We start from the raw sequence: 60,948 nt of genomic DNA on the forward strand, positions 1-60,948 counted from the left end.
AATAACAATCAAGGATACATAGAATAGACAATCAAACCTGCGAGATCTGCTCCAATCACTTTTAGGAGAATGGTGATGATTTTGTTGCCTCCAATCATCTAGACCAGGTGACATTTTCATGCTATAAGTCTCATCCCCGTCCAATTGGGCTGTAGTTTTCCAATTTTTTACACAGTCAACATTGATTTTATCATCGTTTTCTCCACCTCTGCTTCCATGTAAAGATTCCCTTGAAGGCAGTCCACGCTTAGATTTCATCGCGTCACTGGCTCCAGCAACAGACCACTTGTTGCCATTCCTACCAACCTCCAGAGAGAAAGATCCATGTTCTGATTCTCTATCATGAAAAGACACACCGGCTTTCGCAGGGCAAGCACTGTCTCGTACATTTTCAAGAGAATGTTGGCTTTCCTCTTTTGAATCCCACTTAGAACTGCGTTTTCTGCTTCCGCTCATTTCACCAGCAGCACGTATTCTTATCTATGCAAAACGATCTGGAAGTATGGAATTAAGACATTAATAAACTGCCACCCTCCATCTGTCTCATGGCCTACCATTGATTTAATTCAGAATCTAATTCACATGCCAGTCCATCTCATGTCCTCTGCTATGTGATTTAATTCTCATAGGGCAAAAATCTAATTCCACTAAACAGAAGTCAAATTTCCAAAAACAAAAATGAGAACAAGGACAACATGAAGGCAATAAATATATCTCATATTGAAAAGCCAATGTGCTGATATAATTAGATTCTTCTTACTATAATATTTGAAATTACATTCTTCTTTATTTTGCTGTTTGGTTTCAAATAGGCTGTATTGCCTATGGAAACAGCTATTCAAGACTAGAATAAAAGATATTTTTCATATGGTGGGCAATAATGTGAAGAAAGCTAATAACCATTTCTTCTATTCTCATATTTCCATTTCATTCAATCTTCCTTGGGTTTTTAGCAACTGACACAATTTTACAAAAGCTCTCCTATCCACACTCTGCCTATCACTCTCAAAGACCATTTATGTAAGTTAATTGACCTAATATTATGCCTATAAATTGTTTCATGAGAATAAGATATTCTACCTCTTTCTAAGTTTCCTACCAACTATTGTCACAGCAACAAACAACAGCAATTAAAACATACTCTCCACTTTTGGCAAAAAAAAAAAAAACACTATCCATTATCACCAGTTGCAAAATAAGCACTATAAACAATTGCATCTTCTTTCTTATTGCTAAACGAGCTGTAATTATTTAAAACAAATATTTTAGTACGGTAACATATGTCAGTCTCATAGCAGTAAATAAGCCAAGAACTCAATTTCTGATAATGAAACATTAAAGAAAGCATAAAACAGAGACTACACAAGAATTAAACACATATTAGAACATAATATACTAATGAACATATACCAAATTCTACAGAATCTGATGTTCTCAAGCAAACACCAACCAAAACTTCATCAAGATCTACATCATGAATTGGAAAAGGATATCAACTTGAGACATGAGAAAACCACAATAAATTTCAAATTTATCACAATTAACATAAAAGGAGGAACATGAACAGAAGCATTAAGGACTCAAGACACATAAGTTTTGTTTTGCTAGAACTGGGACGGAAATTAAGCAGTCAAAATTCTTAATATTAATGTGCAAGCCTGAGAAGGTTGCAGATTCCAAAAAACCAACTTGTCAACTTACAGGTTGAGAAAGTCAAATGCTCAGTCGGTTATGAGATGAAACTAAATTATCAAATCTGCATTTATAATTGATTGAAGCATTCATGTGATTGAAGGAATCAGATTGCCACAATATCCATATATGATGAAGTCCAAGCTAAACAAATTACATTAAAAGTATGATGATCATTTGAAACAGATAAAAGTAAGGAACATTTTCACCAACCGTAACATGTAGAATGAACAAAGAAAATGATTTTTGGTTCCAAAATTGAATTAAAAAGGGTTCTTAGCAGAAATGATGGAAACTCCACATCAGAAATAAAGTCAATAATATAGAGTCACTACAATACCAAGCAGCTAAAATAAAAAAACAGAGAAATATACTGAAAAAAAGCTACTAACTTATGTAAAACCAGCACAAAATTATATTGCAAGATAAATCATAATTGAAGGGCAAAATCAGCCGTAGAAAGAAAAATCTGAAATACCCAGAAAGGGATTATGACCAAGGAGCCGGCTCAGATCAGAAAAATCGGATTGAGAATCCAATAATTAAAAGAAAATTGAATAAAGGAGAACAAATGGTGAGGACCAATGAAATGAATAGAATAAAGACTATAAGGAAAACATCAGATGTGAAAGTCTAAAAGGCTATCCGCACCCAAGGGCAGGAAAAGAAAGCGTTTGGTGCTATTGCAAGGGAAAGAAAACAACAGACTTTGAGTTTTTTTTTTTTTTGTTGCTTTTTGAAAGTATGTCGGGTGAGTTAGGGTAGTCAGAGGGAAAACATAGAGGGAAGAGGAAACAATTCGATCAAACAGAGTAACAAGAGCAAACAGAGAGGTTGCGACCGTACCTTTAACGAAAGAGAGAAGATTGGGGTTTGCAGCTCAGGGGGGAGGGAAAGCTGCGGTGGAGTCTTCTACAGTGGGTTAACCGGTGACAATGAAAATGGGTAGAGCGGCAGTGGCTGATTAACCGGTGAAAACCAGAATGAAAATCGCTGACATAGAATGGCCTTTTTTTCCTTTTTTTTTTTTTTTTTTGCAATTTGCTTAACTCAGCCACAACACAAAAAGAAAGGGAAAAAAAAATATTTAAGAAGGGTCAAAATGAGATAAATATTCATTTTTTTTAGGTCAATAAAGTCAACTTAAATATCTGGAAATTCTCAAATGCATCTACAATTTTATTTTATACACTTCAATTTAAAAAAAAAAAAATTTGTAAGTAAAATTATTAAAATATTTATCTCACAAAATTTATAATTTTTAAAAATTTATTTTCAAAAACTCGTAGCATATCTCAAAAATATATTTTTTAAAAATTATAATATTTTTTGAAAATATATTTTTGAGAACTCATAACACTTTTTGAAAATACATTTATGAGAGTGCAAAAATTAAAATTTTATGAAAAATAAAAAAACAAAAAATTTATTCAAATTATTTATAAATAAGTATAATAAAAAATTATTATTAAAAAATCATAAATTTAAAAATTAATAAAATTTATTTTTAATATTTTCATATTAAAAAAATAACATCTTATGAGATCCTAATTAAATTAAATATTAAATATTAAATATAATTTTTTTTATAAATTTAAAATTTATCCTTTTTAATAAATATTTTTATTGATTATTAAAATTTTATAATATTTTTAATTAAATTGAACTCATTACAAAAGTTTCTCCATTTACTTTTCACAATAAGTTTCTTCAATTAATATATTAGATTTTAACAAAATTATTTAGTGTTCAATAGTATTATTTATATTATCTTTTTATTCATAAGCATGCAATGCTCATCTAAAAAATTTTCAACTTCAAGTTGGTTCTAATTCTTCCAACACCATTTTCTATCAGTTCTTAAATTCTCGCATGAGGTCAAGGACGTGGCAATAGTGATTTAGTAGCATTTTAACAAATTTATGTAATATTTAGTAATATTATTTATATAATTTTAAAGAGTTATAACTTTTATATATTGATTAGATCTGATAATTTTTTTATCATTTTCCGTAATATCAAGAAATAAAATATTTAATTATAACCTCATAAAATTTTACTTTTTTTCTAAAATTAAAATATTAAAAGTAATTTTTTTATTAATTTTAAAATTTATGATTTTTTAATAATAACTTTTTTCATTACACTAATTTATAAATAATTTTAACAAATTTTTTTTTTGTAAATTTTCATAAATTTTCACTACTCCACTCTCATAAATGCATTTTCGATAAGTTTTATAACTTTTCAAAAATGTATTTTTTAAAAGTGTCATGACTTTTCATATGGATATCTGAAAACTTGTAATAAAGGTATTTAACTAATTTCATTTATAAAAAATTTTTGTAAAAAAATAAAAGTGGGATGTCTTTAGAAAAAATGTGGGGTGTATTTAGAACTCCTTTAAATATTAAATAGCAATACGATAAAATGAGTTCCAACAGTATCAACTAAGGTAAAGCCTAGAGGTAGTTTGAAAGGTTGATAATAATTACAAAATAAAGGTTTGAAACATTAAAGCTATCATTGAAAATATTACAGAAGTCCCCACTTGTAAAGGTGAATTTCTTACTTTTTATATGAGTGCATCAACACATTAGTTCCATTCATGAAATATAGACCTTCTCTTGCAATTAATTCAAAGGGTTAGTAGCAAGAGAATTGGAAATGAGGCTAATAATAAAAGTAGCATATAACTTAATCTCTAGGCAATCAATTTGTTTGACAATTGCTAGTTATAGTCCATCCCTAAGGCCCAGAGTTTGGCTTCCACACTAATTGCTCTTCCAATGTACCTATAAGAGCTTGCGATCCATTTACCATCATGGTCATATATGGTGGCTCTTGCCCTTGACGTACCCAATGGTAGATTCATCTATAATAAACTTAAACCATTCTATATTTCAATGGGGTTTATTTAACAACAATGAAGGTATGGTGGTGGGTGGCACAAGGAGTGATAGAAAGGAAATGTTTGTCCTATCTAAAAATAATTATATTTTTGAAAAGATAAAGTTTTGAGATGCACTAAATGAAAATAAGTTTTCATGGAATTCGATGGGCATAATAAGGGAGCTAGGAGGTCATATGGAGCTTAAGCAATTCAAATAAGGGAAGAAAAAAGGTAGAGAGAAATAATGAAGGGACTTGCACATCTTGCCTAAAGGGTTTAACCATGGGACAAAATTTGAGGATATAATACAAGTTTTGTTGACAGGGAGCCATTTGATGTGATGAAGTTTTTTGAAGCATTTTGTTACTTTTCAAAAGAAGTTCTTATTGATTTTATCAAGATTTTTGCATATACTAGTAGGCAGGGTATGAAATTGCATGTAGTAGGAAGGGATGGCAGCAATTATTATTTTAGCAAAGGTAAGTTAGCCTACTAGAGAGAATGTTGGCTTTTCATTATGTTAATTTTAATGACTTTGTCAAGTATAAAAAGTAGTCTTTTGAAAATCTTTTATAGCATTAATACAAAATGAGGTGGTGATCTAAGCACTTCGATCATTAACAATGTTAGGAGAGAATAAATTTTTTTATTCTTGACGATTAATGCTCTGGCCAAAATCAATACTAAAATCTGTTAAAACTGTTTTAATGGTGTTGGCCAATTTTTTGTTAGCTTTAACAAACAGTAAATATCGTCGACAAAAAGAATGTGAGAGATTTTAGGCCCTGATTGAGATGATTTTACGAGAAATCAACATTTTTTTCTCAAACTTTATTCATCTTATGGCTTAGAAATTTCATGTACAAGATAAGAAGTTAAGGAGAGAGAATGTTCTTTTATCTAATTTTATGTATAAAGTAAAAACTTTTCAGTTTGCCACAATTACCAAGGACAACTATGGAGGATGATGAAATATAAAATATTACTCATGATGAGAGAGATCCAATTTTCAAGAAAGTTAATAAAAAAGATTACTTTCTTGATGAAGTTTCATTTTAGACAATCAAAAGCTTTCTTAAAGTCCAATTTGATAGCCATCCAATCGTGTTTTTCTTTTGTTTTTTGCATGAAAAAAAAAAAGTTCTTGTATTATGACAATATTTTAACTGCCTGACAATCAAGGATAAAGCTAGTTTCAAAAGGGTAAATAAGTTTTTATAGAAAAAACCTTAGCCTCAACACAAGAATCTTAATAATAAGCTTGTAGATCGTGTTACATAAGTTGATAGGCCGAAATTAGGTTATGGAAGTGGAGATTTGTATTTTGGAATCAATGTTATAAGTGTCGCATTGATGTTTTCAAGTATTTTGGAGTCTTAAAAGATTGCTTGAATAGCTAGATAGTTTTTGTTTATTAAATTCCAACACCGTTGATAAAAATGAAGGTGCAAACCTCGAGGCCTAAGGCCTTATAAGGTGTACTAGACTATAGAGCTTTTTGGATTTTAAGAAAAGTAATAGGTTGGGTTAAGCTAACATGATTAGGGCTAACAAGTTAGGCTCAAAAGAAAGGATGGTGAATACAAACTTTGGTACAATCAAAGTAAAAAAATATTTTAAATGAGAAAATATGAGAATAAATTCATTTCATTAGAAACCTAATTACCAGCATAATTATGTAGGCCTATGATCTTATTGTAGTTTCTATGCACAAAGGTAATTCCATGAAAAAAAATCAAGTGTTACGTTTTCATTCAAACAACTAATTCATTTTTAATTTAAGGGCTTATGACTATTTCTCTTGTTTCAAGATTTGCTTGTGTCCTGGGGAGAAGAATTTTTAGAGTTCAAGTAAGAATGAATTGTAACAATGTGCTACAGTTGTTTAGGCACCTGCAATTTTGACTATAATTTTTTTTTTTTGTAAATATGAACAATTTCAAAGACTTATTTATACTAGAGTTCAAATTTTTTTGTTAAGGTGGAGAAAGTAAATGAAATGGGATATTGATAGGGCTCTAAAAGAGGATGCAACTAAAATCGAGGTGGTTGAACCACATAATTTGATATTTTAAGTGTTTGTTGCTAAATTCAATTTCTTAGGCTTTGAAATTTACTTTTTAACCTTTGCATTGTTAATTGGATCTCAAAATTTGCTTAGGCTTTAGATTTGTTTACTTTTTTTAATCTTAATAAAGTTTAATTTGTTCATTTTTTATTCCTTTTTATTTTTTATTTTCTTATAGTAGTTATTTTAATAAAAATAAATTTTGGAAAATGAAAAAAAGAAAAAACATAAAGATAATTGGATAAATAGAAAGATAAAAAATTGAAAATTTTTAGAAAATCTAAAAATAATATTTGGATTGAAATGCCAATATTGAATCCCTTAAAAGATAAATTTTTTTAAAAATAATACAACAAGTTCCTATTAAACCGATACGTTATGTTGATTTAGACTCCTATTAAAATTGAGACTAACTCCCCATATAAGCACAATGAACCACAATAAGTATTAACAACAATTCATAAAATACCAAAAGTGATTAATCTTGCCAAAATATTCAAGATTTTAAATATTATTCTTACAAAAAAAAAGAATTATTAAAAAGAATTATGAAATTATAGTTTTGAGAAAGGATGAAATAATTTGAAAAAATATTAATCATGTGCACCATCATGTTCAAATTTGGTTTACAAATAATGCATTTATAGAGTTAAAATTTTGAATATTTTGATTATGAAATTCTTTAAAAGTTGCAAAATAGCAATTTTATGAAAATCTTTAGGTTAAGATTTTCTTTAAATTTTACCAAAATATTTAAGAATTTAGAAAATTTTATAATATTAAAGATTTTTGTTAAATGGTAAATTGCTTTTCAAATAAAGATGAAAATTTATATGAATAAATATGTTTTTAAAAATTTTTAATAAATTTGAAGTCGAAGCCTTTTCAAGAAAAACAATAATTTTCTTAAGTAGTTTCAAAATGAGAAAATATTCTTAAATTGTTAACAACATATTGAAAGAATTTAAGAAAATTTCTAACAAATAAATTCATTAAAAAATTATTAATATTTAAAGATATTTTTTAAAAAGTTTATAAAGGATAACACAAAGTTAATCAGTACTGTTTTTTAAAAAAGTATTGTGAGGGTGTTAATACTTTTCCTATATATAACCTTACTCTCAAACCTAACTCAATTTCATAAACCAAAACTTATTTTTTTTTAAAAAGCCTGGGTCAAGTTTAAGATTTCTTTAAAGATGATAAATTCAATTATGTGGCTAACTGCACTTAAAAAAAAGATGACACTTTATTTTATGTCTAGTGGTTAAGTTTTTGAACTTACACGTTATAATAATACTATTGGATAAAATTTTATTGATGAGATATAAATGATCTTTTCTTTTAAAATTTGTTTAAAATGTCACCAGGTTTAGATCAATTCTTTCATATGATAGTCACATTAATACTTTGAAGCATGCAAGATGAGACATATGATCATCATAGTGCTAATAATGATATGCTATTTATCTCATTGGCTTTTAGTGAGTAAACAAAATATTTATCTTTGATTATTACCTTGGTAAAAATGAGGCATTACTATTAGTCGAAATGGGAGAAGTTTCATATGTCCATAAAGTTTGTATAGGCAAATGAAAGGTTTTTAGGAGTATGCTATAATGAAGCAATTGTTTTAAGATTTTCAAATTAAGTGTTTTAGTAACATTTAAGCCAAGATTCATATGGTGAAGATATGTGACGTGCCTTTAGTGGGAGTTTCACCATAGCACATTTCATATTGTTAATTTTAAGGGAGTGATTGAATGGATCATACTCCTTATTATGTGAGCTTTGTAAATTTCAAATCTACATTTGTACCTTTTGTGATTTAAAACTATGTAAAAAAGTGAAGACTTCATATTGCTACTTTAGCATGTACCCAATTACCATGATTGATTCAATATATCAAAGCATAATTAGAAAAATAATCTTTTTTAAGTGGATTGACAAAAATAGCTAAAGAAAAATTTATTGGGTCCATGTTTGATATAACTATGAGCACAAAATACATCAGATGAGATATCAAATATAATTCTATTTTATGTTATATATGAGGGTAAAAAATGTTAAATTTTAATGGGGATATAATTAGTTTGAGATGCAAGATGAGATATATATATATATATATATATATATGAAGTAGTAATATTATTTTAGTTTAATGGTGACTTGAAATAACAGTCCTCAATCGATTCTTTTTTGTCTAGTAGCAAGCTCCATTTCTTATATGAAAGGTAATGGTAATTAAAAGTTCTTTAAAAGAAAGTAAACATTAATGCCTAATGTTTTTTAGTAAATGATGTTGGACTATGGTTCGAGTCAAATGAACCCAAACCCATTAGTATACCACATAAGGATTATCTATTTTTTAATATGAGTTGAGTTAGAATTTTATTTTTAATAGAATTTCATAAAAATGCTATTAGAGGTCTATTCTCAATATGATTGATATATGTGTTATAAAGATAAGCACATATATATTTGAAAATTAATAAAAAGAATTAATCTCAATTGTTCTACTAAAAAATTTTCTTTATATAATTATCAATTTTTTGGATATTCACCAAAAAATCTAAAACTTGAAGTATGAAAATTTATGGACAACCCTAATACATATTTCATAGACTAGAAAGATTAGAGAAAAATTGTTCAAATCTTAGAATGAAAAATGCATCATTGAATGTTCATAAAGTAAGCATTGATAAATTGATATTGAGAATTTAAATTTATATTAGAATAGCTAATTCTAAATCTACTAATGCACTTATATAGATAATTAGATATAATTAGATTTTAATTAGGTCTAACCCAAATACACTAAAAATATATTAAAGGGTATCATATGTATCATACAATATACACTGATACGTTAGTGTCTCGATAGACATACTATTGATTTATAATAAGAATTAGTTTTTCTTTAACAAGCCTTTGAAAAGATCATGTCTTACATTGTAAGTTTGTAATTGCAAGTACAAGTGCAAGAATAGATGAAAAGCTAAATGCTCAATTTAGTCTCCAACTTTTGCGATGTTACTCAATATAAAACATAATTTTTTAATTTTTAACAATATAGAACTTAATTTATTTGAGATTTAATAATTAAGTTCTTTGAGGGATGAAATCTTGCTAGCATCGTACATGTGCCATTAGTTTCAAAAGCTAAGTAATTTTATTGCCAAATCATATGCCACGTGGGATGCTTACATATAAAACCATATTTTGTTAAAGAAAAGTATTAAAAAGTTAAATAAATTAAAATCTTTTTCGTTTATTTTCTCTTTATAAAAACCCTTACTTAATTTAAACTCCATTTCCTTCAATTTTTAGAATTGCAAATTAAAGATTTTCAAGCAAAGCATTTTATTAATTAGAGTTTCATTCAAGTTAAAGGTTTGCATTAAAACTAAAGGTTTATTTAAGAAATGAGCTACTCGATGTTGACTAGTTCTTCAAGGTATTTGTGAATTTTCTTACAATTGTTCTTTGTTTCTACATGTTTTCTTTTAATAATTTTCTTCATCTTACATCTTTACATGTTTTTTAATGTTATTTGGTTTTCATTTTTTTTGTACTTGTGAATTTAAAATGCAAATAGAGATGGGTATTTTGAAATTTGAATATATAAGCTAATTACATCAAACTATAGCACAAAATAGCATTATGAAATAGAATAAATATTTTGTTGCTGTAATATGAAAGTACTTAGAGAACATGGACTACTAATAATCCTAGTAGCAGATTTTACGGATGCCTATAATACGTAAATTTTTTATGATATAAATTTAATTTTAAACTGTTAAATATTGATTGGTATAATTTTCTTATGCTATAAATTTGTTTTCATAATATACTATTTATGGATTTCATGCATGGCATGAACCAAAATCTTGTGATAGATCAAAAAAGATTATTCTATAATTAAAAAAGAGAAAAAATTGCTATATGGTGAAGTAAAAAATTTGAAGAATGAAGTGTCATATTTGATGAAAAATGCTATGGATTATGTTTAAGTAGATATGATTGAAGAAATTTTTCACTTGAAGAGTGAAATATATGTATTAAGGCTAAAAATGAAAGAAAACAGTTAGGTATTGACTAATAAAATTGAGGATGTCTTTAGTTGAAAATTGATAATTTTCTATCACTATCAATTGTATTTTTTTTTCTTTGGATTAACTCAAAAAGGGATAAAAGATAATGGCAATGTATATATATTGTCTTACCTAAACATGTATCATAAACTTTGTTTAAATGAATGAAATGTTTGTTTATGTATAAAACATGAGTTTATGTATGAAGTTTTGTGTATTAATTGATGTGTAAAAATTGAATATATAACATAAAGTATAAACAAAACAGTGAAACAATATCATCCACAAAACATGTTTTTCATTCATAAAGTGCATAAAGGCTTTTTTTCATTCAAGACTTAAAAATGGTATAGGCTATAATATCATCCAAAAAAGTTTCAACAAAAAAAAAGTTATTTTTTATTTAAGGATAGAGACATAAAAACACAATTGAAAATGTTAATAGGACAAGATGACATCTTCTTTTTATCTTTTTTTTTTTTTTTTGAAACTTGAATTTTGACTATTTCAAATAGTAACTACATAAATAGTCTTTACTTTTCCTATTCCAATATTATTTTACGAAGTTGACCCTTTCTCAGCTTTTACTTTTGATAATGGACTTTTTATCCCATCATTCATGCCATATAACTCTCCTCAGCATTTGTAAAGCATCTACTAGTAGATGTTAGTGATTTTAAAAGTAATTGTATTTTACTTTTTGCACCAACAATGGCTAGGCTAAAACAGCTGTTGGAATAAAATTTGGACAGTAACTAGAACATTGTAAAAAACAATGGCTAAAACAAAAACTAAAGTAGATTCATTCCTAATTGCAGAAACAAATGTTGAAACATAACCACTAACAGATGTTGAAGTAGATACAAATGTATAAACAAAAGTTAAACTTGAAAATGAGGCATATGTAAAAACAGAAACACAAAACTTATAAGTTGGATGTAAAAGAAGAAATAAAGACTAAAATAGATCCAGGAGTAAAATCATTAGTTTGATTAAAGTTGATCTTCCTAGACATTTGAAATGTTTGCTATCATAAGGATAAGAAATTTTATTATTGCTTTATAAAAGGAAGGATAAATATTTTTTATTGTTGGTGGAAAGATAGAAAATTACTTCTTGACCTTTAAAAAGACAACCTCTTTTATTATGCTCTTATTTATAGCATAATTGACATGTCATTAACATACCATTACTTGACAAATTTTTTGGAGTTTTTTTAGAGGTTTTTAGGCTCTTCAAGATCTTTTCTTTTATTTGTTTTAGGCTTTCCTAGCATTTTTTCTTCAAAGAGACATGATTAGTTCTTCTATTTGTGATTTAGGCTAGTCTTTTTTCTCAAATATATGTTGAAAGTATGATCATAAATCAGCATATAAATGTTTTTATAAAAATAACTAGATATATAGTCTTTAACATTTCTTTTTAAATCTCTGATTGCATAGATGGCATGAATCATGAGATAGCATAAAAATAAGCTTTCTATAGTTGCTTGTTTTTCTATCCAAATTTACAAAGAACTTATCATTAGCAAAATCAATTTTTTACTTAATATCTCCATTAAACCTTACAAAACATTAGGTTATAATGATGGAATTCTTTTCAGTTACCTTTTATATATTAAGACCAATGATAACTTTTCACTTGTTGTATTTTTTTCTTACAATATGGGACATTAGATTCCCTTTAATGTCTTCAAATAAAGAGATTATTTGTTTCTTCATTACTTCCAATAATGTTTTATTAAATGCCTTACAAAGGTTATCTACCAATTAACATCTTTTATCAATTTTGAAAAAAGCTTGACACCAGTTTTGAAGTGAAACTTTAATTATGTTATCAACTACCTGCAAGTTTTTCTCAATAATTTTTTCAAGTTATCTTCAAAAACCCTAATTATGAAAGATTTAACAATCTTCTAAAACCATTGCTTCATTTCTTCACTTTTATGATGTATTTTTTTAGACCAATTCATATAAACATATGTAGCAAAATATATATGCTAAACATTTAGCAGTAACTCATCAATTATATTGGCTAGGCCTTGCATTGTACAAGCAATATAAAAAATCCATTAAAACGTAATTGAATTTTTGATATAAATATTATAAATGAAACTTTTATTAAATAAGTTATATTACTTTATTATTTATTAGTCTATCACAATTGTCTATCCTGTTTCATATCCTATATTGATATGTGATTTTAAGAGATCAAGAAACCGTCTTTAATAAGCTATGCATTCCACTTCTATCATTCCTTAAGCAATTTGAAACATTTGATTATTTTCATCTCGACCCACAACATAAAATAATTCATTATTAGTCAAGCTTTTCAACTAACACCCATTTAACCATAAAAAAGGTATAGAGCCATTCTCAATACCCTTTTTAAGTTCATGAAAACATATATAGTGTCTTTTCAACATAGCTGATGAAGTCGAGATCTATCTACGCACTTATATTTTTACTTCATTACCAAGATTAGTGTCATTGATTGAATTTTCATAATCTTACAAATAACTAAACTCTTATTTATAATTGTTGACAATCTTATCAACAATCTCTTATTTTGTCATTTTGATCAAGCTAATATTAATCGCAATTTTTCATCATTAATTGCTTTTTGCACTACTGCATTTTCAATAAAATGATATTTCTTAAACTTTTAAAAGTACAATTCAACCAACAAAGATTGAGTTAGTTGAATTTTCAAACACATTATTATAATCATGATTATCCTTGTAAGTCTTCACTTGAAGAAACTATAGATTATTATGACATGCTTTATAAATAACGTACAGGCAATTCTTCTTATCGCACTTGCCTCTGACATGAGTGTTACTCTTTTTAGCCCAGAAACTACCTTATTATCTTAAAAGACAACAATGACATATCATATTTAATTGTTTAGAATTCTCAAATAACATGCCTAATTCAATATAAAGGTTAACTACAGGTGGATAATACATTGAAAATTTAGTTTTCCTTTTAGTTGCATCATCTACCATTTTTTCTTCATCATTGACAAGGTCACCATATTCATCCAACTCATAATATTCACTCTGATATCATTGTTTAGACTCTTTATTATTTTTTGGCTCATTATGTTAGCCTTAAATCCTTCACCCCATTATTGAACATTCACAGGAATGCTTACTCCTTCATTTTCTTCTTAAACATTTATAGGAATGCTCACTCCCTCGTTTTTTTTTTTTAACATCAACCATATCACCCAATGCATAATCAGTTTGATAGCTCTATCACTAGAAACCTCATCATGACCACCCATTTCCTCATCATGACCACCCATTTCTTCATTAATCACTGCATCATTCACAACATTTTCATTCCCTACCTCTTTACTTTGAGTAGGTGGTGGTAAATTAAAAAATTAAGGACTATATGAGGCTTATTTATGCCATGATCAATATAAATATCAATCAACCCATAGTTTATCATAATCCTTATCATAACAATAGTGCTCTCATCATCCCAAACTAATATAAACCTATTGCCAAGTGGTCTTTCAGGTTTTAAATGAAATATTATCCTAATGTTAACAAAATTAGCGTCTTCGTTTAGTAACTTATAAAATTATGGTGAAAAAATAATGAGAAAATCAAAAATAGATTCGAAATCATAGTATTCAGTTTGGTTCAAATCATTTTTTTATTCGCTTCAGATTAAATTCAAACATTAAATATACATTATGTTCAGATCATATTTTAGATTAAAAAGGTGAAAAACTGAATCAATTATATATTTTTATTAGCTTTTATATTTTTTAATTTTTTATAAAATAAAATAATTATTTTTTATCTAAATCTATTTACATATAGTAAAATCTTATTCAAATAATATATAAAAAAATTAAATTTAAACATAGATAAATTGAACCAAACCAAAATGATAAAATTCAATTCGGATCAAATCAATTTAAAAAAAAAAATTGGTTTGAATTTGGATCAATTTTAAAAATTTCATAATACTATACATTATCCAAAAAAACTAAACTGAATCCTATCTAGTCTGAACCGTTATCACATTTAATAAAAACTAACCTTATCAAAGTCAAATGTAATGTCATCAATAATCTTATTTACATACTAAAGATTTTACCCAAACCTAATAAATTTTTCATGATAATGAAACCTTATTATCTCTAATTCAAAACTTATTATTGTGAAAAAATTAAACAAGTTAATTTATCACTATTTTCTAATTCGTTATCACCTCAATAAAAATTGACCTTATCAGGATCAAATATAAGGTTATCAATAGCCTCATTTACATATTAAAGATTTTGACTAAACTTAACAAATCTTCTCTCATAATAAAATCTTATTATCCCTAATTCAAAATTCATCCCCGTAAAAAATGAATACACTAATTTTTAGATAATAATTACAGTCTTTATTATACACACATTTTACAATAAGTATTTATACCTAAGTCAATATATACTAAATTTTATATTTTAAAAAAAAGTTACTTAAAGCATAGATATCACTAGCCAAATCGCAATAAAAGAGATAATTACACCATATGCCCAAAAATATAACACCTATTTTGCAATAATTTTATCCTAAATAAATCATTTACTAGATTTTGTTATAAAAAAGGAAACAATTTATCATTGCCTTCCTCATCACAACTCATATAAATCAAATATTAACCCTTAAATGTAAGAAAGATCACAAAGTTAAGGATTTTTACTAGTAAATCAAATGATTTTTCAATTTTGGTTAGATTGATCAGGAAAAATAAGGCTAAGATTTTCATCTTAAATGATTTTGGGTTGAATTGATTTGGGTTAGAGTTGAATCAATTGAAAAAAAAATGTTTCTTCTATAACAATTTAAGCTAAATCGATTTAGATTTAGAAAATTGAATAAAAATGAATTTCTCCAAATCTAATTTTTGGGATAATTGAAAAGTATGGGTAATAAAATTATTTTGTAATTATTTTTCATAAATTTTATCAATTAAAATAAAAAAATTATTTTTTACATTAAATAAAAATTACATAATTACAATAAATAATGTTTAATGCAAGCATAACGACGCATGTATGACACCTTTAAGATTTCATCATTCTAAAACTTAATTATTAAATTTTAAATAAATTAGATATTAAATTATTAAAATTAAAAAAATAATCATGAATCAAACAATCTCACAAAAATTGAGGACCAACATTTAGGATGATCATGAAATCCATTGCATCCCAAATGCGGTCTAGTTGTTTTGAAAAGTCGTGTCAATAGCAAACTTCGTAACCCAAACAATATTACGGCTCAATGAGATTTTTGCCAATTATTGGAGTTTGAAGCTTCAATCCACTATTGTCATATACTTTTTTTTTTTTTTTTGTTTCTTTATTTTTCTCCCTCGAATTAACAACTTTCAATTTTTCTTTTTCTATTTTTTTTTCATTTTAATTTTTTATTTAAAAATTATAAACTAATTTTATTAATTTAAGATAAAAATAAATTTTATTATTACATAATAAATTAATTAATCAATAAATTTTATTATTTATATAATAAATTGATAAATAAATTTTAATTATTTATTAACAAAATTATTATTTAATTTAAAACAATTTAATAAATTTTTAAATATATATTAATTTTATAAATATTAAATAATTTAAATTTTTATTACATATAAATTTTAATCAATATCTCTATGATCATTTTATTTTATTATTATAATTCACTTCATTATTACTATTATTTTTACATTTAAATATATATTTTATTATTAATTTTAATCTTATTATTACGAGATGTTATTTTTTATTTTCAATGTTAACCCATTTAAATACACTTTGGTCCGCACCAAGTCGAGTCCGGATAGGATAAGGTGACCCTTACACCATTTTGGCGCCAAAATTTCGCGCCAAAAAAAAAGTTCTACTTATTTGGGCGCCGTCCTAGAGAGTGTCACATGTTTCTGTTTCTAATACGGTTGAGTGGGCAAAGAGAATCGGAGAAGAATGGCTGGTGAAGATTCGGGAAATCCAGTGCCGTCGACGCCAGAATCGCCTACATCTGCAGGATTTAACACGGATCAATTGCCCCATGACAGTAGCCACTCGTCGGATGAGGAAGAGGCGGCGGTGGATCCTGAGATAATTAGAGACGAGGCGGATGAGGTAGATGAAGAGGAAGACGAAGGAGAAGATCTGTACAATGATAATTTCATGGATGATTATAGGAGGATGGATGGGCAAGACCAGTACGAGTCGATTGGGTTGGATGAGTCTATGGAGGATGAGAGAGATTTGGATCAGATCATGCTGGATCGTAGGGCTGCCGAGTTGGAGCTTGATGCCCGTGAGGCTCGCCTCTCCAATCGCAAGCTTCCCCAGCTTCTGCATGACCAGGGTCGGTATTTACTTGCCTTGTAGGTCTTTCAAATTGTATCAACCTCTCCTATAATACCCATTTTAGGATTCATTAGAAACAACCCATTTTGAATGATATGAAGTGCTCCATAGCTTTCTTTTTTTCTGTTTCTGCTCCGGCTTTTTCTTTCGTTGTATATGAATTAGTTAAGATTTGGAGTTGAAATGATGATTGCAGATACAGATGATGACAATTATAGGCCTTCTAAGCGGTCAAGAGCTGATTTCAGGCCTCCAGCTGCAGCAAGAAGCTACGATGACACTGATGGAATGCAGAGTTCACCAGGAAGGTCACAGCAAGGCCCCTCAAGGGATGATGTACCCATGACTGATCGAACTGATGATTACCCTTACGAGGTTCAAAACTCTCCTTAGCTTCAATCATTTTGGCATTTCAAATTGCATCTAACTTTCCTCGTCATATTCAGGATGAAGATGATGATCAAGGCGAGTTTGAGATGTACCGTGTTCAGGGAACATTGAGAGAGTGGGTTACTAGAGATGAAGTGCGTCGCTTCATTTTCAAGAAGTTCAGGGATTTCTTACTTACGTATGTGAACCCAAAAAATGGACATGGGGACGTTGAATATGTACGCCTCATAAATGAGATGGTGTCAGGTGAAGCATCTATTCAACTTAGCCTCTAGTTTTGGAAAGCTTAATGCATAAAAAAGTTTGATCAATATTAAAATATTCTGTACGTTTACTCATTGTTCCATTTTGTAGCTAACAAGTGCAGCTTGGAGATTGATTATAAACAGTTCATTTCTGTTCATCCTAATATTGCAATCTGGCTGGCTGATGCCCCCCAATCTGTCCTAGAAGTTATGGAAGATGTTGCCCAAAGGGTGGTCTTTGATTTGCATCCAAACTACAAGAACATCCAGCAAAAGATATATGTCCGCATTACAAACCTTCCAATTTATGATCGAATTCGGGATATTAGGTAATTTAGAATGTCCACTTTTTATCACAATATTGATATATTTTTCTTCTCTATAGTTTCAGCTTTACCTTTTCATTTGGTTATTTCCAGGCAAATCCATTTGAACACCATGGTTCGCATTGGGGGTGTTGTGACTAGACGCACTGGGGTCTTTCCCCAGTTGCAACAGGTAAAATACGATTGCAACAAGTGTGGAGCAATTTTGGGACCATTCTTTCAAAATTCATATTCAGAGGTCAAGGTTGGTTCCTGCCCTGAATGCCAATCAAAAGGGCCATTCACTGTCAACATTGAGCAGGTGAAGTTTTTACTCTCTTCTCGTGCACCTGCATTTGACTTCTGTATATTTTTGTGGACAAGAAAGGCTTATAAATTGGATTCTGTTTTTGAGCTTCTATTTGTTGTTAAGAATTAAAAGTTTAAAACAGCTCCCACCAAACCGTGAATAAGTTTGTATTAATCTTAGCAGTGGTTTTGTTTTTGATAAATTTCCTGTCCCAATCAATATCAATTAACATTTTTATTTAAGATCTAGTTTTCGTTATATATTCTTCCTTGCGTTGTTGCAGACGGTATATAGGAACTACCAGAAGCTCACACTCCAAGAAAGCCCAGGAACTGTGCCTGCAGGAAGGCTTCCAAGATACAAGGAAGTAATATTGCTTAATGATCTAATTGATTGTGCCCGTCCTGGGGAAGAAATTGTAGGATCCTCTTCCTGTATTTGTTTGGTACCTATTTCTTGTGTCAGGAACACTAATTTTTGTTTTGCATCCCATGTCACTTCTTGCAGGAAGTCACAGGCATTTACACAAATAATTTTGACATGTCATTGAACACAAAAAATGGATTTCCTGTCTTTGCCACCGTGGTTGAGGCAAACTATGTTACAAAGAAACAGGATCTCTTTTCTGCCTATAAACTTACTCAGGAGGATAAGGAAGAGATTGAGAAGTTGGCCAAGGATACACAAATAGGAGAAAGGGTTTGTTGTTCATAATACTTTTCTGTTTTTGTAAACTGTGCCCCTGTTTTTATAAAAATATTTGTAATGCTCTTTTTTGGTCAAATTCTAATATGAATGCTTAATGACCCATTTTTCAGATTATCAAGTCCATTGCCCCTTCAATCTATGGTCATGAGGACATAAAAACTGCAATAGCTCTTGCTATGTTTGGGGGACAGGAGAAAAATATAGAAGGGAAACATCGACTCCGGGGAGACATCAATGTACTACTTTTAGGTGATCCAGGCACGGCAAAATCGCAATTTCTCAAGTATGAGCTAGCTCTCTAAGTTCTTAAGTGTGAATCAGATCCCTTAGTAATGAACATGCATTTAAAATTTAAAGGATTTTATTTTAAGATATGTTGAAAAGACCGGGCAGAGAGCTGTTTATACTACTGGCAAAGGAGCTTCTGCCGTGGGGCTCACAGCAGCGGTGCACAAGGATCCAGTCACAAGGGAGTGGACCCTTGAAGGAGGAGCCCTTGTTTTAGCTGACAAAGGGATTTGTCTTATTGATGAGTTTGATAAGATGAATGATCAAGACAGGTAAGGGAAGCCCAGCATAAATGTTGGTAGTATGATTAGATAACTTCAGCAAGCACCCTTCCGCCTTTGCTTTTCTTTTCTTCTTTTGTGGAATTACTTGAGCGATAAATTTTTTGAAACATCTGTTTATTCAGGGTGAGTATCCATGAAGCAATGGAGCAGCAAAGCATTAGCATATCAAAAGCTGGGATAGTTACTTCTCTCCAAGCTCGTTGCTCTGTCATTGCAGCAGCAAATCCGATTGGAGGAAGGTATGCGAATAGATGGTTTGGCCAATGATTTCATTTTTAGAGTTTAGCTTATTTTTCATGGGCTATGAGATGCACCAACAAGGGGATTTCTGAACTCCGCTCTAAGGATTCATTTTCTTGTGTATTTATATTTTTGGAGATTCAAAATGACAAACCCTGCCCCTCCCCAAGCCTAGAACTCTTCATTTTGGTTATTTCTTTTTTCTTCCCCCAGATTTATCAAAAATTTTTTCAAGAATCAATTCATAAAACTAATACGCATGCTTGCTTGCAGATACGATTCCTCGAAAACTTTTTCTCAAAATGTTGAGTTGACGGATCCCATCATCTCCCGTTTTGACATTCTATGTGTTGTTAAGGTTATTCCCTTCTGGGCTCAATACTTAATTTTCTTTGTAAATTTCTATTATCAGGTCTTAATCGGGTAAAAATCTTGATTTCAAATGCAGGATGTTGTTGACCCTGTAACAGATGAGATGCTTGCAAAGTTTGTAGTTGACAGCCACTTCAGGTCCCAACCTAAGGGTGCTAATATAGATGACAAAGCCTTCAGCGATTCTCAAGAAGAGACTCAAGCTTCTGCTGGACCAGCTGATTCAAAGGTTCATAATGACAATTTTATCATGCTCTCTTAACTGCTTGTAACTTTGAGGCCTTGTCTTCCAACTAATCATGAATTTTTATTTTTACACTTCAGATTCTTTCTCAAGAATTGCTAAGGAAATATGTAACATATGCCAAATTGAATGTATTCCCAAGGTTCCATGACAAAGATATGGCTAAGCTTACTAAAGTTTATGCTGATCTGCGAAAAGAATCTTCTGTAAGTTTCCTTTTCTCGTTTTGCTTGATTGAATTTGAAAGTGTTTTTACTTTAATGTTCCAACGCTTCATATCCATTGTGCCTGTGTAGCGTGGACAAGGTGTCCCTATAGCAGTGAGGCATATAGAATCGATGATCAGGATGTCTGAAGCACATGCCAGAATGCACCTCAGGCAGCATGTCACAGAAGAAGATGTGGACATGGCTATTCGGGTCCTTCTTGAGTCATTCATTTCAACACAGAAGTTTGGGGTGCAGAAAGCCCTACGAAAGGTATAGCGGTTCACTTCCTTTTGCAGAAGCTTTCTCCATAAGTTGCAAATACCTCAAAAAATATGCCTTAGTGCAGGAATTTTTTTTTTCTCTTATGAGTTTGTTCGACATATATCGAGTACTTTGTTTCTTTTATTTTTTTCATCTCTATTTGGATTTTAAATAAGATTGGGCAGGTAGTATTCTCAAGGCCTGCATTTCTCAAGCAGGGTACTTATGCATTGATGTTGTTATTCCAATGGTTTTGGCAATTATCGGTTCGATGTGTTTAGGCCTATTCATTTATGTATGGACAAGCTCACTACTTGTTGATATAGTATTATTCATGCCTTGCTATCTAAATTGATATCTTATTGTATCGTGGATCAAAGCTATGCCCGGCATCCTTTTAAACTTTCACTCATTTTGGAGTTACAGGAATCCATGGGCATTGCTCTGTCAGGCTTTTGCCGGTAGAATTGTTATTGTCCCTAGCTTACAAGCTCTTTTTAAGAGTTCCCTACACGATGCATTACTAACTTCATTCAATTCTGTTAGATAGATTTTCTTATGCAATTCACCGAATTTGCTTTTTTTCTTTTGAGAAAGAATTTGCTGATTGAAGGTCAAAAGTTGATAGTTTCTTTATTTAAAAGACAAATTTGTTTGTCATAAAGAGGCTGAGAAGAATCTGATATTGTATTTTGCAGAGCTTCAGGCAATACATAACTTTCAAGAAGGACTACGATGGACTGCTACTTGTACTTCTAAGAGAGCTTGTGAATAATGCAATTCGCTTTGAAGAAATACTTTCTGGATCAACTTCAGGGCTTACCTATGTTGATGTGAAAGTAGCAGATCTGCAAGCCAAGGTGTACAAGAACTTCAAGTTTTTATTTACTAATGATGTTAGACTTGTGGACACTTACCATATTTATATTTGGATTTTAATTACATTTTTTGTGCAGGCTGAAGAGTATGAAATCACTAATTTGGAAGGCTTCTTTTCTAGCTCCGAATTTAGAGCCTACTACGAGTTGGACGAACAAAGAAGAGTTATTAGGCATCACCTTGCAGGTGATGACAAACCATAGCTGCGACATTACATGGACAGGTCAGTCCTTTTGGTTCTCAAGGCATGAAGTTCCTAGACAATGATGACTAGCTAGTACCATCCTCACCCAGCTATTTTGGATGATTGCAGATAGCTCCTGTGATGCCAGTGGGTGATAACTACTATGTATGGGGAGGCCAACCAACTTTTGTGACGATGCTAGTTGACTCAAATCACAAACCTCAGATTCTGCTACTGTAGGCACATTTTATTTGATGACTAAAATGATGCGTATTCTGTCGTTGATTTTGTTTTAAGTAAATGTGTTCAAACAGGAATTTACTGCCAGCAAGGACTTTTGGTTTACATTGTCATCCTCACTTCTGTTGTCTCTCTTTGTGAAGGGAATTGTGGGCTTGGTTGGATTCTCATTCTGATAAATGATGTAGCCTTTTCTAGAGTGGAAGATTGTAAGAATAATCACCCTGCTCAAAAGTGAAAATTACTGAAAGGAAAAAAAAAAAAAAAAAAAAGGAACCCCAACTAATTCAAGGTGATGAATTGTATGATTTTCATGCAATGATAAACCATCAGATGCAGTCAGCTTTTCCACAGCCAGGTTATGCCACGTGAATCGTGATATGTGCCCATGCTTGCCCGGTGATGGATGTGTCGAACCTTAAAATCCGACATCCATTGGGACAACTTGTTATAAAGCAGAACGAAGGTTACTAAACTGATGCCCATTCAATCAAATTTCATGACCTCTTCACAGAAATATCACACCACAACGACGTTTAAAAAACTTTATTAAAAGGGAAAGCCTAAGCTTATCACGCGAGGGAAAGGTTAAACAGACATTGAAAATCAATTGAAAGGAAAATGTTATTCGTATCAGCAGTCAAAAGCTCCAATCACATCTAGAGATTTGGATCACAGAATAGCAAAGGGTGAAAAATTAGATCACCAAAGATCCCCACATGAACAATGTCCATCCTTAAAATGGTGGAAATAATTTGGATCCTTTATTATGATTTCTCTTTCTACAATCTTGGATATAACCTTTGCAAAGTCATGGCAGCTTCGACATACTCTGAGATTCTTTGTGACACGAATAGGTACTCTCCCTTTTGTACTGATAAGCCCAAAAGAAATGGCTAACATTTCACTATGTCCAATTAGAATACATTCACGTTCTTCATCAACATCATGGAGGCTAAACACTGAACTAGGCCTATGTCCTTCATCTTCCATTTTCTTCATTAAATTCTGCAACTCCCAATGTATTATCTCAGATCTCGGGTGGGAAACATCTCCGGTTCCAAACACATGAACTTTATTTCGAAACTCTATCCAACTGTATGCTCTTTTAGGCTTCAAACCCATGTCTTTGATTGTCATCTTTAGTTTATCAACCATGTCCCATTTTGCACATTCTGCGTACCAATTTGACAGTAACACATAGTTTTCAGCATTAAGGGGATCCAAATCACAAAGCTGCTCAACAATTCGTTTACCCATCTTTACTTGATGGTGGATCCTGCATCCATCCAGCAAAGCTCTTAATATCTCTGCATTATTTTCAATCTGGTGTTTCTTGATAAAGGTCCGTGCCTCATCAAAGAGTCCAGCACGAGCTAGAAGAGCTACCATTAGAACACAATGTGTAACCGTAGGTGCCTGAATGCAATTGAAGTAAAACATTCCTTCATCAACCCTGCAAGCAGTAACACATGCGTGGAGAACTGCAGCATATGTGAATTCATCAATTTCTAAGCTGGAGTCTTTCTCCATCTCAAAGAACAAATCTAGTCCCCGCCCTCCCTGTCCATGCAAGCTATAGCCCAATATCATTATAGTCCAAGAAACAATATCTCTCTTCATCATGGACTTGAAAACATTTGATGCCAATTCAATGAATCCTGATTTGACATACATGTCCATGTAAGCGTTCTGGATTGTGAGATTCACGTCTATTTCATTCCTAAGCAAGTAGGCATGTAGTTCCTTCCCTTGCTTATGAGCTGGTACTCTTGCACAGGCCGGAAGAATGCTAGAAATTGTGAGAGAATCAGGTTTTATTCCAGCAACAGTCATTCGGCGAAACAATTTGAGGGCCTCGTTATATCCTCCCTTTTTGACATGCCCACGAATCATCTCTGTCCATGAAATAACATCTCTGGATGGCATTGCATCGAAAACAGATCGAGCTTCCTCCATACTATCACAATCAATATACATTTTCAAGAGTGAATTGCTGACAAGTTGATGAAATTCCAAACCGCATTCCCTAGCAATCTGATGCATGTTTCTTGCCTGTTGTAGAGACTTTAAGAGGGAACATGTGCCAATAGCTGTTGCCAATCCTACTGGATCAATATCAGCCTTCAATCGAAACATTCGGTTAAAGATTTCAATAGCCGAGTGGGGCTTATTTTCCATCAAGTACAACTTAGCTAGTAAAGTGCAAGCTACAGAATTGGAAGTGGCGGCATTATCCAACACAGATTTTGCAGTCTCAACACCGTGTAGACGACCATACATTTCTATTAAAGCAGTGATGACATAGAGGTCGGAGGAGAAGCCAAGCTTGAAAGCATGGGCATGAACTTGTTTCCCAAATGCTAAGTTGAAGCAATGACGAGAAGCGGTTAAGACGCGTGGGAGAGTATGCTTGTCGGGACGTACACCACGAAGCATCATTCCATGATAAACAGAGAGGGCTTGTTGAGGATGCTCATTGGAGAGATGGGCTTGGATCAATTGGTTCCAGGCAAATGTCTTTGTTAGGGGAATTTCGTCAACCATTTGGTGGGCCAAATCCAATTTATTCAAAGTCACACGGACCTGACGAAGATAACGACGACGCTCCAATTTGGGTTTGTTGACAGGCAAGTGTTTGTCTTTTTCCTTTAATAGGTGTACGTGTTTATCAATTGATGAAGGAAACGCAGCCATTTGTTTTCTGCTCCTGCCTTGTTATTTGTTATTTCTATTCTAAATTTCTAATTCCAATTTCAGGACTGCAATGACCGTGACCAACTGGAAAATGGAAAAAAGCACTTACCTCCGTGTTGAAAGGGTTCCCGAATATTTTGTCTCTCACAATCACGATACCATGGGCATGTAGTAAGGTTGACATTTACGTTGTGAATACTCACCGTCTTATATGTGCCGCTTTGAATGCTCTTAAAACGTGGGGAAATTGAAGATGCGGCCCAAATGTTTGACAAAATGAGTGCAAGAGATTTGATTTCACTTCATGAAATTCATTGTTTTACGAGTTTTGTTACTCAGGGGAACCACTTGGATTCATTGAACATCTTTATTTTGACGGTTAAGCAACGTCGAGATATTTGGATGCATTTTTTTTCTTAAATGTTTATAATTTAAATAATATTATAATATATGGATAACATTGAACCGCTTAAACCGAAAATCAACAATTACTGATTTAGGTATCTAATTTAATTTGTACAGAGAAATTTTATTATACCTCATTTATTAATTTATATACCCACTTCTAAATACATTATAAATTCAAATTTTAATTTCTTATTTCTACTAAATACACCTTCACTTCTCACTTTTTATTTTTCATTCTTACATTTTCTCTATTCTCTCTTCATTTATCAATAATAATAATAAAAAAAAACTCTAAATCCATCATACTAACTCCAAATCATATATGTTTTTTAGTTTTTTAGTGATTAAAGGTAAGATTATTATCTTATTTTCAATTGATTTTGATTGAATTGTGGTTGAAATTATGTAAATATATATTAGAGTTTATAATAAGATTTAGATAAAATCAATATCTTGAAAATAAAAATTCAAAAAATTTTAAAATTTTTCAAAAATTCATCTATGAAAAACTTATACTAAGATATTCATTTTTTATAAGATTTAAAGCTTTTCAAATATTTATTTTTGAAAATTTTTATAAACTTCCAAATTTTGATTTTTTACTTTTAATCACTAAAAATCTTACTCATATAGATTCATATCTCATGAGTTATTCAAGCATGATTTAATTGAAAATATATTCGTTTATGGACATATTTATTTGATCATACGTGCAAATGAAATTAAAATAAATGTTCTCAAATATGCACAACACAAATTTATTATTAAAATCTCATAAAACCAAAAATACTAACTTTTGATTTAAAACATAATTTTTTGATTTTGCATGAGCAAAAAAATGTTCTTAATTTTTTGGTTTAAAAACAAGAACACAATGTGTTCTTAATTTTTTGGTTTTAAAACATGAACACTTTTATGTCCACGCATGCTTAAAATTAAAGTATTTTTTCTATTCACACATATGATCAAGTAACATGGATATATATAACTCACCTTCTTTCACCTATGTTTGCTTGAGAAATTGTCCATAACATTCTCACATTTATATTATTTATTTTAAAATTAAACGTATTTATTTTATTTAAATTAAAATTAAAACATTATGAATAATTTATAATCTAATATATATATTATATTACAACATACAAAGTTACATGACCAAAATTATTTATGTGGATGTCTAAGTAGATAATCTCTTTTAATGACACATAAGATAATATTTATATTATTTTACTTATCAAATAAAATTTTTTAATAAATTATATAAATTAAACATTTTGGATAATTATTAAAATTGAAATAAAAATCTATCTAAAATTAAAATTTTTGCATAAGATTTGAATTCAAATATATTAAATCATAATTTATCTTTTTTTTTTAAATTTAATAACAGTTCCAAGTGTATATGCTTAATAAATTTTTATTTTTTGTCAAATAATTCTATTTAATAAATTATTTAAATTTAATATTTTTAGATTATTATTTAAATTTAAATCAAAATCTATCAAAATTAAAAATTATTTAATAGATTATTTAAATTTAATACTTTTATATAAGTTAATGAATTATTGATTAGAAAGCATATATGTTTAAAGTAATAAAAGCTTACATTTTTATCTGAAAATAAGAGATATTTGAAAGTTGATAAAAAAATTAGATAAAAAATATGTTTTTGATTTGAAAACAAATATAATATTTTATTTATGTTCTAATTCAAATATTTTTTATGTTATATATTTGGTTAATTTATTTATTTCTCTTTAGTCCATAACTTTTTTAAAATTTGCTTAGATTGATTATAATAAACTTTTTGTATTATACATATTTTTTGTTTTATTCATTTCTTTAATGTTTTTATTCTCTGTTAATTATAATCAATCTTAATAAATTAATATGTAAATTAATATTCTTTATTTCCTTTTGTTATACTTTTTATTATTGAATTTCTTTGTTTACAATTGATCATATGAGAAGAATGATGATCACTACCATATCTAATTCACAAAAATTGCTATCAATTATGTTAAAAATGATTAAAAATAAAAAATATTTCAAAAATAAAGTTTTTAAACATAACATAAATAACTCTTATCCTAAAAATAACTTTATTTCAAAATTATTATTGACATATATAAAAATAATTGTTAGCCCAATATATTTATATAATAATAAAAAATAAGAACTAATAAAAACCAAATGATTATAATAAAATTAATAATTATGATTTATTGTTCAATCAAATATATATATATATATATATGTACACCATTCAATCAACATTTTGATAAGAACAATTATTAATCTTAACTATTTAAATATTAATTTTTGATTTTTTTATCAAATAAGAAAAAAACGATAATAAAATTTTTAGTATTTAACAAATAAATTGAAGAAAATATTTTAAATAAAATTTTTTTTTATAATTCTTAAAAATTTACAAAAGTTTAGATTTTTTTTAGATGAATAATATCATTTATAATATATTATGTATAAATTATTATTTAATTATAACTTAATATTTATACAATATATGATTATATATTAGATAACTAATTAAAAAATAAATTTAAAATTATGAAAATTTTAATAAAAAAATTCGTATATTGTATGAGTTAAAAAAGCTAGTTAATATATATTTAAATAAAATTTTATATATTTTTAAAAATAAATTTTAATGTAAATCTTGAAAATTTATTTTTGAAAATATAATATAATTAAATTAATATCAAAATCGGTTGATTGTCGGGTAACGGAATAAAATAAAATAATTTATTTAATTTTTTTGGCCACAATTTATATATATATTCGTTTATTTCTGTGCCTCTTTCGTGTATCTGTAAAGAGATAGTGATAGAAACACCTGTTCAACAATAACAATGGGTGAAGCCGAAGCTGAAGCAGAAGCAATTTTAAAACAAGAGGAAGGAGGAGGGAAAAGAGAGAATCATCCGATGGAAAAAAGCAGAAAGGAAAAGAGGAAAGAGATGAAGAAGATAAAGAGGAAGCAGTTGAGAAAGGAGGCAGCGGAGAAGGAGAGGGAGGCGGAAGAGGCCAGGCTCAACGACCCCGAGGAGCAAAAGAGGATTGCGAGAGAGGAGGAGGAGGAGCTAAAGAGGAGAGAGATAGCATTGAATGAGTTCGAAGAGAGGGAGAGATCGTGGATCGAGGCTATGGAGATGAAGAGGAAAGCTCAAGAAGATGAGGAACAAGAGGAGAAGAAAACGAATGATCTAAATGAGGATTCCAACGGAGAACAAAGAAAACAGGTTCCTTTATTCGGCTTCTTTTTTATTTTTATTAGTATTTTTGGTTGTGTTTGGTCTCTTTGAGAAAGGGCAGGAAAGGAATTAAAGCAAAAAAAAAAAAAAAAAAGGGAAACATTTAAATCTTCGGTTTGGCATTGTTCTTATTTGGTTTTTTGTTTTTGTGGGTAATTGCTACCACTAGTTTGTTTGTGTGACTGTGTTTTCTAGGTAATAAGAAAACTGTGTGAAAAGAAAGGGAGTGAATATATGTATATATGTATTTATCATCCTTTTGGTCTTTATTAAAGCAGACTACCAGGTTGAATTAGTTATACTCACAATCTTAGGGATTCTTCTGGGCGAATTCTATTTGGTTCTTCAGAAATCTGGAACTGAAAGACTGTGGACATGTTTGTGTTTATTATTTGTAAATGGGTTGTCTTACATTATTTTATGATGGCCAGGAGGAGATGGGTGATGATTGGGAATATGTGGAAGAAGGGCCAGCTGAAATTATCTGGCAAGGAAATGAGATCATTGTCAGGAAGAAGAAAGTTAGGGTTCCAAAAGGAGAAGGGAATCAAAAGAGTAAAGGAGAGGTAAAGTTACGACAATCACCCATGATTTGTTTGTTTTATGTTATGTTTTTATCTTCTGGTTTTGGCAACAATTTTGGATGTTGAAGGATTTTGTTCCACAGGATGCTGATAGGCCTACATCAAATCCTCTTCCTCCACAATCTGAGGCTTTTGCTGACTACCTGAATGCATCATCAGCACAACAGGTGTTGGAGAGTGTTGCCAAAGAAGTACCTAACTTTGGAACAGAACAGGTCCAACATTCATCTCTCTAAAATGCTAAATATAGTTATCTATACGTAAACTTTAGTCCCATGTTCTCTCTTTCTCTTGGGGGTGGGGATGGGTATTGGGTTAGTCAGGTATCATCATTCTAACCTCATGGTTGTAATTTTGATAGGATAAAGCTCATTGTCCTTTTCACTTAAAGACCGGAGCATGTCGATTTGGTCAGCGTTGCAGTAGAGTTCATTTTTATCCTGATAAATCATGCACACTGCTTATCAGGAACATGTACAATGGTCCTGGCCTTGCATGGGAGCAAGATGAGGGACTTGAGGTCTGTAAACGCTGCCTTCATATGATTCCTGTGACTTGTATCCTGATAATAATTCCGTCATCATAAAACTACTTCCATACTGTGCTATCAATTTATATCTTGGGTTCTTTGCCTAATGAAGCCTGACTTATTTGCAATATTTTTATAACTGCAAAGATCTGAAGGTACATGAAAGTGCCTTCAAAATTTCCTTTTAAAATCATGTATTGTTTTAATTTATCATGCCATTGGTTAATGTTTTGAATTCATAGAATCTTCATTATTTTAGGTTTTTGTCTTTGCCATTTTTTGCCCGGCTTAAAATTGTATTACTGATGTGTCATAGTTTGAGCATTTTAGCTCAGATTTACTTTTAATTGCTCTTTAGTTTCTTTAACTTACATCAGAGATGCATGGAGTCACTTCAGTGGAGGTTCTTGGTTTTGGCATTGGTTGCTTGGTTGGAGTTGAAGCAATTAGCTAACCTGTATCCTCCTTGCTGTCGATGAGAGTGATTATTTTGTACTTTTTATCTTTTAATTTTTAATCTGTTTACCATACTACACATTTTTACTTTTTCCCTTTTTTCATTTGTCCCTTTTCTACCTTTCTTGTTTCCACTGTCCTCTTTGCCTTCTATCTACTATACTCTTAGAACAGTCATTGTGCCTATAATTTGAACTCATGCTATATTAGCTGTCAGGTAAAGACACAGTTATCTTTAATGACATTTCATCTATTGGCTATTCTTATAGTGATCTATAAATATTATATAATTCTAGTTGTTATGAGGAATAAACTTTCATGGTTACACAAATGCTATCATTTGTTCCGCTTATGGTTATTGCTCATTGAAAACTAGTAGTTTCAATTGGCAATGTTCTTTGTAATTTATAGCTATTTTTTTGACAGTGGTCATCACTTTCTCAGGTCTAAGAATTTAGGGAACAACACCAGATTGTATATAGGTGTAATTGGCCTTCTCTTACTTCAGATATGTCTAAGGAAGAGGAGAAAGAAACTTAGTTTGGGTGTATGGAAATTGTTTCTACCACCAAGTATTTGATGCAGTTTTTAAAATTTCTTTTTCTAATAATTGGTGGAGGGGGAAATTGACCTTGAGACCACATTTTGTAGTTAGGGTGTAACTACTGTCAGGTTATTGCCTTGGCCACAACTTGTGTCTTTTCCAGGTTGTTGTAGTATAGATGACAAGGAGAAAAAATTTGTGATTATATTGCTCATACTTTGTATATTCAAAATGCCTTAGTTTGTCTTAAAAAAGTGGCCTCATTTATCTGAATGTTAGGCTTTATAATTTGCTATTTTCTAATAGTCTGGTGGATTCTGCAATTGCAGATCATGTTGTAGACTTCATTTATTTGTCTTGCAGTTGCTAATTTATCTCATGGCCTCTGGTGATATATCAGATGATTTTTGTCATGAATACAACATTAGTTGCTCCTGCCTTAACCCCAATGCTTATATTGTAACAACATTAAGTGATAAATTACATTGGTTTACAATTACAGTTCTGTTGTCCTCAAGGGGAACTTGATATTACAACTGGAGCTATTAGGTTCAGATATTGGGGAGTTGGGGGGGGGGGGGGGGGGACGGGTTTAGTTTATAAGAGGGAAGAGGGCTGTGTCTTTTTCTGTAGTCTCAAATGCAATGGTGTTCTTTATGTATAATAATAAAACGAAGGGAAACCAATACAATACTTGTTAGCCCGAGCTGTTTATAAAATTTTTTGTTGTTTAATGAGCCTCCTATCTTTGTCTTTATTTTTTTTCTTTAATTTTGTCTGCATTTGTTTTCCTTGTAGTAGGGATCATATTTATCAACTAGATTAAATTCATAACTCACGATAAGTGTAGCTTTGTTTCAAAAACTTTTAAAACTTGAATGTTGTAAGAAGATATAGGGGAACAATGCATGTTTAAACATGCAAGAATTGGCACAAAGAATTAGTCTTGATTATACAAATTGAAAAAAGTAATTCAAAGAAGGGAAAAAGAGTAATGTTTATTTTAAATGAATTTGGTTTAAAAGATTAAAGATACGAGCAACATTACATTTTTAAGTATATATTGGTTGGGGTTTTTGTGCACAGACTGAAGTTCTACTCTAGTTAAATTTCAAAATAGTTAACTCATCTCTCTTTATATAGCGCATGCTTGATATAGTTTGTGTACCTCCTTACAACTAATTTCTGCATTATATACAGATAGATGTCTTATCTATATGTTGCCCACACAGGCACGCACATATAAATTTTGCATGCATATACAAGGACTATATAGAATTAGATTCGCTATTCCTTATTGAAATAATGAGCATAGTTATCTTATTGTGTTATTCCATTTATTTATCTTTTAAAAATATAATTGGTCTCATTGTGGCCATTCTTGAAGAATGACGTGTAAATGAATGCAGAATATCTTTATATTGAATTCTGTAGATATATGATTCATATGTTTTCTTTCTTATTTTGATCTTATTATTTGAGGATATCTCTCTCTGCTAAAATTTCTTGGTTGATATTTTGTCCTTATTTTTTCAGTATACAGATGAAGAGGTTGAACGGTGTTATGAGGAATTTTATGAGGATGTGCACACAGAATTCTTAAAATTTGGGGAAATTGTAAATTTCAAGGTTGAAAACTGCTCTTCCCGCCTGGCTAATGATGTCTATGATTTGCATTCAAGATGATCTATAAAATGAAGCATTCTGCAACTTGCTTTTCTTTTTTGAACATTATGTTATTGGGTATTTTTCCTGGGATTTTGGTTAATAAGTACAGTCAAAATCTAACCAGAAGCTGATAAATGTTTCCCTTTTCTTTTTTCTACTTGAATTTAACAACCTTTAGTCAGTTCTCAAGTTGATTGTGCAGGCTTGTTAGTTCTTCTCTTCTCTATGTTTCGGACTGGAGTTTCTTTTACTTTTTATTTACTTTTCTTTCTTTTTAGATTACAAATTGTGAGTCTTTATCAGGTGTGTAAAAATGGTTCATTCCATTTGAGGGGAAACGTGTACGTGCATTATAAGTTGTTAGAATCAGCTGTCCTTGCTTATGACTCGATCAATGGGCGATACTTTGCTGGCAAACAGGTAATTCATTCCCTTTAGATTTAACTGAATGCCATCGCTACTAGGGATTAGATAAGAAAACAGAAAATTTTAGTTCAGTCTTGGGTTTTGTTAATAGAAAATTGCATTAGTATGAATAGAAGTAATTTAGGTACCACTTTTGGTCACTTTTGCCACATGGCTTTCACTTCTAGAAGTGAAAAGGAAAAAGTGTTTTGGGTAGAAAAGCAAACATTGTATTTGAAGAATTAAAACTTATAAATGTAATTTCTAGGAGAACAAAATTTGTGTTTTTACTTTTATATAGAATAATATATGCGATTTGGTGTTGATTTTCAATTTGTTATGATTATGTATTCTACTCTTGCTTTGCTTTATAGTATTTTCTTGGAAAGCAAAATGCAAAAAGCAAGTAGTAAAAGCAATAACCAAACAAAGCCTCAACACTGGCACTATATATGTTTATTTTATGTTTTATAAAATTTTAAAACATACTTTTTTTAAGTCCATATAGGTTGGACCAAAATAATCACCAACTTTAAACACCCAAAATGGTTCGAAAGCTGAACCACAAGCTCAATTCGACTTTTGAAAATATTCAATTCAGTTTTGGGTCTTATATCTAAAGTAATATGTCAGTTAGATTCAAATGGGTTTTTGTTTTCGTTTTTGTTTTTTTTTTTTTTTTTTTGAAAAGGAAAACTAAACTAAATGTACTTTATTGGCCACTAAAAATATGAACTTTTAACCTTAATTTTTTACAATGAATAAGGGTGTGTAGTCAGCAGTCATTTGGCTGCTTGTGGAGTTATAATCCTATCCATGTCTCATTTTCTTATTTTCGAATTTGACAATATTGTCTGTATGTCTGTATAAGTGGTTGAGTGTTGTATTGAGTATAAGTCTATTGGACAACTGCACCTCCTAGTCTCACAGTCCAACCTAGCAACCTGGGCTAATAAAGCTTAAAATACATGTAGGTCAAATTTGTATTGGTCTCTACAATTGCTGATAAATGGTTTGTTTCACATTCTAATTTAACTGAGATATAAATTGTTTGCTCTGGTACAACCTATAAACTTAGATTGCTTACATTCTTTCTAGTTTTTCTTTCTCTCTCATCCACTTCATGTTATTAGTTCATACACAAGAGCAGGTCCTAAATGGTAGTCAAGATGATTGAGATGTATCTACTATTTCTTTTGTTTATGTTGTTTTTTAGAACTAGTGAACTGCTGCTTGTAGAAATTTCTATCTCAAGAAAATGTCAAACTCAATAATATTTGGATTGGACATATAGATTTAGATAACATAGACGCAGATTATTGCCAAAGGAGCAACTAGGCAGTAAAATTGAGGCCAACTTTTTCTATCAATTAAGAAAATAGGTCTTAGATATGGAAGGTAGAAATTGTTAGTTGAATTATGTATAAGCTCACTGGATCATTTATTAGAGATAGATTAGATGATACTGCAATTTTTCTTCTTCTATAATGGACACTGATAGTTAAATGTGAATGGTGAAATGACTTTGTCTTGAATTAGTGGTTATTATATTTATGGCTTTCGTTTTTAATTGGTAAATCAATTTTGAATGAAAGTTTTATCTTGTCTAAAATATAGAATAAGTCCTTGTACTTAATTAATTTTCTCATCTAAGTCGCTATCCTCTTATTGCAATCAATTAAGCCTTTATTTGGATGGACAATGCCATGTAGGTTAACACTATTAACCTCTTTAACAATTGAGAAAAAGATTGCCACATGGCATTGATGAGGTGAAACAAATTTTGCCATGTGGCATGAAGAAGGTGAAATATATTTCATCATATGCGCATTCGTGAAAAAGAAAAAAGAAGAAGGAAAATTTATTTTATGTATTTGGCACATATCTATTAATTTCATGTTTATTTCTTGTCATCATTGCCACATGGCAATCTTATCTCAGTTGGCAAAATGGAATAGGGTGTTAATCCACATAACATTTCCATCCAAATAAGAGCTTAGTTGGATATAAATAATAATTAAGGGGCTCAAGAGATTGTAATAAAAGGATAGGGGATCAGATGATTAATTTAATTAAGTATAGGGGCTTTTTTTATTTTCCATTATTGGTTGACTTACTTCAATGCTGGCATTGGATAGATAGTTGTTCTATTAGAAGAAGTTTATTGCCTTTTTCTTGCAAACTTATTCTCTTGCATACATGGAACATGGAACAGACAATCTTTTGCAACAAATGAAAAAAAAGTAATATGGGAATCATTACTCTTATGCTGTATTTATAAACCACAAATGAAATATTTGCTTGCAATCATATTTGATTGTGAGAGCTATTATGCATGACCACTACATTCTTGTCCAGAGCTGCAGATATGCATGGCCAGCTGTTAAGAATATAAAACCAATTACCATATCCATGGGTCTATTTTGGTTTTTTGGTTTCTTAAATTCTTTTTTTTTTTTGCTTAATTTTTTAAGCTTTCTTTTCTGGGTGATGGGTTCATGATAGGTACAATGTGAGTTTGTCAACATTACCAGATGGAAGGTTGCCATTTGTGGGGAATTTATGAAGTCAAGATTCAAGGTACTTCCAGCTTCCTCATCTCATGTAACACTAGTGAGATTATTTTCTTCATTGGTTTTTATCATTTGCCTCTGTGCATGATGTGTTGGATTGAGATATCGGGAAATTGAAAAAGAAAAAGACCATCAAAATCATTGTGTTTTTTTATTGATGCTAATCTGAAAGTGTTTTCTCTTCAATTTATGATCTGTTTTGTCTCATATTAACAGACATGTTCTCATGGAACCGCCTGCAATTTTATTCACTGTTTCCGGAACCCTGGTGGAGACTATGAATGGGCAGATTTGGACAAACCACCCCCAAGATATTGGGTGAAAAAGATGGCTGCTTTATTTGGATATGCTGATGAGGCTGCGTTTGAGAAACAGACAGAGCAAGAGCATTCAGGGCATTCAAGGACTAGCCGGATGGTAAAATTAGATGATGGCAGGTATGCATTTTTAATTGTAGTCGTAAGTCATAACTGCTACTTTAGTTTTGTATGTCACCTAATTTTTGTGTTGATCTTGTGTATTACTAATGAAAATTCTTACATATTAGTTGTAGTAAAATGTTTGCATTTTCTTCTTTGTGTGCTTCTGGTTTATTTTACTTCTTTATGTTTAAATTCAAAGTCCATTTTCCTACATGTGTTCTGGATTTTTCTATTTCTTATTAATATCTAATTTTTGGTAGGCACCACTCTAGAAGATCAAAATCCAGGGAGAAGGTTCGATTTATTGATGGTGCTCAGGAGAGCAAACACAGTCAAAGGGGCATGAATAATGACAGAAAACAAAGAAAAATTTTAGATGGAAGATGGGACGGACAGAACACAAGTTTAAAATGGGATCAAAACAGTGAGAGAAGCCATGATACCAGTTCTGATGGTGGTTGTTTAGACAGTCAAATGGGCAAGAATAATGACAGAAAACAAACAAAAATTTTAGATGGAAGATTGGATAGACAGAGCAAAAGTTTAAAACGGGGTCAAAATAGTGAGAGAATCCATGATACCAGTTCTGATGGAGGTTATTCAGAGAGCGACATAAATGGCACTAGAGATACTGATCAAGTTAGACGCCATTGTCATGCAAAGAAAAACTCAAAACGGCAGAATCAATCATCAGAATACTTGGCTGACCATAAGAACATCGAGAACAGAGTCTATGAAGACAGAGAAAATCTCCATGGTCATACCAAGAAAAGGAGAAGGCATTGGAGCAAAGTGGGATACCCAGATGACGATGGAGGCAGTGATATCCAAACTCATAAAGACAATGGAGATCAGTTGAATAGGGACAGAGACAATGAAAAACACTGCAGCCACGGAGGGAAAAGCTCAAGACACCATATCAAAGAATCACCCCTGGATGATTTGGGGGCCAGCAAGAACAGAACTAATGTTGGAGATTCACTAGTAAAGCAGTCGAGTAGAGTCAGTGACAGAGAAGGCCGTCATCATGATAGACAGAAAAGCTTAGGGAACCTTGACCAAGTTTCAGGACTCCTAGATGATCATGGCAAAGCTTATGGGACTAGTGATAGTAATTCTAGTGATCATGGGTCTGAGAGGGACAAAAGGAGGCATCATGGCCATCGAAGGAAGCGCTCAAGACACGTAGTTGAATGTTCAGAATTCCCAGATGCTTCAGGCCATCAAGCAAAGAAATTAAAAGGAAAACGAGACCTAAAAAGATACAGGCACTCAACACACAGGTATGAGACTGATTCTTCTGAGGACTACGAGATGAAACATAATGTAAAACGTAGATCACATGGTCACAAAAGGCATGATGAGAAAAAGCCAAATAGGGATTCCTAAATTCTAGCACCTAGGACTACAAAGCTTCTAATCTTAGAATTTTCATGAATTGGCTATACTGTCTGAGTGCACAACCCGGATGTGTTGTCAATCTGAATGATGCAACTTAGAACATATAGCAGGGGTGAAAAACTTAAAACAGCATAGTGGAAGCAATGTAAAAAGGGCAGAGCGGTCAGCTGGACAGGGCCTTGCAGTATGGCATCCAATATGTGAATGTTTCTGTATTTACCCTTGTTTGTGGTAGCATAGTTATGCTCTTGACTACTTGGTGAGAATGAGTACAGTTTTTGGTCTGGCTTGTTTTACCGAATTGGCATAGTTTTTATATTTACTGGTAAAATCCATGAGCTTCCTTGTGAAAGGTGCAATTTTTCTTTTTGATAAAATATAAATTACTATAATAAATTTTAATTCAATGATTTATTTTTCAAATTGTTGCCAATTACAGTATTTTCAAAAAGATATATAACGAAGGTAAAGTAAAAAACACAGAAGAAAAAAAAGTAAAATCAAGAAAATTAGACTTACTTTTGATAAACTAAAAAAAAGGAAAATCAATATAGAAAAGTCAAGTCTACTTCGGAAAAAATTAATTAAAAAATTCTTTTTAATAAAAATTGTTTGATATTTTATTGAAAATTTAATATTAAATTGACGTTTTTATTGATTATTTTTCAAGTAGTTTACATTAATAAAAGTTATAAAAGAAAATTAAAGAATTAAAAAGAAAATTTTAAGATTAATATAATTAAATAATATAATTTTTTTCATAAATAAGATTTATTGAATACATTAGTTAGCTTTTAATTACTTAAAATTTTCTATATTTTTTATTAAAAATTTTGTTTGGAGGCATTTTAAAAATCTTTTTCTTTTATTACTTTATATAGTTTTTAAAATGAGTTATCACATGCTTTAAAAAAATTAAATTTTTGAAAATTTTATTTTCATCTTATAATTACTAAATTTGAATGATTTATCAAGCAAAATTAAAATATAATTTGTTTTCTTCCCTTTTTACTTTCTATTATTCTTTTTTTATTTAATTAAAATGGACAACCTCTTTTAGTCAACATGGAAAACAAAATTTTGCAGAATAAATGTCTATTGTTGGCAATAATTTTCCCAAATGATAATCATTTTCATACAAAATGTTTTTGGAAAACTGATAAAAAAGGAAATTAAAAATTATAACTTTTCTTTCTTACATTAATTTATAAATTTTAAATATGAAATATCTATCTATAAAATTAAAAAGAGATTGCATGAAATAATTACGCGACATGAGCATATAAAATTTTTATTCAAATCATATCACATAATTATATTATAAAAAAATTAATTATTTATTACATATGATTAAATAATAAATATTTATTTTAATAAATTAATTAATTATTTTATAATAAATAATTAATTTTTTATAATAATATGATTATTTGACATGAAAAAATATTTGTTGATGTGACGTAACTATTTTATATAGGTAATTTTTTTTGTCATAAAAAAACTTAAATAACTCAAAAGATAGCACGATGGCCGCATCATATGTTAGTGTCACAGATCACGTACAAGTCTTAAATCAAGTGAGTCACGTTTCCCACTTAAAGCCGCACGGTAGTTAGGTTTTCCCGACCCGTAACAATAGCAAAGGCTTAATAAAGTCGGGAGGATACTGAAACGAAATAAAGGAGTTTTCATTACATTCATTTTCAGCTAAACTGTTGCTGCCAAAACAAGCCAGAGCGCTAGCACATTGATTTCTCTCCCGAAACATATGCATGATTTGCTTGCAGTTAAACTCTCTCAGAAGTTTTATGCAATCATAAACTAAAGGTTGCGGAGTATGGTTAGGGACAAAAGGATTTTTAATCAAAGAAATAACAACCACATTGTTAAGTTCAACTTCGAGCTTAGTGACATTGGGTTGTTTGGCTAGGATAAGGCCATCTCTAAGTTCCCAAAGCTCAGTGAGGATATTTGTACTATTGCCTATGAATCCGGCAGATCCAACAATCCATTGCCTTTCATGGTTCCTAATAATGGCCTAAACCTAAGCTTTATTATATTTTCAAATGCCTTAAAAACTATTATCATAGACACTTAATCTCCACTTGAAACCACCATCACCAACCAAAAAATCCCATTTGTTTCTTGCAAAAAAATAAACTAAAAAAAAAATCTCACAAACAACAACCAAAGGCCACAATCAACACACAAGCTATCCATGAATTTCATGGTCCAAGAAACTCTAATGAACACATCTTTCTCGAAAAAAAAAAAAAAAAACTTTATAACGAAAGAAAGTTGGACAACGTAAAGGAATTCCATTCAGCCTATCCAAACATGAGAGAGAAAAGCACATATTATAAAGTTGAGCATATCTACTGTGACCATCACGCGAGATGGAAACCAAGAAAAGAACAATTTCCTACTTTTATGTTCTAAAATATATGTGATTTTCGATTCAGTAAAGTATTTGTAGTTTCCTTTCCTTTCCTTATCGGTTCTCAGACTATATAGAAATCGACGTCCGGCACTAACATAGCTCAACTCCCTTCTTTCATTCTCGAAGGCTCGATCGGAGTCAAATCCCAAAACGAAGATGGAATTTGACATGGAAACTATGGCGGCATCGGTCGGGGTATCGGTGCCGGTGCTTCGGTTCCTTTTGTGTTTCGTGGCGACGATACTGGTCGGTTTTCTATGGCGACTTGTTCCGGGTAGACTAGCTAAGCACGTTTACTCAGCCTTTTCAGGAGCGTTGCTTTCCTATCTGTCATTTGGGTTCTCTTCGAATCTGCATTTCTTGGTGCCCATGTTGTTGGGTTATGCTGCAATGGTTCTTTATCGGCCAAAGTGTGGGATTATCACATTTTTCTTGGCTTTCGGTTATTTAATTGGCTGGTAAGTATTTTTTTTTTTTATTGATTTTTCTTTTATAAATTTTCACCTGAAAGTTTTCTTATATTTGTCCTTTTTTTTTTCTTTCAAGTTTTGGTTTGGTAATTCTATAAATATAATTCTATTTTATTATCCAAAATAATATGTAGAAAATCTTTAGGAACTCAATCAGCTTGATTTCTTTTTGATTTTTCTTTTCTAATAATAAAATATGGAAAGTTAGATAAAGAATGTACATGTAATGCTGAATGGTGAAAAAAAGTTAAATTTAGTGTGCTTAATTAGGATTCAGTTTTACTGAAATGGATGTCTTAGGGGCTAACTGATACTTTCATCTTAGGATAAAAACTAAAGGTTTAGGATGAGAGTTTCTTCTTGTTGGGAGTGAATTCTCCTTGCATAAATGAGAAAAATTGTGATGGATGGGAGTACATTCAGCAATTCGTGTATCCATGTCAATCTATTTTGTGTCTAATATGTGTAAAACACAGAAAATTCCTGTGTCACAATTCGTGTGACACACCAAACACCAAACATATTTTTTAGTTTTTACCAAACTCATACGGTTTTTGATAAAAGTTTAAATCATGTCGCTTTCGTATCTTTTTTTCATATCTTTTTTGTATTGTATTATCATGTCGTGTTTAAAATTATCAAGTCTAGATGATAGTTTATAAAGTAATATGAAGATTGTGAAATTTAAGTCTTATTAAAATGGTGAAATCCATTGGCAATTTGGAAATTTTGCGGCCAAAACATTATACTTTGGCCTTGCCTGCAGGGTCTTCATGCCAAATTGACTGACATGATTTCATGATTTTCTTTTCGAATACTTTAGTAAATGCGTGTACGTATTTCATTCCTTTACCATCTAAGATTATTGATGGTCTGAACCATGCTGAAACTTTGTGGGAAGAGTATTGCTTATGAAACACTTTACTTTTTTTTTTACATTCTCTTTTTCTAATTTCAGTGAAGGTTTGGTTTCTCAGTAATTTCCTTATCTCTCTCTCTCTCTCTCTATTTTTGGGTGGGAGGGGCGTAGGATAATTTTCTATCGAAGTTTGTTTGAAATTCTTCTTGATGCATGAATGATGATTCAGTATTTGTAAATAATACTTTGTTATTTCAGAATCCTTGACTATTCTCATATTTTTGTAGCCATGTATATTACATGAGTGGGGATGCATGGAAGGAAGGAGGCATTGATGCCACTGGTAAGCATGTTTGGAATTTCTCCTTCACGTGTGAGAAGTTGTTTATTGATATTTGTGGATCGAAATACCAAATCTGTTCCCACCTTGACCTTTAATTGATTTCACTGCATTTCCATTATGCACATTATCATTCAAAGATTTTCTGTAGTTTTCTCGTAAGTGCTCAAGCGAATGCTTCCGTAGTACTTTATACATTCCAAGTAATTGTGGCGCACTATCTTATGATATTTAGGAGCGTTGATGGTGTTGACACTGAAAGTCATTTCATGTGCAATAAATTACAATGATGGGTTGTTGAATGAGGAAGAGTTACGTGAGGTTCAGAAGAAATATCGGTTGATTGAGTTGCCTTCATTGATTGAATATTTTGGGTACTGCCTCTGCTGTGGTAGTCACTTTGTTGGTCCAGTTTATGAGATGAAGGACTACCTTGACTGGACTGAAAGGAAAGGGGTATGTTTATTGTTGTTTGTGCACCTGCATGCCTTTTCTACTCTAAAGTTACTGGCATGCAGCTTTAATAATCTTGTTACTCTTTTTCCTTTTGAAGATTTGGGCTCATTCAGATAAAGGACCATCACCTTATGGAGCAACTTTCCGAGCACTTATACAAGCTGCTTTTTGCATGGCATTGTATCTTTACCTTTTACCGTATTATCCCTTGTCACGGTTTACTGAACCCATATACCAAGAATGGGGATTCTGGAGGAAGTTGACTTACCAGTATATGTCTAGCTTTACAGCACGGTGGAAATATTATTTCATCTGGTCAATTTCTGAGGCCACTATTATTATATCTGGCCTTGGTTTCAGTGGATGGACAGAATCTTCACCACCTAAACCAAAATGGGATCGTGCGAAGAATGTTGACATCCTAGGAGTTGAGTTAGCAAAGAGTTCAGTGGCGTTACCACTGGTCTGGAACATACAAGTCAGCACCTGGCTTCGTCACTGTGAGTCTTTCTAGCCGCTATTATTTTCTGTGTTCCAATTGTTAGTTTTGCTTAAATATGATGTTGGTGTGTGTGCACGTATATTCCTTACAATCTAGACAACTTTTGGAATTGGTTTCTGATTCAACTTTGTTTGATCCTCTGGCTTAAAAATTGTTTTTTTGTAGGATTCTTAATGCTTGGTGCAGTCCAATGGTAAATTTTTTTGTCAAAATCTCCTTTAAAAATTAAATTTTATGTATAATGAGTCAAAAACATGTCAGAAGGAAAATCAATTCGTTAATAGTTTTTATACATTGGATTGCAGTATGGTATGACTTTCTGGCTTTTTAAAGCAACAGCAGTTACTTTAGTTTTATTAGCATCAACCATCTCATGGATATATGGGACAACATTGACGCAAATAGAGGAAAAGTCATAACATATCTTAAGTTATAAAATAAACTAATTTTCTGTTGGTGCAGATGTTTATGAGAGACTTATTACGAAGGGGAAGAAACCTGGTTTTTTCCAGTTGCTGGCCACACAGACTGTCAGTGCTGTTTGGCATGTGAGTCATTTTACTTTGCTGAAAACCTCTATGACGATCACAACACTTCTCACCTTTTTTTCTACAAAACATTCCTATAAAAAAATTGATCATTTTTCTCGTTTGTTTAACCTTTTTTTCTTCTCGCCTTTTCTCATTGTTATAGGGACTGTATCCTGGGTACATCATATTCTTTGTTCAGTCAGCTCTGATAATTGCTGGTTCAAGAGGTACTGATATGGGCATCCTTATTGTTATTGGGATCTATTTATTAGTATTTTTATTTGTTTACCTTTCCCACTTTCTTTCTGAGCAGTTATTTACCGGTGGGAACAAGCTATACCTAGGAATATGGCTCTCGTGAAGAAAGCACTTGTCTTCATGAACTTTGCTTACACACTTTTGGTTCTGAACTACTCTGCTATTGGTTTTTTGGTTAGTCTCTCTCTCTCTCTCTGAGTTTAAACCATCAGTTACTTGAGGCTGAAATATATATAATTTTTGGGTGATGATATATGCATCCGCATCCAATCAAGCCATCCATCAGCCAACTGATGGATGGATGTTGTTGGATGGTCAAGAGGAATGAATAAATTGTTGGGGAGAATAACCATACTTGGAGCCTATGGCAGCACCCCAAAGGAGCCCATAAATACATGTTGGACACCACTTAGAGCCCAAAAGCTTAAGCTCTTGGGTCCTTCATGTGTATATGCCACCTTTCCATCCAATATCTTAATGATATGAGATTTTTTTAATCACATGTGAACCACCTCAACAATCTTCCTGTTCACTTGTGAGTTTTGATCGACTCCCTAAGCGAGTAAATCTTTATCAACGTACCCTTATTATGCCAAGCAACCCGCATCTCCCATGCATAATCTTGCACTCAATCACATGTCTAGATTGCCTCAGTGCCCCTAAGCTTGTACACAATCACACATCCAAATAGTGTCTGTGCCCTTCAAGCTTGCACGCAATCACAGGTTGTCTGAATATGTATTACCATACACACTGTGTTGAAGTCAAACCTTTTGCTTTTATGCCAGTTGCTGGGGAGAATAACCACATTTGGAGCTTATGAGAACACACCAAAGGAGTCCATACATAAATGTTGGACACCACTTGAGCCCAAAAGCTTAAGCTATTGGGTTCTTGGGTCCTTCATGTGTATATGTCACTTTTCCATCTCATTCTTTAGTGATGTGAAATTATTTTACTCACATGTGAACCACCTCAATATAAATATATCATTTTCCATAATTTTGTAGTTTTTAATATGCTTTTCTTCTTGTATGGTACAGGTATTAAGCTTGCATGAGTCGCTTGCCTTGTTCAGGAGTGTATATTATATTGGAACCATCCTTCCAATAGCATTGATTCTGCTTGGTTACATAATACCTGCAAAGCCTGCCCGATCTAAAGCTCGTAAAGAACAGTGAGGCTAAAGCCATACTTTTTTCCCTTTGGAGTGAGATTTTTAACGTTTGTTCTAACCACTGGAATTTTCTACCATGTTTTAATCTTATTTAATCTTAGGTTTTGGCATAAATTTTGTATGGAACAACCACTTCTGAAGTCATTTGTGGAATGCCTACTGATTTTTGTTCATCTTTTTCCAGTTCTATATTCTCACGACTAGATGAATTGGAGACAATTATGAATCAATATTTGTGGCCGAAGCTTTCTGGTGTTAATATCCAATATTTGTATTTGAGTTTGGACGGGTTGTGTGTGTTTTTGGGGTTCAAGTAAGTTTTATTAGTTATAAGCGGAAGTTTTTGTTTTACCGTGTTTCTTGCGTGTGGTGCGATTTTTCCAGCTTTTCTTTTGGATTTGGGGTCGCCATGGCGATGGTATTGCTTTCCAAATCGCAAATTCGATCGGCAAATGTTCTGATCCTACCTAAACGCTGACAAGCCAGAATTAGAGTGTAGGTATCTAGTTATTTATCAGTATTAGAGATATAATCGAGTCGAATTAAATTGATACGGTAAAAATTTTAAATTTAATTTGAAATTTATTATTTAAAATTTAATTTGAGTGCGATTAATTCGAGATAAAAATAAAATTATTTGATTTGGTTCAATTTTATTTGTTTATTAAATAAAAAATAAACTTGATTATCATGCTCAATTTCAAGTTTGATTATTTGAATTCAAATTTGAGTTAGAGTTTAAATCGATATATAAAGATAAAATAATAAAATTATATATTAAAATATAAAAATTCAATTACGATTGTAAACTATTCAAGTTTGATATTAAAATATTTGAATTCGGCTCATTCAATAAGTGAAATAACTTGAGTTTGGTTTGACAACAATTTAGTCAAATTCAAAATTTATTTGAATTAAACTCGAGTTATTTACAAATATTAATATATAATTTATATCTTTAATAAAAAAACTTGAAAAATATGTTATGAGAAATGGGATTGATATATAATAAATCTATAATTGAGAACTTAGTGTTTACTAACAATTAAAGATGAGACTAGATTGTTTTGTAAGGATATTTATTTTAATCTGATTAGTTTTAAATAATAACATATGACGAATAAATAATTTTTTAAATGTCACATTATTTAACAAATTAATAGTTCAAGTATCACATTAAAGATTTTTAAAATTTAAGTATCACGTAAATATTTCATTATAATTTATAAGTCATTTATGATATTAATTCTTATAAACAACGTTAATAAGTTTATTGAAATAAAATATTTATTATTTAATTATCGCAAGTGATGTATAATAAAAAAGTTTATTTTTATGATGATGATGATGTAATTATTCAAAATGTATATACTAATTAGGAGTAACCTTTTTATACATTTTTTTTAACTAAAGATGAGCTTAAAATATTTAACACATACTTGAATTGATAATAAAGCATTGGTTTAGTAAAAAGAAGGAGCCTTTAGAAGCTTGGGATCTTAAGTTCAAGTTTCATTATGCATAAATTTGATTATTTAATTAAATTATAATTTATTAATTGATTATGAATGTAACTTAAAAAAAAAACATATACTTTAATTATAGCTCAATTGTCATTTCAATTAAATATAATTTTAAAATTAATTAATTTTCTTTATTAAAAAAAGTTTTCATTAAAAGAAAAAATTAAAAAAAAGCAAAAGTAATTAAATTAGAAAATGATTAAGAATTTACAAATGATATATTTATCTTTTTATTTAAAATTAATTTTGCAAATAATATTTGGAGGAGTTAGTGTTTTTTTTTTTTTTTTTCTGTTGACAAATCTCGAGAGGTAATAAGATACTTTTCAAAATAAAGAGGTAAGTGTATATATTATTTTGATGAAATAGGTAAGTAAATTTTTTACCCTCTCTGTCTTAATTTATTTGTCTTGTATTGATTTTCATGAAATTTAAAAAAATTTTTGATTTTAATGTATTTGATATTAAAATTAAATTTTCTTTTATAAAATTAAAATTTCATGAATTTTAATGTTAAAAATAAAAAAAATTTTAAATATAAAAAGTAAGAATTTTAAATATTAAAAAAAATAATTTTCAAAATTTTCAAAAAAAAAAAAGAACTTTACTGTCTAATTATACTTTCTAAATTGTAAGAACTTTGCAAGACAAGAAGCCATTTAGTCCGATTACTTTACAATGGAAGGAGCTTGCATCAAGGGCTTGGCAATATAATATAACAAATATTTATAGTGAAGCTAACAGATATGCCGATATTCTTGTAAATTTGGCCGGACAATGTAGTTGGGATAATCGTCAGTGAAACAATCCCAAATACAAAGAGTGAGATGTATGCAGGAAGATTATTTGAGTGTTACATGAACGAGATATCCTGTGAATTAGCAAATATGCTTTTATGTGAAAAAAATATATACATTTTAAATATTAATAAGTAGTTGATTTAATTTGTTAAAATTTATTTTTTTCAAAAAAAATGTATTGGTTTGAGTTTTATCGATAATCACTTATTACGATCATATCGAATGCACGACTTGTAATCATTTGTCTTAAGTTATCAAGTACGATACATCTTATCCTGGAAGATTGAATATCCTGAAAGATTAAGTAGACTATCTATTTTCATATTTTTTTCTTACAAAAAAAAATATATATGTATATATACATTTTAATTATAAAGGTTTTTTGGCCATAAAAAATTCATAAAATGTTCAACATGATTTGTAAAAAAATCTTATTTTTTACGATAATAGAAAGTTTCACAAGCAATATTAAAAATTGCTATTTGTATTATTTTTATTACATTAATTTTGTTTCTTTAATATACTTTAATATATATATATATATATTAAACTTCAAATTTAATTTTGAATTTAAAAATTTTATTGAAATTGTATACAATAATATTATTTTTAAAAATAGTAAATCAATTAAATAATTAGTTTATTATAATAAAAATAGCAAATTAAATTATTATTTAATATACTATCAATATAAAATTTTAATTATATAAATAAAATTAAAAAATAAATACATATCTCATTATTTTTAAATAGTTTTTTTTTTAAATATACTCTAAATATATGCTACTCTCTTGATTATTTACCTAGTCTTAAAAATTTTAATAATAAAATAATTTTTATTTGAAATTACTAACATCTAAAATATAAATGATACATTATTAATTATAAATTATTCGAATTCAATTTAATAAATTTTAAATTTATTTTAATTATTATTTAATCAAATTTAAATTCAAGTAATTTAATTTATTAAACAACTTAAATTCAAATATTCTAATACTCAATTTAAATAATTTACGAACATAACCAAAATTTTAAATTTTAATATATTTTTATTATTTTAATTAAAAATTATATATATATATTAATTCTTTCAACCCAAATTCAAACAAATAATCAAAATTAAAATTCAACATAAAAATCAAACTATTTTTATTTAACAAATCTAATCAAATAAATTTAAATATTTTAAATTTTATTTTAAATTTAATTTAATTTTATATGCTACTCTTTTTTATTTAAAATTAAATTTTATTTTAAATTAATATTTAATTTTAAATAAAAAATTTTTATTTTGATTTGATTTGATTAGACACCTTACTACATCTTTGCTTCACTTTTCCCCGTTATGAATGGAATTAAAACCCAGTGGGCTCGATAATTTCAAGGCAACCATCAAAACCCATGGTTCGATCATTTCAAAGCAATAATCAAAACCCAGTGTTTTCCATTTTTGTTGGACGTCATGGACACGCATATTTAAAGCGCGTGTCCATCAAGAATCCCAACGGCGGTCCATCGAGAATCCCAACCGTGGTATCGTATTGTTCTCCGCTCAATATCACCACAAAGCCGAAAGACAAATAACGCTCTTTCTTATTGTATACAATCATTGTTGAAACCTTTTAGAACTAAGAGTACAAATATATCAAGCACATCTAAGTTGACCACAGCCACGAGGGACGGAAACCAAGGAAGGACAGTTTAGTCCTTTCATTCTCAGTTCTCACAGTATGTAAAGTCAATGTCCGCGCCTTAAGATAACTGACCTGAACTTCTTTGTTTCAGATTCAAAGTCTCGGTCAGAGTCAAATACCAAAACGAAGATGGAACTTGATATGGAAGCTATGGCGGCATCGGTCGGGGTATCGGTTCCGGTGATTCGGTTCCTTTTGTGTTTAGTGGCGACGATACCGGTGGGTTTTCTATGGCGACTTGTTCCAGGTCGACTAGCTAAGCACGTGTACTCGGCCTTTTCAGGAACGTTGCTTTCTTATCTGTCTTTTGGGTTCTCTTCAAATCTGCATTTCTTGGTGCCGATGTTGTTGGGTTATGCTGCAATGGTTCTTTATCGGCCCAAGTGTGGGATTATCACATTTTTCTTGGCTCTTGGTTATTTAATTGGCTGGTAAGTATTCTTTTTATTGATTTTTCTTTTATAAATTTTCTTCTGAAAGTTGTATCGTTAGATTTGTTGTTCTTTTATTATCCAAAAAAAAAAATCTAGAACAACTGAAACGCATGATTTTTTTTTTTTTTTGGGTTTTTCTTTTCTAATAATCAAAAAATGGAAAGTTAGATAAAGAATGGACATTTAATGCTGAGCTTAGCAGATGATACGAGCTGAATGGTGAAAAAAAGTTCAATTTAGTGTGCTTAATTAGGATTTAGTCTCAGTTTAACTGAAATGCATGCTTGGGCTTGGCGGCTAACTGTTAGTTTCTTCCTAGAACAAAAATCAAAGGTTTAGGAAGGGTATTTTGTGTTGGGAAGGACAAAAACTAAATGCGAAAAATCATGATGAATGAGAGTTTATACGATAGTATGAAGATTATGAAATTTAAATCTTATTAAAATGGTGAAAAGAAGGGGATTCAATTGGCAGGTCTGTCACGGCTATTTTGTGGTTTTGACACCATCCGCCACCCGATATTGGGGTGTGAATGAGATTGACGCCCACAATGGCGTGTCACGGCTGCAAAATAACAGTGTCACGGGTAATAGCAGCTATAACAGCCCGCTACAGCAGGAACACCTAAATCATAACATAAAAAACCAGCTTTTTAAATCAATCATCAGAACTTCAAACGAAAAATAATCCAGAACAAGAAGGAAATCCGAGGTCTACAACAACTCATTGAAAAATCAGCAAATATAAGCTTCAATCAAGATCAAACAACAAATTGTTGAAGTTAAATAAGAACATAAGAAAAAATAAAATAAAATTACTATTTTTTTTAATTTTTATAAATTTGTGTTGCCAATGACTTGATTTGGAAGAATAGACCTAGCTTTTGAGTTCAAATTTCAAACATCCATCATGGCCACTCCACCTCAGAACTTGAAAAACAAAGGAAGGAAAATACCCTCTTAACTATCAAGATGGGAGGGTGAGGGTAGGGGTTCAATGATGGCATGCTTAACCGCTTGGGTTGAGGGAGAAGGAAGCAATGGCACTGATGGAACTTGAAAAAAGGGAGGAGAGAGAGAGAGAGAGGAGTCATGGATGATGGATGAGCGAGGTCTGGTCATGGTGCATTTTGAGAGAAAAAGATGGAGGTTTGGCATGGGTGATGGGTGAGTGAGTTTGAGAGTCAGTGGTTTGGCTCATGAGTTTTGAGATAAATTTTTGGATGTGGGAAGGTTTGGGCTCAGCCCAGCTAATCAATTAAAGTATTTTTTTTCTTTTTTAGCATAAAATTGAGTTGAGAAATTTTAGAAGGAAAAGTGTATTAGATAAATTGAAAAATTTTGGAAATTATTTTTTATGATTTAGATAGTAATTTGGGAGGGAAGGGTAATTTAGAGGAAAAGATAACTAATGCTAAATAATTAGTATATTTATTTATAATAAGTTTATATTTTCATTTTCAAATTTTATTAATTATTTTTCTTTTGAAGTTGGTATTGTTGTTCTTTTTCTTTTTGTATTAGATTAATTTGATTTGAGTAGTATTATTTTTAACTATTTTATTTGAGTAGTATTATTTTTAACTAACTTGTAACAAGGAGAATGCCTTCCATTATATAATAAATTTGAAAATAATTTGTGGGAAAGATTTTAAATTAATTAATGCATCAAAAAATTAAATTATGCGCTAAAATTAGCATTTTATAATATATTAGCATTAAAAATTAAATTTTTAAAATTTTAAAGTAAGTTTAATTTTTAATGATAAAATAATTAACATAATCCTTTAGAATAGATTAAAATTAAAAAAAAAAAAATTACGTTGCTTTTACATATTATAAATTGTAAGCACGTTCTAGTTTATTGATTTTTTTTCTTACACAATTCTAATTTTAATTGCGTTTATAAGTTTATTTTGTTTTACTTCTACACACACCAATAGTTACTTTCTAAGTGCATTCAATTTATTTTCATATAGAAATTCATGGATATAAGAATGAATAATTTTCTAAATATTTATATTTTAGTATAATGTCTAAATATTGTAAATTCATTTTCTCATATAAGTAAAAGAACATGGGAGTTCATAAATTGCTTTATAAATCATAAAATAATAGCTCTTAATTATAATTATAATTATTATATTTTATAGGAAATTATTCAAAATTTTAAAAATTTCACTATTACGATGATTGTAATGACTACGATTGAATTCGTTATATTCGCAACCGCGATAAACATAACGGAATCGAAAATGCATCTGCAATGGCAATTTAAATCCCTGGTGAAGTTCATTGACAATTTGGAAGTCTTGCAGCCAAAAACATTATGCTTTGGCATTGCGTGTGGGGTCTTTCATGCCAAATTGACTGACAAGATTCATGTTTGTCTTTTTGAATACTTTAGTAAATGCATGTACATATTTCATTCCTTTACCATTTAAGATTATTGATGGTTTGACCCTATGCTGAAACTTTGTGAGAAGAGTATTGCGTATGCAACACTTTACTGATTCCCTTTTTTTTTTTTTACATTCTCTTTTTCTAATTTCAGTGAAGGTTTGGTTTCTTAGTAATTTCCTTATCTCTCTCTATTTTTGGGTGTGAGGTGGCAGATAACTTAATATTTGATTATCTATTGAAGTTTGTTGAAATTCTTTTTGATGCATGCTTGATAATTCAGTATTTGTAAATAATACTTTGTTGTTTCAGAATTCTTGACTATTCTTATACATTTGTAGCCATGTATATTACATGAGCGGGGATGCATGGAAGGAAGGAGGCATCGATGCCACCGGTAAGCATGTTTGGAATTTCTGTTTCTCATTTGAGAAATTGTTCTTTAAAATTTGATTATTAGGTTTGAAATTGAAACAAATTGTAAATGTGCAATGCTTCAGTGAAATTTATAAATTAGGTAAACCTTCATATTGCTGCTTTGAATTGTGATGAACTTCAACCCTTAGATTATTGATATTTGTGGATTGAAATACCAAATCTGTTCCCACCTTGACCTTTAATTGATTTCATTGCATTTTCATTATGCACATTATTATTCAAAGATTTTCTGTAGTTTTCTCGTGAGTGCTCAAGAGAATGCTTCCGTAGTACTTTATACATGCCAGTTAATTGTGGAGCACTATCTTATGCTGTTTAGGAGCATTGATGGTGTTGACACTGAAAGTCATTTCTTGTGCAATAAATTACAATGATGGATTGTTGAAAGACGAAGAGTTACGTGATGCTCAGAAGAAATATCGGTTGATTAAGTTGCCTTCATTGATTGAATATGTTGGGTACTGCCTCTGCTGTGGCAGTCACTTTGTTGGTCCAGTTTATGAGATGAAGGACTACCTTGACTGGACTGAAGGGAAGGGGGTAGGTTCATTATGTTGTTTGTGCAACAGCATACCTTTTCTACTCTGAAGTTACTAGTCAGCTTTGATAATCTTGTTACTCTTTTTCCATTTCAAGATTTGGGCTTATTCAGATAAAGGACCATCACCGTCACCTTATGGGGCAACTTTCCGAGCGCTTGTACAAACTGCTTTTTGCATGGCATTGTATGTTTACCTTGTACCGTATCATCCCTTGTCACGGTTTACTCAACCCATATACCAAGAATGGGGATTCTGGAGGAAGTTGAGTTACCAGTATATGTCTGGCTTTACGGCACGGTGGAAATATTATTTCATCTGGTCAATTTCAGAGGCCGCCATTATTATATCTGGCCTTGGTTTCAGTGGATGGACAGAATCTTCCCCACCTAAACCAAAATGGGATCGTGCGAAGAATGTTGACATCCTAGGAGTTGAGTTAGCAAAGAGTTCAGTGGTGTTACCACTTGTCTGGAACATACAAGTCAGCACCTGGCTTCGTTACTGTGAGTCTTTCTTACCACTATTCTTTTATGTGTTTCATCTGTTAGTTTTGCTTAAATATGATGTTGTCATGTGTGTGTGTGTGTGGGTGTGTATATAGATGTATTAGAAGAAATCAACTTACATAGTGTAAAACTCAAAAAGTTTTACGCATTTTTCTACTTTTTTATTTTAGTAAGTCCAAAAGATGAGAGAGACAAGTAAAAATAAGAAAAAAATGGTTTAGTCTCACCTTTTGAATTTATTGAAATTAATGGTTAAAAAAGTGTAAAACAAAAAAAAATTTACATTGTGCAAAGTTGATATATATTCCTTAAAATCTAGACAACTTTTGGAAGTGGTTTCTGAACTCAACTTTGTTTGATCCTGTGGCTTAATATTTTTTTTTGTTTATTTATTTATTTATTTTTGTTTTGAGGATTCTTGATGCTTGGTGCAGTCCAATGGTAACTTTTCTTGTCAAAATCTCCTTCAAAAGTTAAATATTTTGCAAAACGAGTCAAAACCATGTATGAAGGAAAATCGGTTCATTAATAAGTTTTTGTACATTGGATTACCGTTATGGTTTTCTGGCTTTTTAAATCGACAGCAGTTAGTTTAATTTTGTTAGCATCAACCATCTCATGGATATCTGGGACAACATTGAAGCAAATACAAGATAAAAGTCATAAGATATCTTGAGTGAAAAAAAAAAAAAAACTTATAGTCTGTTGGTGCAGATGTTTATGAGAGACTTATTACAAAGGGGAAGAAACCTGGATTTTTCCAGTTGCTGGCCACGCAGACTGTCAGTGCTGTTTGGCATGTGAGTCATTTTACTTTGCTGAAAAACCTTTATGACGTTCACAATTCTTCTCACCTTTATTTTTTGGTACAAAACAATCCTATAAAAATTTGAACTCTTTTCTCATATTTTAACTGTCTTTTGTTCTCGCCTTTTTCTCATTGTTAAAGGGACTATATCCTGGGTACACCATATTCTTTGTTCAGTCAGCTTTGATGATTGCTGGTTCAAGAGGTACAAGATATGGTCTTTCTCTTTGTTATTTGGATGTATATGTTATTATTATTTTATTTGTTTACCTCGCCCACTTTCTTTCTGAGCAGTTATATACCGATGGGAGCAAGCTATTCCTAGTAATATGGCTCTCCTGAAGAAAGCACTTGTTTTCATGAACTTTGCTTATACACTTTTGGTTCTGAACTACTCTGCCGTTGGTTTTTTGGTTAGTCGCTCTCTCTCTCTCTCTCTCTCTCTCCGTTTTTAAACCATCAGTTACTTGAGGCCGAAATTGTATAATTTTTGGGTGATGGATGATATATGCATCCACATCCAATCAAGCCGTCCATCAGCCATCAGTTGGCTGATGGATGGATCGTGTTGGATGATCAAGAGGGATGAATAAATATATCATTTTCCTCAATTTTGTAGTTTTTAATATGCTTTTCTTCTTGTATGTTACAGGTATTAAGCTTGCGTGAGTCACTTGCCTTATTCAGGAGTGTGTATTATATTGGAACCATCCTTCCAATAACATTGATTCTGCTTGGTTACATAATACCTGCGAAGCCTGCCAGATCTAAAGCTCGTAAAGAACAGTGAGGCTAAAGCCATACTTCTTCTCTTTGGGATGAGATTTGTGACATTTGTCCTGACCACTGTAATTTTCTACCACGTTTCAATCTTATTAAATCATAAGTTTTGGCATAAACTTTGTTTTGAACAACCTTTATGATCATAAATGAAAGATCTTTTTTTTTGGTTTAGATGAATGTAAGTTATAGATGAGTGATATTAAGATTATATTTGATATTATGTAATCTTTTGTTGAATGATATTGGCATATTAATTTATCTTTTTTGCTTTATCTAATTTTTATTAAAAAAAAATTATTCTTGTTCACTTTACATTAAGAACTATTCTGTTCACATAATTCTGGATCTAAAGCTTAGAAGTTGAGTTGAAAAGATGGCATGTGTGAACAGGGATACAAATGGAACTAAAGCAAACAAAATAAAATAAACCCCAAGTTTAAAAGGCCAACGTTTTGGTTATTTCATTTTTATTCTTTTTTAAAATTTATAAGTTACTAGAAGACGACTCGGCTTTGCTTGGGTTACAAGTTTTTAATTTTTTAAAAAATATAAATTATATAATTTATATTTGCTAATAAAAAATTATTTTTTTATTTTTTTGAAAACTATAATCTTTTAATAAAAATAAAAAAATAAATGTTAGAATGTATCATTTAATCGTAATTGAACAAGTATCGATTTTTATTTTTAAGGAAAAACTAAAAATTTTAATATGATAGGAGGATTATTATAATAATTTTGTCCACTGATGGTTGGAGGGTATTTCTATAATTATGATTACAAAGCATTATAATAATTTTGACTAATTATGATAAAAGAGGTATTTTAATAATTATGTTAAGAGTAACATTATAATAATTTTAGTTAATCATAAAAGGAGAAGCATTATAGTGAATTTGGTTTCATGTCTTTCAATTGTCAAGTAATTAAAATGATATTATGATAATTTTCAAAGGAATCACTTTCATATAATTTAATACGTAATTGGGAAGCAGTAAAAGGACATTTTAGTTATCATGGTAGCAGGGGTATTATATTAATTTTGACCAATTATAATAAGAAGGGGATTTTAGTAAATATTTTAAGAGAGACATTATAGTTATTTTAGTAAATGATAAAAAAATAAGAGTATTACAATCAATTCAAATGCCTATAATTCAATAGATAACTAATTAAAATGGCATTATGATGTCTTCAATTGCTTGGCCTAGTGATCAAGACAGCCTTAAAGAAGATATCAAAATTAGGGTTTGAACCCCAGTCTTCCCTTTTTCCCTTAATGTAGGGCTCTGCCCCCTTTAAATGATAAAAAAAAATGGCATTATGATTATTTATAAAGGAATTAATTTCACATTATTGCATGGATATTAAAATTTAATACGTAATTATAAAGCAATTAAAAGGGTATTTTGATAATAATGCTTAAAGGATATTATAATTATTTTAATCAATTTAATATGAAGGGCATTTTCGTTCTTATGATAAAAGAGGCATTTATATGAAGCAATCAAAAGGGTAATTTTTGTAATTATAGCTAGAAAGTATCATAATAATTTTAGCTAATTATAATATGAGGAATATTTTCGTAATTATGATTAAAAGGTATTATAGTGATTTTGACCAATTATAATGAATATTTTTGTAATTGTGGTTGGAGTACATTTTCATGATTATGATTGTAAGGCCATTATAATAACTTTGGCCAATTATGATAAGATGGATATTTTAATAATTATATTAAAAAAGGTATTATAGTAATTTTAGTTAATCATTGAAAGAGGGCCATTACAGTCAATTTAAATGTATGTAATTCAATTATCAAATAATTAAAAAGGTATCATGATAATTTGTAATGGGCATGTAATTTAATTGTCAAGTAATTAAAAGGACATTATGATCATTTGTAATGGGATTAATTTCATATTATTATATGTATGTTAAAATTTATTATGTAATTACGAAGTAATCAAATAGCTATTTTTATAATTATGCTTAGAGGGTATTATAGTAATTTTAGTTAATTATAATTTGAAAGATATTTTCATAATTATGGTTGGATAAGCATTATATGAAGCAATAAAAATGATTATTTTTTGTAATTATGATTAGAATGTATTATAGTAATTTTAGTAAATTATAATATGAGAGGTATTTTCGTAATTATAATAAGAAAGGATTTTCATAATTATGATGAAAGATTATTATAGTAATTTTGGTAAATCATAATATGAAGGGTATTTTCGTAATTATAATTAAAGGGACATTATAAAAATTTTGGCAACTGATGGTAAAAAGGCATTGCCGTTATTATGGTTGTAGGAGCATTATAGTAATTTTGGTCAATTATAGTAATATGGGCATTTTAATAATTTTGTGAAGATGTGCGTTATAATAATTTAAGTTAATCATAGAAAGAGGGGCATTACAGTCAATTTAAATGCATGTAGTTAACTTGTCAAGTAATTAAAAAGGTATTATGATCATTTTTAAAGGAATTAATTTTATATTATTGTATAGACGTTCAAGTTAATGCATAATTACGAAGCAAGCAAAATAATGTTTTCATAATATGGTTTAGGGTATTATAATAATTTTGACCAATTATAATTTGAAGAGCATCTTTGTAATTATGATAAGAAGGCATTATAGTAATTATGGCAAATAATGATATGAGAGTATTTTCGTAATTATGGTTTTAGAAGCATTATAGTAAATTTGGTCAATTATGGTAAGAGAAATATTTTAGCAATTATGTTGAGGGGACATTAGAATAATTTTAGTTAATTATTAAAAACGGGGCATTACAGTAAATTTAGATGCATATAAATCAATTGTTAAATAATTAAAAGGGAATCATTATTATTTTTAATGAGATTAGTTTCATATTAGTGTATATATATATATATTTATATATTAAAATTTAATGTGCAATTATGAAGTAATCAAATGGACATTTTCATAATTATGTTTCGAGAGTACTATAATAATCTTAGTTAATCATACTATGAAGGGGTATTTTCGTAGTTATGGTTGGAAAGCCATATATAAAGCAATCAAAATGGGTGTTTTAGGTAATTATGATTAGAAGATATTATAGTAATTTTATCCAATTATAATATGAGTGGTATTTTCATAATTATAATAAGATGTCATTTTCATAATTATGGTTAGAGGGTATTATAGTGTTTTTTGGCAAATTATACTATGATGGGGAGCATCACAGTAATTTTAGCAAATGATGGTAAGAGGCATTTGCATAATTATGGTTATTGGACATTATAGTAACTTTAGTCAATTATGCTAAGATGAGTATTTTAGTAATTATGTGAATAAAGACATTATAATACTTTTAGTTAATCATAGAAAAATGGGCATCACAGTCAATTTAGATGTATATAATTCAATCGTCAAGTAATTAAAAGAATATCATAATTTTTTTAAGGAGACTAATTTCATATTATTGTATTGATGTTAAAATTTAATATGTAATTACAAAACAATCAAGAGGATATTTTTGTAATTATGGTTAAACATTATTAAAGTAATTTCATTCAATTATAATATGAGCGATATTTTTATAATTAAGTAAGAGATTCATAATATGAAGTAATCAAAAGTGGATTTTTTTTTTGTAATTATGATTAAATGGTCTCATAATAATTTTAGTCAAATATAATATGAGTTATATTTTTATAATTATGGTAAAATGAGTATTATAATAATTTTGTCAATTCTAGTAAGGAAAAAAAGGATAAAGAAAAGCACGTAGTATACAATTAGTATCAAGTGGCCCTTATGGAAAAAAATTAAATCTAAAAATTTTTTATTAAATATTTTTTAAAAAAACTAAATTAAAAAAAAGTAAAAAAAAAAAAAGGTAAAAAAAAAAACAAAAAGTTTTATATAAGTCGATCTCAAATATAAAAAAATTTTTAAAAAATACTTATAATAATAATTTTAGAATTTTTAAAAGTATTTATTAAATAATTTTAAAAAAAAAGTAAAAAACAATAAAAAATAAAACTCAAAAAATGACATACGATAGTAGAAAGAAATAGGACTATAAACTGCACATCACTCAATTGTATTCTTATAGAATAAAAAATTTTAATTACTTTTTTATTTAAAAAAACTAAAAATAAAAAAGGATAACAAAGGAAAAGTAAAAAAAAAAAAAAAAATTAGTATAAAAGGATCCCACACATAATAAAAATACAATCTTTACAAATATATTTTTTATAATTTTAAAAAAATTATTATATTTTTAAAGGAAAAAGTTAAAAAAAGGAAAATACAAAAAAAATCCAACCAGAGCACGACATGTGGCATAGCTTTAAAGAAAAAAAGAAAAAAATGGGACAATTATTAGCTGATACGTGGCATTATATGGGAAAAGCAATGGTTATCTGAACATTAGTAAAATTAATTGTATAAATTCAATTATAAGGGTCAATAAAACTATCAAAGCTAACTTAAAACCTCTTGAATATGAATTCAACCTAATCTAATTTTTTTTTAAAAGTTATCAATCAAAACCTATCTAACCTAAAATAAAAAAATGACTCAAATCCAAATTATCTAAAAGTCCATCCTGAAATGACCTAAAATTAAATTGATTTTACTTTGAAACTCAACAAAGTAGACAAAAAATTACCTAAACTTGAATAATTCAATTGTCAAACTTGAAAGATTCAAACTTAAAATTACCTAAACCCCAAAGTATTAGAACTCGAATTAAACCAAACCCAAAAAAATTCAAATTATTTTCTATCCAAATTGACCTAATCTTAAAGTAACTCGATCCATCAAACTAATACCTCTAAGAAAGCGGAATATAATATGCTTTCTTTTTTGGGAAAGATTATTAAACAAGGGTGCTTCTACTTATAATTCCTGTTTTTTTTTTCATTTTCTTCCAAATTATTTTTAAATGAAATTACTAAATTATCTTTTTAATCCTAGTTTTAAAAGTCTCTAGATATGCATGTCTGATATATTTTATAATTTATAAGATATTCATATCCAGTAACTTATATAACTTATTGAATTTTTATATCCAATAAATTAAAAAAAGTTATATTTAGGGTTTAGATTGAACTCTTCTTATTTTGCTACAAAAGACCAAATTTGCCTCATCTTATAATGTTGATCTAGCTCCAACAAAGCCATTTAAGCCCATTTTCAATCAAATTTGCAATAAAGAGCCAAATTCAACCTTTTTGACCTATCACCTTTTCTTTTCCTTTTCAATTATTCTCACTCCTATCCTTTTTGCTCTATTTTTTTTCCTCATGTTTCTTTTCAAAATATCCTCAAGTTGAAAAAAGCTTATCTTGAGAACTTAAATTTAGTTTAAATGATTCACTTACATCTTTTAGGAAGTAAATTCTTGTAAGACTAGATTCAATCTCCTAATATTTGTAAATTCTTCTTCCTGTATTTTCCTTAGCTTTAGCCCATTTTTGAAAAAAAAAAACTATATTGAAAAAATAAAAAATTGTATCATATCTCATGCCAAGTGTTAATATAGGCTTTTGCGTCACTAAATGTGTCTAATAGATTAGGTAGCACATGACACGGCTTGGTTCAACACAGTAAGCGTTAAGTTTAGCATGACCCTTTACTATAGTCACCAACCATGTCAAGCACAAATGATATACTTGTATCATGCTACATTCAAGATTTTGGATCCATTAGGATGGCACAATGTAAAACATCAAAGGTTACTACCAGCACGTAATACACAAGTTGATACTGTTGGAGATTTAAGATTGAATTATTCAATATAGGAGATAATGTAAGAATAGTTTTCATGTTTTTTAGGAGTTAATTGCTTTGTTTGTTATTTTAATTGATCCCTTTCTTATTGCAAAAATTTTAGGCTAGATTTAGGCTCCATCAAACGTATATAATGATTCTTTGATTCAATAAGAAATTCTAAGTAAGAAATTATTCTCTCAAAATTCTTGTTTCATGGTATCAAAGCTATTGAATTGCCGACTCTATTTTTTTGAAAGAAAAAAAATTCTAGGTTACAATGGTCGATGATAATCCAACAATAAGAATCGTGGAGTGTTCAACTACCAGCGAACTGACACTCGCACATGTAGGAACTAGATCCTCTACCTCTTATTTGAATGACAATCTTTCTTTGCAAATCACTCAATATAAACTAAATGGAATTAATTTTTGTAAGTGGTTACAATCAGTTATGTTAGTAATTCATGGTAAAATGAAGGTTGTTTACCTAATGGGAGCAACGCTGCAACCACAAGCCACAGCAACAAATTAAAAAGCATAGAAGGCAGAAAACTCCATTGTCATGGGATGGTTTATTAATTCAATGAAGCTTGACATTGGACGAACATACCTTTTCGACAAGACAATAAAGAAAATTTGGGATGCCGAGTAAAAAAATTACTTCGATCTTAAAAACACTTTCCAATGTTTCAAGATCAGATCAAAGATACGTAATACTTGGTAAATGAGTACTACAGTCACCAAATATTACAATTCTCTAATGGAATTGTGACAGGAGATTAGACTTGGCAATTCGTGTTTTTATGTCGTGTTTAATACGTGTAATGATATAAATTATTAAAACATGAACACAACACGAATTATAAAATATGTTTAAATTTTAAATATGAACATGACACATTTATTATACATGTTACATGTGCACGACACAAGACATATGTAATTAATCCATTTAAAGATGA

At 30.0% G+C, this 60,948-nt stretch overlaps 5 protein-coding genes and 1 pseudogene across 14 annotated transcripts in view; 4 read left to right on the plus strand and 2 right to left on the minus strand.

The window, feature by feature from the left end:
• The window catches only part of LOC111278871 (zinc finger CCCH domain-containing protein 38-like), a 7,563-nt gene extending 4,810 nt beyond the window's left edge, over positions 1–2,753 (minus strand). For 3 of the 7 annotated variants that reach the window (XM_022865578.2, XM_089764473.1, XM_022865573.2), the window contains exons 1-2: positions 2,539–2,753; positions 38–494 (exon numbers count right to left, since the gene is read on the minus strand). In XM_022865578.2, coding sequence (XP_022721313.2) covers positions 38–456 — 419 coding nt within the window. In that variant the 5' untranslated portion in view covers positions 457–494; positions 2,539–2,753. Of the gene's footprint in view, positions 1–37; positions 648–2,538 lie in introns of all 7 variants that reach the window. The other 4 variants (XM_089764472.1, XM_089764474.1, XM_022865574.2 and 1 more) reach the window with 2 other exon arrangements.
• Positions 2,754–16,696: 13,943 nt separating this feature from the next.
• MCM2 (minichromosome maintenance (MCM2/3/5) family protein) lies at positions 16,697–22,418 on the plus strand. Its single transcript, XM_022865134.2, has 17 exons — positions 16,697–17,138; positions 17,337–17,515; positions 17,587–17,776; positions 17,885–18,104; positions 18,195–18,402; positions 18,674–18,808; positions 18,898–19,089; positions 19,209–19,381; positions 19,470–19,658; positions 19,793–19,909; positions 20,184–20,268; positions 20,359–20,511; positions 20,607–20,732; positions 20,823–21,005; positions 21,695–21,856; positions 21,953–22,098; positions 22,189–22,418. Exons 1-16 carry the CDS (start codon positions 16,748–16,750, stop codon positions 22,076–22,078), a joined length of 2,829 nt encoding a protein of 942 aa, XP_022720869.1. The 5' UTR covers positions 16,697–16,747; the 3' UTR covers positions 22,079–22,098; positions 22,189–22,418.
• A 491-nt stretch (positions 22,419–22,909) lies between these two features.
• Positions 22,910–25,407, minus strand: LOC111278873 (pentatricopeptide repeat-containing protein At3g12770 pseudogene; annotated as a pseudogene). The gene has a single exon (XR_016343908.1). The product of XR_016343908.1 is annotated as a pentatricopeptide repeat-containing protein At3g12770 pseudogene (transcript).
• Positions 25,408–28,232: 2,825 nt separating this feature from the next.
• LOC111278874 (Zinc finger C-x8-C-x5-C-x3-H type family protein) lies at positions 28,233–37,560 on the plus strand. Its single transcript, XM_022865581.2, has 9 exons — positions 28,233–28,670; positions 29,114–29,248; positions 29,350–29,481; positions 29,628–29,786; positions 32,332–32,424; positions 32,767–32,883; positions 35,374–35,448; positions 35,658–35,878; positions 36,124–37,560. The coding sequence occupies exons 1-9, from the start codon at positions 28,281–28,283 to the stop codon at positions 37,250–37,252; spliced, it is 2,451 nt and encodes an 816-aa protein (XP_022721316.2). The 5' UTR covers positions 28,233–28,280; the 3' UTR covers positions 37,253–37,560.
• Positions 37,561–39,477: 1,917 nt separating this feature from the next.
• Positions 39,478–44,469, plus strand: LOC111278875 (lysophospholipid acyltransferase 1-like). The gene is made up of 8 exons (XM_022865584.2): positions 39,478–40,162; positions 41,321–41,376; positions 41,609–41,829; positions 41,927–42,329; positions 42,794–42,879; positions 43,025–43,088; positions 43,175–43,293; positions 44,163–44,469. Exons 1-8 carry the CDS (start codon positions 39,861–39,863, stop codon positions 44,298–44,300), a joined length of 1,389 nt encoding a protein of 462 aa, XP_022721319.2. The 5' UTR covers positions 39,478–39,860; the 3' UTR covers positions 44,301–44,469.
• Positions 44,470–48,009: 3,540 nt separating this feature from the next.
• Positions 48,010–54,397, plus strand: LOC111278876 (lysophospholipid acyltransferase 1-like). 3 transcript variants are annotated; one of them, XM_022865588.2, is made up of 9 exons: positions 48,010–48,321; positions 48,408–48,747; positions 51,491–51,546; positions 51,907–52,127; positions 52,224–52,632; positions 53,350–53,435; positions 53,585–53,648; positions 53,738–53,856; positions 54,096–54,397. In XM_022865588.2, exons 2-9 carry the CDS (start codon positions 48,446–48,448, stop codon positions 54,231–54,233), a joined length of 1,395 nt encoding a protein of 464 aa, XP_022721323.2. In that variant the 5' UTR covers positions 48,010–48,321; positions 48,408–48,445; the 3' UTR covers positions 54,234–54,397. The 3 variants fall into 3 exon arrangements, with proteins under 3 accessions (XP_022721323.2, XP_089620601.1, XP_089620602.1); XM_089764475.1 differs by having other exon boundaries at positions 48,180–48,747; XM_089764476.1 differs by lacking the exon at positions 48,010–48,321 and having other exon boundaries at positions 48,637–48,747; positions 51,462–51,546.
• Positions 54,398–60,948: the final 6,551 nt, after the last annotated feature.

The sequence above is a fragment of the Durio zibethinus genome, chromosome 8 (assembly GCF_047325235.1).
Source record: "Durio zibethinus cultivar Kanyao isolate XHJ-2024 chromosome 8, ASM4732523v1, whole genome shotgun sequence".
Lineage (NCBI taxonomy): Eukaryota > Viridiplantae > Streptophyta > Magnoliopsida > Malvales > Malvaceae > Durio > Durio zibethinus.

Coding starts and splice junctions, on each gene's coding strand:
- MCM2 (XM_022865134.2), top strand. CDS start 16,748: ATGGCTGGTGAAGATTCGGGAAATCCAGTGCCGTCGACGCCAGAATCG. Junction 19,910..20,183: donor GCAAATCCGATTGGAGGAAG/GTATGCGAATAG, acceptor GCTTGCTTGCAG/ATACGATTCCTCGAAAACTT. Junction 21,006..21,694: donor TGCAGAAAGCCCTACGAAAG/GTATAGCGGTTC, acceptor TGTATTTTGCAG/AGCTTCAGGCAATACATAAC.
- LOC111278874 (XM_022865581.2), top strand. CDS start 28,281: ATGGGTGAAGCCGAAGCTGAAGCAGAAGCAATTTTAAAACAAGAGGAA. Junction 32,425..32,766: donor GGGAAATTGTAAATTTCAAG/GTTGAAAACTGC, acceptor AGTCTTTATCAG/GTGTGTAAAAATGGTTCATT. Junction 32,884..35,373: donor GATACTTTGCTGGCAAACAG/GTAATTCATTCC, acceptor GGTTCATGATAG/GTACAATGTGAGTTTGTCAA.
- LOC111278875 (XM_022865584.2), top strand. CDS start 39,861: ATGGAATTTGACATGGAAACTATGGCGGCATCGGTCGGGGTATCGGTG. Junction 41,830..41,926: donor ACTGGACTGAAAGGAAAGGG/GTATGTTTATTG, acceptor TTCCTTTTGAAG/ATTTGGGCTCATTCAGATAA. Junction 42,880..43,024: donor CTGTCAGTGCTGTTTGGCAT/GTGAGTCATTTT, acceptor TCATTGTTATAG/GGACTGTATCCTGGGTACAT.
- LOC111278876 (XM_022865588.2), top strand. CDS start 48,446: ATGGAACTTGATATGGAAGCTATGGCGGCATCGGTCGGGGTATCGGTT. Junction 53,649..53,737: donor GATGATTGCTGGTTCAAGAG/GTACAAGATATG, acceptor CTTTCTGAGCAG/TTATATACCGATGGGAGCAA. Junction 53,857..54,095: donor ACTCTGCCGTTGGTTTTTTG/GTTAGTCGCTCT, acceptor TGTATGTTACAG/GTATTAAGCTTGCGTGAGTC.